This window comes from Osmerus eperlanus, chromosome 8 (assembly GCF_963692335.1).
Source record: "Osmerus eperlanus chromosome 8, fOsmEpe2.1, whole genome shotgun sequence".
Classification (NCBI taxonomy): Eukaryota; Metazoa; Chordata; class Actinopteri; order Osmeriformes; family Osmeridae; genus Osmerus; species Osmerus eperlanus.
In genome coordinates this window covers 18145743-18217539 of record NC_085025.1, presented here as the reverse complement: position 1 = coordinate 18217539, position 71797 = coordinate 18145743, and the positions used below count along the sequence as shown (strand labels likewise).

Genomic DNA, 71797 nt, shown 5'->3' with positions numbered 1-71797 from the left:
TATGTAGTTATTGTTTCCCTACCATGCCTGATCTACAACCTTTAAGAGCCTGATGAAAGAACGAAATCTCTCCCATCTGTCCATTCACTTCTGTTACGAAGTAACCACACCAAGCTAGCCCCTTCCCCATTCTGTGACACCCTACCTACTCAACACAGCGAGCAGAGTTAACCCTTAACACTGACCATCTAAGCTGGCCTATACAGCCCACTATCAACAAAGTTTACAACATGCTTGTTAAAGAGAAAGCTCAATTCGTTTCCCTGATCATGACCCTCATTCTGATAATAACCCATTTCATAACCTATGCCATGATGTACAGATGTTTTCTAATAGATAGTTTAGATAAATGCTGGAAATGTCATGCAGACTAGTCATTCATCTTACTGGTAAAGCAGTAGTAGAGTTCAGTTGTTACCGAAATGACAACAAACACAAGTAGTACTAAATGTTTCAATGTGAATTGCCATAGTCCTTCAACTTCTCTCCACTGTGGCTGTCTTTCTATAGCCAATCAGTTCACCACTGACACAAAAATTCTTCACAGGGGTGGAGTCTCTGACTTTTCAGGCCATACATCAGGATGACATCTTCCATACATACCCATACACGCACACGGGAGTTCCGCTCTCTAAAGGGAGCAGGGGGAACAATGTCATGCAGAAGTTCCTGAGGGAAGCTGTGTGGGATGCAGACGGTCTTCATAAGGAGCCCAAGAAGTCAGAAAATTACTATTATGACATCATTAACATTAATCTGTTAACATTATCAGGTCTCTGCTTTTTTCCAGTATTCTACGCATTCAACAAGTAATAAATATGGATTGGGTTAAGGCAAAACCATTGATTGGATTAGGGGCCTGTTAAAACAGTGCAGGGGTCACAGAGCTGCATTTCAATCACTACACACAACAAAACCTGGAAACACTCTGGAATGTTGGGGTGGCATTTCACAACAAAGAATGTGGTTGCTCAGGGAGTTTGTATCATAAAATTTCAGGGTTGGACTGACGACTGGTCATGTTAAAGACAGATAAGGAGTCAATGCTCTAGGTTTTGGGTCACACACAGAGGCTACATGAAGAGTCTTGCATGAGAAAGGAGAAGTGCTGTGCAAAACACAGACCCTTAATAGGTTCCCATTCTAAACAGCATGTTTAACCCAGTATAAATATCAAGATTAAGGTCATTACCCTTTAGCTGGCTGGATCACATCATTGGAGGTGCTTGTCTGTGACTCAAACTAGTATGCAACCAATCAGTGAGGTCAATCAAAATAGAAGAAACTATTGCTACTATGATATAATGTACAGACAACGCCAAAAGTATTTTCTATTAGCTTACCCACTTTCAATACTAAAATCTACAATGACAATAAAGTTAACGTGTTACCTGTTATCTTTCAGATCATTTCTAGCCTCATTTGTTTCAGAATTTCTATTAGACATAACTTTTGGACATAGTTTCTCCATTTTAGAAAATAATTAAACTATTCATCAATTGTTGCATCCAGTAGGAGGACGTTCAGCGTCTCAGTTAAAGTGCTACAGTTCAGGGGCTGGAGTGGGGCAGGATCATCTATGAGAACTAGAGACCATTAGATTGAGCCTTTATTATCCTCCCACTCTCTAATGTCTTTCATCCTTTAACATCTTCAACAAATTAACTGGCCATCAGGGCTGGGCCCTGAAGAAATACAACACTACACGCATCAACTCCACAGCACATTTACAAAGCTGAGGAGAATGGAGAGTTCTGTCTTGCTGTCTACTTTCACAGGCACATTTCCACAAAAGTTGGCTTGTTTGTTTTCCACAAATCTTCATGTGGGTTGTGTATAAATGCAGATTAACGCTTAATGGATTTTCTGGCATGTGAGGTTTCAAAGAGTGGGTATATTGAGATAGGGATGGTTACAAAGTTACAAGTTGCTTGTTGTGTAATGTTTTTCCAGCTGTGCCGTCTTTAACCCTTGTGCTGCCTTCGGGTCACATGACCCAAAGGTTCATAACGAACCAATTTTCTTTTAACCTTTGCAATGTGGGGGGTCTGAGACAGCCCAACGGTTAAAAGAAAAGGCTTCACTTTGTTTTTGTATGTGGTAAATTTGTCGCAATATGACGGTGGGTCACAATGACTAATGAGTCAGAATGACCCGAAGATAACACAAGGGTTAAAGATCCTGTAAAGCAAATTCCATGATTTGCTTCTCAGTACATTATATACGTGTGAAATGAGTTCCTGAAAGCATGTGCAAAGCGCAAATATTTTGTCGCACTGAAATGTGGAGTTAGACCGTAGAACAGTTTCTCTTACGTTTTCAGATCAGGTTTTAATGGGCGGAGCCAAAAAATGACCTATCTATGTCATTTTGACCCATCTACGTCAGATCAATGAATGGCTCCTCCTGCTGTACTGTTATTGTAGCCTACATCAGCTAGCTAGCTAGCTTCAGGTTGTCTCCCTCCACCCGCAACTGCATCTTCCCTGGATGCAAGAACTTCCGCTGCGCTGCAACGCTATTTAATTTCCCAATTGATGAGGAAAGGAAAAATGGGTGGATTGATTTTGTGAAGAGCCACGCTGATGGAAAGCTTTGGATAAACTCCAATAGCAGCCTCTGCACTGACCATTTCATGGCAGATAATTTTAACATGGACCACAGAAAAACGGGGTTCAGGGACACACGGCTTCTCTTGCAGCGCGGAGCTGTACCGAGCATCGCCCTCCCGGCCGTTCCACCTCCGGTCGCACCTGGACCATCCACCGCTGCCAGAAGTTCATCACTTAGTTCTGTGTTGTTGTTATAATTATACGAGAGAACTTTTCCAGAGGTATCTCTGCTATGAGTTAGTGCAAACCGCTAACTTGATATTAGGCTACTCGGTCTAGAATGATGGTATTTTGGTGAAATGGTAGCTAATGTGCTAGAAGTAGTTGTAGAGCTCACTGTCTGCCGTCTCTGGTGTCCATTATTACTCCTGTGTTACAGCTCAGGGGAACATTTCATTTATATGCATCTGTATGTTCCTCTCAAAGTTGGACTACTGCAACTCGCTGCTCGCCGGTCTCCCAGCATGCGCAACCCGCCCTCTCCAGAGGATTCAGAATGCGGCGGCCAGTCTGGTCTTCAATCTACCCAGACGCTCCCATGTTACCCCGCTCCTCATCTCCCTCCACTGGCTTCCCATCACGGCCCGTATGGAAAGCTTTGGATAAACTCCAATAGCAGCCTCTGCACTGACCATTTCACGGCGGATAATTTTAACATGGACCACAGACAAACGGGGTTCAGGGACACACGGCTTCTCTTGCAGCGCGGAGCTGTACCGAGCATCGCCCTCCCGGCCGTTCCACCTCCGGTCGCACCTGGACCATCCACCGCTGCCAGCAGTTCATCACTCAGTTCTGTGGTCTCTGGTGTCCATTATTACTCCTGTGTTACAGCTCAGGGGAACATTTCATTTATATGCATCTGTATGTTCCTCTCAAAGTTGGACTACTGCAACTCGCTGCTCGCCGGTCTCCCAGCATGCACAACCCGTCCTCTCCAGAGGATTCAGAACGCGGCGGCCCGTCTGGTCTTCAATCTACCCAGACGCTCCCATGTTACCCCGCTCCTCATCTCCCTCCACTGGCTTCCCATCACGGCCCGTATCAGATTCATGACTCTGGTACTGACCTTCCGAGCGGTGAACGGGACTGCACCCGACTACATCAAGTCTCTCCTCCAGCCTTACACCCCCCGCCGCCACCTACGGTCTTCTTCTGACAACCGTCTGGTGGTCCCACCGCTCAAGAGCGCCCGGTCCCAACACAAGCTCTTCTCCTGTCTGGCCCCCCAATGGTGGAATCAACTCCCCACCTCCATCAGGGACACTGACTGTCTCCCCACCTTCAAGAAAAGGCTCAAGACGCACTTGTTCCGGGAGTACAACGGCACTTAAGAATGCTTGGCTGGACCTGATGTTAGTTTCCTCCAGGATCACAATGACTCGTATTGAGAGACTTGTTGCTCTTGTTGGTTAGTTGTAACGGTTTCAAATTCTTGTACTCGTTGTGAAATATTTTACTGTTGATTCTTTTTTCTACAGGTACACTCTTGCTCTCTTGTGGGAAGTTTCGTGTTGTTCACTTGTAACTTGTTTAACTGCATGCTCTTATGGTTCTTCCCTTTGGCACTTATTTGGTTTTCCACAATGTATGCTTCATGTTTTGGCTGCTCGCAATGTTTGGGGCTATCTCGTTGTTATGATCAGTGACCTATGCTCTTTTGTAAAGCTCTCTCTTGGAAGTCGCTTTGGATAAAAGCGTCTGCTAAATGCATAAATGTAATGTAAATGTAATGTAATGTATGTTTCACTCAATGAACAAATAAATTCAAATTCTATACTGTTTTGTTCGGTTTGACGTAGCGTCAATTATCTGGGTCGTAGGTAGGCAGCGAGGGGCGGAGCTTCAGCTCCTTCAGGCGACACGCCCCTCCAGTCTCAAGCAGAGAAGAGTGCTGATTTTCTCACGATTTCAAAGCCTAATTTAACATACTTGTCTGTGTTTTTTTTCATTCGAATTTGGATGGGTAGTTAATAACACATTCTTCTGTGGTGTGCTGAACTTAAAACTCGTTTTCAATTCCACTTTACAGGATCTTTAATTGTTAAACTACTGGCATACAGTGATATAGTTCTCCAAAGTAATTTACATCTTCAGGTCATTGAGTAGTAGCTTTTATACAAAACAACTTACAAGTACATTTGTCTCATGGTGAATCAAATATACCCCAGTCATTGTAGATTTTTCTATAAATGCATGGTCCAAAATCATATGCAGACATGCACATGTATTTTTACGTTTTCTTCAGTACTCTCGGTACAATCAACTCCTTACTTTTACTTACTTACAGACAAATATGTTTTTCTTGATTTCTCTCTGTACGTCCCAGTTATAGATCTATAGTCAATAATTCTCAGGCTTTATTAAAGGTACAATAGGTGTGATTTTGTCAGTAAAAAAAGGTAATGAGGCCCTCTGAGAGGTGTTTAGCAACACAGACAGGTCAGTGCCAGTGGAAAGAATTTTTTATTTAGGAATGGCCCGCCACTTTCCTGCCAATTATATTCCAGCAAACTGCCATGCAAGGCACTGGACAGTGTGAAAGAAATTTTGGGCCTATGTACAATGAATGTGTTTTAAGAGAAGTAGGTTAAGAAGCTTGATACAATGAATGTTGATTCAACTCCATTTGGTAGAGATGCCATTTGCAGTTTTATGACACCTAACTAGGAGACGTGAAGTCTAAGAGACGGGAAGTCTGGGTGACCTGGGAGAGTTCTTGTCACCTGGGGGGGAAGAGACAGTTGGTCTGAAGACAATGTGGATTCAACTGTATTGTTTTTACTGTATTTAACCAATGACTGATTTGGTATAGCTGCATGTGTGTAGGATGGACCAATGACTTTTGATAACTGTCGTATCTATAAAATGGTCTGTTGAAGAATGTTCTGGGGGGTTCAGGGCCATCAGCTGGGCAGTGCTGGTGGGCTGGATTCTCCCGGTTCCATTCTAGAATGCTAGATGGAGCTGTATGGAATTGTCTTTGTGTTATTGTCTTATGTTTGTGTGTCGATGATGTTATGTTGATAACGTTATTATGTTTAAATCTATTTCAAATAAACATAAACTCTGTACTTCACCCGACTTCAGCTTAAACGATTGATTCTCTCAAAAACTTCCACGACAAATGCCCATCAGGAGCAACTTTGGGTTCAGTGTCTTACTCAAGGACACTCCTATACATGGTCAGGAAGAGTCTGGGATAAAACCACCAACCTTGTGATTAGTGTTTGACCATCTCTAACCCGAGCCACAACCGCCACTACGTTTACATCTTCATACGTCCTTAGGTCCTGAACTATACACCAGCCAATGTTCAACTTCCTACATTACCCGGGGGGTGTTCCATCAACGTCGCTAACGTAAGTCGCGCTAACACGAATAAGTCTCACTTGGGTAAACGTCAACTTAGCCGTTCCATTAACGTTCCGTTCCACTAACAGGCAACCAGACATCCCAACCTGCAGAGACTCATTTCCGGGAGGTGGTTCCCCCCCTCCCCCCCGGGACGCAATCCGGACGCATGATGTACCCCTGATGTACCTGCACGTAACCTCCCCCCCCCCCCCCCCCCCGACGCAATCAGGACGCGCGATATGCACCTATCTCTACCAGAAATGACCATTGGACAGTCTCTCGCTCGCTCGAAATACAAAATCCCCGATTTCCGGGAGACTGTAGAGCATTTGCGGGCGTCAGGGAGCCGCTATTGACATGCGGGAGACTCCCGGACCTTCCGGGAGACTTGGGATGTCTGGGCAACGCTAATTCAAGCTAGACCTCAATAAGCTTAGACTGTGCAGCCCAGATCAGGCGATCGTCGAAAAGAGGAGTTATGTCGCAAAAAGCAAAGCGTTTTTTTTGTAATTGTCCCCAAAAAGGGCAATGTTGCCGCAATTAACATGGCAAGGGAGACGAGACAACTTGTCAAACCATTACGACTGTTAAAATGCGTAAATTGTAGACCTACCTAATCTACTTAACATATATATATGCATTTAGGACTATAATTAGCGTCATTTGATGAGCTGTCTGAAACCGTTCTGACAGTAGGCTAGCCTATGGCCGATATTCTCAACAGGAGATTGAGAATAATAGCCCAAAAAAGAACGTGACAGCAATTGAAAATTGTAGGATAAAATTCATAACACTGAAGAAGGCCATGGTTAATTGCACTTGATGTGGGCTAATAATGTTTTTGTCTTCACATCTTGAACAAAATTAATAAATTACTTCAAAATAACTTTGCCACACGCATTTATTAACTGATGTTAATAAATGTTGAGCTTTAAGATAAAAGATAACCATGACTAAAATGGGGATTCACTGAAATAACTAGTATTGCACAGATCCAGCACCGACTTCAGGTCAGAAGGTGACCAAAACTGTAGCACACTTTGCTTACATTTACATTACATTTACATTTATTCATTTAGCAGACGCTTTTATCCAAAGTGACTTCTAAGAGAGAGCTTTACAAAGTGCATAGGTCACTGATCATAACAACAAGATAGCCACAAAAACATTGCGAGTAGCCAAAACATGAAGCACACATTATGAACAACCAAAGTAAGTGCCAAAGGGAAGAACCATAAGAGCATGTAGTTAAACAAGTTACAATTAAACAACATGAACCGCTATAAGTGCTTAGCAGAACAGTCATTTAAAATGGTTCAGCATGACTAAGAATATATGTCATTATTATATTACGCGTGCTTATTTAATCCAAATCCAATTATTACTATTCTGGCCGACAGTGTATGGACAGCTGCCCCATATTTCCAGATTTCCAATTAACATAGTCTGCCTCCACAGATCCAGAGGGGTTTGGACAGTGACAGGCTGTGGCTGTGCCAAGGGTTGTCACAGCCTCACTTTGGGAAAGCATGCCCTAGTGGGAACATTAGGGGAGACTGTTGGGCAAAGCATCTAATCGTCTTTTTTGGAAAGGGCAACATTTGGGACACTGTCATGTAGGGGCAGCATAAAGGGCACTTCATAACAGCACCCTTTTCCATGGGAAGTAAGGGCATGGGAACAGTCCAATTTAGACCATTGTAAGGGCACCTTCTAGGGTACTGCATCACATTTTCTCTACTATAAAGGAACTCATGAAGACATGTTTTTACATTTATAGAGGGCACACTGTCATTTATTGCATGGGGCATCCTGTGCACTCAAGCATATTTCACAATGTGAATGGCAGACAGTAGGGCACTTGGTCTAATTTTTCCCGCTCTAGAGGGCATTTTTTCAACCATGGGGGCACCATGCAGTCACCCCCTGAGTCTTCCAGTGGGCCTGGATACACCCATGGAGACAGTATATTGCACCTATAATATTGGGGAAGCCAGAAGGAGAGGCTTGTATGTTGTCAACATATAGGCTACTTTAAACAATGAAAATACTTTATACAATTGAATAAAAAGTCTCCTTGATTCTTTGTGTTTCAAGATGACCTGAAAAAAATGATGATAATATTCAGGTACTGCTTTGGAGCAAGGTATACCCTTCATATTTCCTGGCATAGTTGCCCGTTCAAGAATGTCCCACATGCAAAGACACACAGAGATGCAGACAGACTGAACAGTGTCAAGGCTTGGCTACAGTGAGTTTGCTTCCTTGTGTGTGATTCCAGCAGACTACATAGTCTAGGCCTACCTACATAGACTGCAATCTACTACCCTCCTTTGTACTATTATAGTCTACTACTCTCCTTTCTATTACTTTCTACAAAGGATGGTAGGCTGCTCTTATGTGTTCATTGCCATCCTTAAGAGTTGCTAAAGTGTTATTTCATAAGAATGACAATTAAATCTATCTAGATAAACTATGCTGGGCCTGTTGAACCTATACTTCTTCCACATATACTGGTCAGGGGTCAGGGAAGCATTACTTCTGTCTCTGAAGACCCTTGGGCTGGTGGGATAAACGCTCTTTGTATAATCTGAGCACCTTTATCCACCACAGGGTTGTCAAAGAACGGATACGCCATAATTGATTGTAACTTGTCTAGACGCTCTGCTTAGTTTCTAAGGCCTTATTTTATGTCAATTAACCAATGGCTTTTGAAAACAGTTACATTTAGTCATTTTTTAGAAGACGCTAAAAATCTTATCCAGAGCGACTTACAGTAAGTACAGGGACATTCTCCCCCGAGGCAAGTAGGGTGAAGTGCCTTGCCCAAGGACACAACGTCATTTTGCAGAGCCGGGGATCGAACCAGCAACCTTCTGATTACTAGCCCGATTCCCTAACCGCTCAGCCACCTGACTCCCTCCAGTTAAAGTTACATTATTGTTGGAATGCTGCTTCAGAATTCCAAGTATTGTTCTTTGAATCTTTATTGTTGGAATGCTGCTTCAGCATTCCAAGTATTGTTCTTTGAATCTTTATTCAACTTCTTCTATTTCTTCCGTGGCACGTTTCAGCGCCTTCAAATCTTCAGCTATTAAAACCGTTCAGCTATCAAAAAATTCAGCAGTTTCAGGCCATTCCTGCAATGACTTTTCAGCTTTGTAACTCTTATGCTTGAATTAATATAAATCAATATTCATAATATTTTTAACATGGTTTTCCAATTGAGTTTTTTTTTTCAAATCCTCTCAATCCTCTTAAACTTATTCAACTTTCAAATCCTTCTTCGTCCTCAATCTTTCAGCTAGAGCCACCATTTAAACTTTAAAATGTTGACAAAACCCTAAACTATTTTTAAATAATTCAGCTTTTTGATATCTATTCAACTTTTTTCAATATCACTGATTATGTTTCATGACTTTTTCAAGCCGTTTCTGAGATGTACATGGGTGTGTACGTGAAAGCCTAGAGTGCAGACTGAAACGCTTAGAGTGGAGCTCCGGATGTCGTTGAAAAACATATTTCTAGTTTGCCACAATTTTCGCTGTTCATGCTTCGTTTTTAGATCAATAGATAGCTAATTTTGTGCTGGTCATAGACAGTTGTCTGTTGAATCCAACAGACGTAACTACACATTTGTTCAGAGCCCCACGAAAGCGAGACAAAGTCCAACTCTCGCCCCATAGAGACCAATGCAAATCTGGTGACAAAATCGTCAGAGAAAGCAAAAAGAACAAGATTTTGAAACTGCCGGTAGAGTCGTATTTCTGACCGCAGAGAAATATAAAACACATCTCTGGTTTCGGCAGAGTCTTGGGTCTCGGAAAATATCCTTATTTTTTGGATTGGACGTATAGTTTTGCGTCTAGGTTAAGTTGTTTGAGGTGTGGATTATAGCTACATTTCTGTTATTCTCTGCCCTCAGCGCGTTAGCAATCATAGCTGCACCATCACCGTGGCAACCACAGACACGCACCACTCAGTCTCTCACACAGGTGATTGGTATTAGCTGATTAGTGGAGTCACAAGACAGAGTTTGATAGTATTTCAACCCAGAGCCATAGAAAAAGAGAGTTGCGACACTTCCATAGACTCCCATTGTTATCGAGGAATGCGGAAGTAAAGCGTGTCACATGCAACCTGTAGTTCCAAACATTGCATTTTCCACCGTTCAACCCCATTCATTTTCAGTGTTTCCGAAGCAAGTTAGCTGGTAAATGATGAAAATCCTTCATTTTTTCATATTTTTACCACCACATATCAATTGTTATTAGTAGTATTTCATATAGCTAGCTTTAGATAAAGTTTATCGTAAGATTATAGCTTGTTTGATTCGAAACGCAGTTAGAGCTAGACTGTAGGTCTAGCTAGTAACATAAGCAACACTTTTACTGAAGCTACCTAGAGAGCACGTGTATCATAACCAGAAGTCAGTTGACTTATAGTCTGTCAAATTAGTTCTAATTATTGGTGTTCGTTGGCATACAAAGTAAGTCTTCTATATATAGCTCTTATTAGCCTAGTTAGTAGAGCTAGCAACAATGAATTGCAAATTAAGTGGTCCGAAGCAAGTTAGCTGGTAAATTCACGAAAATCCTGCATTTTTTCATATTTCGACCACCTATCAATTGTTATTAGTATTATTTTATATAGCCAGCTTTAGTTAAAGTTTATCGTAAGCTTGTTAGATTCTAAATGCAGTTGGAGCTAGACTGTAGGTCTACGTAAGCAACACTTTTACTCTAGCTAGCTGTACATGTATCATAGCCAGAAGATCACCGGATCACTACAAACAAAAGGAGTGGAAGAACACAGGACATATTGTACAATAAAATGTTTTATTGAATGCAGTTGGTTGCCTTGTTTATTCTGTTCTATTTACCAAACTCCTTTCTTGTCTTAAGTTGAGCAGTTGCTGGTGATAATGGTTAGATTCAACTTGCATCAAGTACTACAAATATAAGTGTTGTTAATGTGGTAGGCTAAATTGTAAGTGGGCTGATGAATAAAAAAAACGTTTAACTAGTCCCATTTACTTCAACCGTCTAAGGTTAAACGTTAAGTGGAACAATATAGTCCTCATTAGGCTACTGTTTGGTATGTACAGTATGGTACAGTACCGTTTGTACAGTATGGTAGCTAGCATAGCCATTTCTAGCTCTGCTTCACAATATTGCGTTATGTATAAGTTCATGTAATACATACATGTTAATAAAGTATCAGACATACATGATACAACACACCAGTAACCAATTGACATTATGTGTTAATATACCGAAAATGTCCGTGAATCGAGATGGTGCTGCTGTCTGTCCCGCCGAAAACCATTCAAACAGGTTGACAGCAGTGGGGGTTTTGCTTAACTACAGGGAGCTACCGGAACCACGTGACAAAAAAGCTCTAGCCTTTTTCCTGTGTTTCACTGGCAGTGAGTGTTCACAATGTTGTATTTCACTCCATTCTACACCAAACACGTCAGGGAGGACTGCCTTTTGTAGATACGAGTCTGCTGAAGATAGCCAGAATGTCGGATTTCTTTAACCGAGCCTGTTTCATTCATCATTTGCCTGAGAAAGCGACTTCCGTTGGCCAGCTTCATTGAAAACAATTCAAACCGGTTGACAGCAGTGGTTTTTTTTGGAACTACAGCGAGCTACATGATAGTGATGGGTCGTTCGCGAACGATCCGGCTCTAAGAGCCGGCTCTTGAAGGTGAACGTCGGGAGCTGGCTCGCATATCTGAAGAGCCGACTCTATTTTTAATAGATTAATACAGCCTATAAAAACTAAATGATTATGAAATAATTAATTTAAATTGTATTTAAAAAAATTGACTGATTCAAAGAACAACAAAAAAATACTTGTAGGCTTAAAGGCGCACACGATCATCCTCACATTCTGTTCCTGTCAATCCTGCATGAGGGAAGGCCGAGCCAACTCACAGTCAGAGAGTAGTCAAAACTCCGAGGAGAGCCATGACAAATCAATGCATTTTTAAAGATATGTGGTTACGGTCGAGTATGATTTCATTTAATAATTTAATTCAAATTGTTTTCACACCTATCATAGTCAAATTCATAGTTAAAACATGTATTTTTTAAAGAGCCGTTGGAGAGCCAAAAGAGCCGGCTCTTTTTAGTGAGCTGAGCCATACGTGCCGGCTCACGAAAAAGAGACGGAATGCCCATCACTACTACATGAACCACGTGATCACGTGTCGGCGAGATCAAAGCGTGTCGCAACTCTTTTTCTATGGCTCTGTTTCAACCCAGACCCGTAACGGAAACACATGAGGCCCCCCCGCAGAATAAGCCTGAGAGCCCCCCCCCCCCCCCCCCCAACAACATATGTAACGGACAATGTAATACAAATACCGACGGGACGAACAGGACCCCGACGCGATCAACTGAACTTTTTGGAACATTATGAAGAGCCGTATAATAAATGCAAGATATCAAAACTCAAGCTTGTCTTGAGAGGGAAATGTATTCAATAAGAAAAAAACGCTCAAACAGAGCATATGTTACAACAACATAACAAATAGGCCTACATATATAGTCGATACTTTCTACAGGTTTGCAGGTGAATAGCCTACACATGTGCGCGTCTTTTAGCAAATCTGTGTGCAAAGTCTTTTACCACACTCTTTACATCTAAACTGCGCGCACGTTCATTTTCTATGCTAAGGATGGCCAGACCTGACAGCCTCTCTTGTGACATGGAGCTTCTGAGATATGTTTTGATCAGTTTCAGCTTGGAAAATGACCTTTCAGCGCTTGCGACAGTCACGGGTATTGTCAGAAATAATTTGATGGCCGTGGCTACATCAGGCACACTTGATAGTATGAGTTGTGTTTTATTATTAGCGTGTTCGCTAAATCATAAATTGAGCCATTTTTTGTTGTGTGAATCTTTTAGAAAGCAATGACTGTACGTTTTACACGATCATAATATGTATATAACTGAAATACAATGACTTATTGTAACTTTGATTATGTTTTTTGTATGTTTAAATAGTCAAACGCAATTGCTGCAACTGCACGATACTGCTGTCGCATACGTTATCATGTTTGCTAATAATGTCAGTTATGTAATATATTTTATTATTAAGCACTTTTTCTACTTTCTCTTTTTTTGTAGTTTCACTCCATTTCAATGTTGTCAGCTTGATAGGAAGTCAATAAAGGAGCAAGGCTAATTTTCCTGGCTCTGGGAAAGGAGGCTCGCTGTTAACGCTAGGAAGCACAACACAGACAGAGCAGTACAGCTGTCAAAGTATAACGTTAGCTACGTGTAGTGATGGGAAGTTCAGATCAGTTTACTGATTCGGTTCTTTGAATCTCGTTCAGTAAAATGAACGAATCTTTTTTCGAGTCATTCGTTCATTTCAACGAGGGGGGTGGGGTGGGGTGGGGGGGTTATCCGTCCACTGCAAACACGTATCATATTCTCATGTAGGTTAGTGCATGACATGTGCACCAGCAGATACTATTTTAAAAGACATTTTTGCATTAAAATAATGTATCATGACAGTTTGTATGATTTGGTCATTTATTATCACACTAGCATTTAATTATCACGGCAAACAATTACACTGCACTAAACTGTGTGGAAATGTAAAGTGAAAATAACAAAACCAGTCAGTATGATGACTTGAGCGAATATCATTCACGTCTTACTAAAACAGCGGCCACGCGGAAGGGAATGGGGAAACTGTTTCCTCTACTAAAAAATACAATGCGGGTCACGTGAAAAAAGGAACTCGTAGAAAGAACGAGTCGGGAAATGAACGAATCGTTCGTTTCCTCTAGCTACCAGTACAGAGCCTATGCAGGTCACGTGAAAAATGATTCAAAGACTTGTAGAAAGACCGAGTCGGGAAATGAACGAATCGTTTGTTTCCTCTAACTATCACTACAGAGCCTATGCAGGTCACGTGAAAAATGATCCAAAGACTCGTAGAAAGACCAAGTCGGGAAATGAACGAATCGTTCCCTCTAGCGTTTCCTCTAGCTACCACTACAGAGCCTATGCAGGTCACGTGAAAAATGATCCAAAGACTCGTAGAAAGACCGAGTCGGGAAATGAACGAATCGTTCGTTTCTTCTAACTACCACTACAGAGCCTATGCAGGTCACGTGAAAAATGATCCAAAGACTCGTAGAAAGACCGAGTCGGGAAATGAACGAATCGTTCCCTCTAGCGTTTCCTCTAGCTACCACTACAGAGCCTATGCAGGTCACGTGAAAAATGATCCAAAGACTCGTACCCGAAGACCGAGTCGGGAAATGAACGAATCATTTCTGTTTACTTGGACGAGCCTATGCAACAGTCCCGATGCGCGGCCACGAGAAAATTAACGAATAACTCTTTGAGAGGACTTGTTACTCCCGAGTCCTTGTAAGGATTCGTTCAAAATGAACGAATCGTTCACGAACGACACATCACTAGCTACGTGGTACAGTAATGTTAGCTATAGCAAACAGTACAATACCTGTCTCTTCTGGCAGATGAGTGCATCCTTCACCGGCTGGTCGAAAAAGACTTGTAATTTTGGGAAGTTTGGCATTTAATTCAGAATTTTTCTGTTTTGAATGCCGCTTTTGGGCACCGCTTTTAAATGTGCCTTTAATTTTTCCTACTCTACGCTACATTTAGCTAACGCTACCTGTTTGCAGCGGGCTCGCCGGTCTGTGTGACCATCTGACCTACTTCGTCATGTTACTTACCTAGCTAACAAAGAAAGCACAATTAAATATACTTGTCTTTATTTTCATATCAACTCTGGAAACACAGACAAGACAATAAGACATCCCATGTAATTCAAATTGGATTAAAAAAAATAAAAAAACTGCAAAACTTGCACCATCATCCCTTTGCAACAAAGTGTCGCCGTGTCTTCCTGTATCGGCCCTACTGCTGTATGTTTCATTCAATCAACACATTGAATCCTACTAAGAAAGCCGAGTAAACGCACTCAATGATAGGCTACATCTGCTACTGCTATTACTATCCCAACTATAATTTTAGCTGTTAAGACTATAATATTCTTTTTATGACTAGCTAGCCTAGGCCTACTTCTTCTGTTTAACAGTTCAGCTTTCAGCTTCTGCCGCATTGTAGGCTATTTAACGTCACTGTGTCCAATCCCGACCGGTTTTTAGCTAACATTCTGATAAAATGCCACTTCAAATATTGATAAAAATTATCGTATCACGTTTTCAGCTGATTTACTGATTTCACGTTAAGCTTTAAATTCTTACCTTTCAAGCTAAATATTGTAAAAAAAATTAGAGTTAGCTTAGCCTTTACTAGAGCCGGTAAAAATACGCTGGCGCCGGTAAATTAGCCGTGCGCTACCCTTGTCCAAACCCGACCGCACTTCTATCCTCGTAGTAAACACTCGCTGCTGCCGTTTTTACGGGGATATTAACTTGATCCAGGGTCACCAAACTGACCATCAATGCTGTCAACATATCCGGGGACTTAGTTATGTCCTCCACAATAAGATATCACGCTTCAACATCTCCAAACTATGCGATAAAATCTCAATTTGACTGTATACCACCACCTGCTGGATGTTTTGTTGAACTCTTCTCAAAGTTTGCTAGCCCCCATCCCTTCCTCCCCTCGACTACAGATCACATCACACATGATCGTGTATTTTCATTGGCAAGACAAAGTAGTGTTAAGCTTACGTTGAAATACACTCATATGCTAACCCATATAGTAGCAGTACGATGACAACACAGACACACTTGTCAGAGTAAAGATCGTCGCCCAAGCGTCGCCCGAGTGTCGCCGAGTGGTCTTTCGGCCAAAGTAACTTTCCTATATGATTTATACATGTAAACGTCCATACATGTTCATGAAATTTGACACGTAGATTGTTTGGTATGCCTAAAATAATACTACTTGCACTTTGCTGGCGATCGCAAAAGAAAATGCTGGCAAAAAGACGGGAAACTGAGTGTCCAAACCCCGTTCGGGTTTGGACAATAGGAGTTTACGGCGGTCGGGATTGGACACAGTGACGTTAAGCTTTTAGCTTTGTTGATGCAGTTCAGCTTTCACACTGCCTCTTGAAATTCAACTATTTCTTTGATTGCTTCACAACGTTCAAACGTATTCTCCCGCATTGTATTTAAGCACTCAGCTTTGTCAGATGATGCAGCTCAGATTCCACACCCTCTTGTGTGAATCATACATTTTTAAAATAAATTTCAGCTTTCAGCTTGCGGGTATTTTCTCATTTCTGTATTTTCAGGCATTTAAAAAAATAAATTTCAGATTTCAGCATTCCAATGCATTTTCAGCAGGAAATGCATTTTCTAGTTTCTTAACTTGTTTATTTAAATTAATCTATTTTTTTGGGAGATTAAGTAAACACGTAAATCATTCATGTCTGCACTTCAAAAAGTCTGAATTTACGTTTCCGAATTTCAATACATCTTTACACCCCGTTATATGCAATGAGCTACTATTTTTGTCTTTGTCTTAATCGGTTGCATATTTTCATACAAAAGGAGCTTTACACACTTATAAGAGCTGAAGATTTGGCGACACATACATTTTATGTTGTCTTGATTTTGGGTGTTTACAATGGTCATTTACATTTGAAAGGATTGTAAATCTAAGTCTTCAAGTAAATTTTAGCAAACCGTAGTCAACTTTAATCAAATAAAACTTAATTTCCCAGCAACAAAATTGTGGCTAGTGAAATTGCTGAGTGGCGAGTAACTTTGGAAAACCACTAGCCACAGTGGCTGGTGAGCAAAAAGTTTAATGTCAGGCCCTGTATGTGTATTGTTAATAATGTCCATCCATCCATACACCTAATAGTAGATGGTAGAATAGAAGATACTCTCTTTCATGATGAGGTTGAGAACCAGACCCTGCAGAGGTAGAAGTGCCCTGTCCTCAGCAACCAGATCCCTAACCTTTGACACCCCAGGTCAGATTCCAGTCACCACCCCAGCGGGCCAATCTGAGGGGAGAGTGGGGGGGGGAACAAAGCAGTGTTTAAAGAGGAAACAACCACACCTCAACACAGTTAATGAGAGTCCGTTATGAAAAGAGAAATAATGGTAACACTTTAGAATAATGGTCCGTTGTTAACGAGTAGCTATGCAGGAAGTAATAGGTAGTACTACATTAACACCAAACTTAATACTATTAACTAATATGGAACCAAGATTAACTAAGCTGTAAGTAATAGCAAATTTAGTACAAAGGTAGTTCCTTGATAGGTATTTGATTATTACTAAATAAATATATCCTCATTGAGAACTACTTGTGAACTATAACCAATTAATAAAGAATAACCAATTAATTACTAATCACAAAAGTAACATGTCTAAAAAGTGAAAAATTAGTTTTTTTTACACTTAACATGGTCATAACATTTCAGAAGCTTGTGTCTCAAATGTTTGTTTTTTTGTGGAAACCAGTTTATGAATATTATATCCCCCCAAATACGTTAGCTACAGGTTGAGATTGTGACTAGTACTCTTAACAAAGGACGGACATATGTTCTCTGTTTATTTAAATCTTAAACATAGAATAATACAAATAATGATCATTTGTTTAAAAACTGTAATAATTAGGAAGTGATGCTTTTTTTTACTCAGAATCAGAAAGGGTTTTAATCGGCATGAAAGTTTGCACAGACAAGGAATTTACTTTGGCATTTTACTTTAATGCATACATTAAACATATAAGAATCTTAAAAACTTAAATATGTGGTCTAACTATACTAAAGGTACATAGTCCAGCAAATACTAAGGGGATTTAAAATTGAAAAAAAAAATACAATAAACTATAAAGTAGCCATAATTTACAATATAAAAATACAAAAAATACAAATATTACAAAAGATACAAATTGTGTAATATAGTGCAAATTGCACTAGGATAGTGCATATGCCCTACTGCCCTACTATATTGCACTACTATATGATTATGGGACACGTTCCCCCCCCCCCCCCCCCAATATTTGATCATACTGTATGATTATGCGGGCAATTTTGATGTGACTCCTAGTACGTCTTTCTGCAGCTCCGAAAATATCAAATCCTGCCCGGTCCATCTTCCAAATCCAGTTGACTTGCCTTACACCAGGGGTCCCCAAACTTTTTTTCTGCGAGGGCCAGATAATTTTTTCTTTCTTTAATGTGGGGCCGGGTCGGTCTGTAACAGAAAATTACATGGGCCGGAGTGACTACCAGTATTATTGTGGAGATTTGATTAGGATTTTAAATGTATTTATTATGCTAGATTAGTTTATTATTTTGTTATGCACGATATATAGCCTATTAAAAGAGCATTATTACTATCTTAATGCCCTTTTTCATATTCATTGCTATTGAAATCAAAACATTTACTTACTTATGCTTATCAATCAGTGTGAACAGTTTTTTTTTATTATTTTTTTGATAAATATAAATTTAAAAAAATATCTGGCATTGTTCAGAGTGCCGGTCCAAATGTGTGGGCGCCCGTATTTCGGCCCGTGGGCCGTAGTTTGGGGACCCTTGCCTTACACTATACATTAACGAAACCTATTTGTCCTGAAATCCATGTCATGTTTTCCCTTTACGTTTGTACTCGAAATCAAACAGACATTTCTATGGATGGTAAATATCCAGTATTTGGCTAACATGATCCCTTAGCTAACGACTAAGTGAGTTTCACTAGAATTTCAAATTGTAGAAATCGTGCGAATTTCGAATTGTAGAAATCGTGCGAATTTCGAATTGTAGAAATCGTGCGAATTTCGATTGCAATACTATACAGCTTGTATGAATGGGACTTTTTACAAGCTAGCCGACAGCTAGCCTGGCTTTACAGCTAGCAACAACTAGCGTTTTGGGCCACGTTCCTGTTCTCTGAATTGGGTTATCTAGCAAGTTATTTTGGAGTCCTGCCATTTGTTCTTTCTTCCTTCAGCATTTTCATTCCTTTGGAATTGCGTTGCTGTTGTATTTCGCAGTAGTGGCCAATGCTAAACTCATTATGGAGTGAGTAGGTTTGGTTGGGGTTGGTTTGGGTTAGGGTTATCCATGTACTTATTACTTATTTAGCCATTATGTTCGACTCAGTTTCTCATCACCAGGGTTGCCAGGTCTGTGTGACAAAACCAGCCCAATGACCAATCAAAACCAGCCCAAAACCAGCCCAATGGCCAATAAAACCAGCCCAAAAACCAGCCCAATATCAGAACTCAAAATATGCCCCTGCCAAACCATATAGCCTACACTGCTTTTAAAGTCCAACAGCATTGTTATCATTGCCAAATGTATTGTAATATCGACAAAGTAACACCAAATGTTTAGTATGCCAGCATTAAAAGCAGTTCAGGAGGTTTTCTCAGGAGACTGAGTACATTAGGAACGTTTGCACACGCACAGTGCGTGTGTGTATGTGGGCGTGTCCCATGTCCTTGTGTGTACGTGCTGATCTGGAGTCAGTTTGATAGGATTTGGGTATAAATAAATTATTTCATTTAAAATATGGATTTTTATTTAAAGATGTTAATGTAATTTGCATGCAAAATAAGTCTACCTGAACCAGCGGACAAAAAATTCAACCCGCGGCAACACTTCAAAAGCCCAATTCCGCAAGAAAACCGCAGACCTGGCAACACTGCTCATCACAGTTTGTTGACTGTGTTGAATGTTTCATTCCAAAATATAACATTTTTGTTTAAATGCTAGGTTTCATCATTGTACCAAACAAAGAATGTGTAATTCAGACATATTTTACAAACTGCTTTATTCTTGCATGCCCATGTGCATTTTTGCATTATGTAGGATTTTCTTTTACGATTTAATGGAAATCCTCCAGTGCATACAATTAAAAATAATGTTAGACCCAATCACTGCAGTTGTTTTATGTTGTAGTTCTTCCATGGTGACATGTTAGTGAGGTGTTAACATGTTTTTCAGTTTGAAATAATGGTCCAGATCACAGTTACTGCGGGATGACACGGTAACGCTTCAGTAGTTAGTGAGGAGTTAACATGTTTGTCACTTTAAAATAATGGTCCACATCAGTAGTAGTTCCTGCGGGATCGCTTGAGTAATTAGTGAAGAGTTAACATGTTTTTCACGAGTAATATAATAAGTTGTTTAATTTTATATTTGACACATACTGTACAGGCATACATTTCTGTGAGGCATTAGTGATATTCTAACAAACATTGTAATCTGGAAGATGTGGTTTTGTGCTTATCGCAACATAAATGCAGCCCATGTCTTTATTAAGGATGCTAATTGTTTTTGACAAGAGAACATCAATGATTAAATTCATATCCTAAAGAGAAGTCCTCCTCAGGCAGCTACTGTAAAATAAATGTAGGTCTTTGGAGTCTGAGACATATTGAACTGACACTCAAGAGCTCGTGATTGTGAATTAATCCAATCATGAGCGTGTCAGCATTACTTCCTAATTATGACTGTTTTTAAACAAATGATCATTATTTGTATTATTCTATGTTTAAGATTGAAATAAACAGAGAACATACGTCCATCCTTTGGTAAGAGTACTAGTCACAATCTCAACCTGTAGCTAAAGTATTTGGGGGGGATATAATATTCTTAAACTGGTTCCCACAAAGAACCCATTTGAAGCACAAGCTTCTGAATAGTTATGACCATGTTAAGAGTAAAAAAAACACATTTTTCACTTTTTAGACATGTTACTTTTGTGATTAGTAATTATAGGTTATTCTTTATTAATTGGTCATAGTTCACAAGTAGTTCTCAATGAGGATATATTTCTTTAGTAATAATCAAATACCTACCAAGGAACTACCTTTGTACTAAATTTGCTATTACTTACAGCTTAGTTAATTTTGGTTCCATATTAGTTAATAGTATTAAGTTCGGTGTTAATGTTGTACTACCTGTTACTTCCTGCATAGCTACTCGTTAACAATGGACCATTATTCTAAAGTGTTACCGAAATAATAGTACTCTGATCCAAATAGTTTGGCCCCACCAACCCACTGATAGATAAATGAGCGCCACAGCCACCCACAGTGGATACACCACTCCTGTATCAAAAACGATCTCTCTTTAACATCAGACCATTAGAGATGCTTCATCTCTCGGATAATGCCAGGAATCTCTTTCTATCTGTGTGTGTGTGTATACAAAACACTTTTTGGCATTTACAGTCTTAACTAATAGTTAGTTAATCCTTTATAAAACATTAACAACACATTATTAAATAATTACTAAGCTTATTATTAAACACTATGTTAATCATTAATAAACTGTTAAAAATGATTTATTTGGTTAGTTAATAAACTAAATAACTAACAACATATTTACTTAATTAATTAATGTTCACCAAGTTAAATACATGATACACACTAATACTTACCAAATGTGTTAACAACTATTTTATAAACACTTACTAATGATGCAACTTGTGATTAGTAATGCAAGTTATAAAGCATTTACTAACTGTTAGTTTAGGCTTTTGCGTGACCTAATCTAAAATGGGAGTCAGGTGGCTGAGCGGTTAAGGAAGCGGGCTAGTAATCAGAAGGTTGCCGATTCGATTCCCGGCCGTACAAAATTACGTTGTGTCCTTGGGCAAGGCACTTCACCATACTTGCCTCGGGGAGAATGTCCCTGTACTTACTGTAAATCGCTCTGGATAAGAGCGTCTGCTAAATGTAAATGTAAATGTAAAATCAGAACTATCTATGACTTATTAAACATTAATAAGTTATCTGTTAAGTAATCTTGTCCCAAACCTCACATCCTCAAAGGCAAAAAATAGCTGTTTTATTGAACAGGTAAATACAAATAAAAACGCCCCTATTACTTGTTTGTTTCATAAAAAACATTTGGGATTTTTTCATGAATAAAACCTCTCAGTTGTTTGGATAAGCAATGAATAATAATAATAATAATAATACATGTTATTTAAAGGCGCCTTTCTCGGCACTCAAGGACACCGTACAGGATACAAAATACATTTTAAAAAAGCAAAAATAAAGAATGCAACAACAATTGGACATAAAATAATGAAAAATTAATTTGCCGCTAGTTTGGCTTGCTCTCTTCACGTCCCAGCCTCTTCACTCTGATTGGTCCTATGTTCTGCAGCGAGTTTCCTAAGAATATCTCGAGAACCTGACACTGCAAAGTTTATATTTTGCAGGTGTCCTTTTTATAATCCAACGGAGTGCAGTACTGCAAATTGAACTCATGCAAGTAACAAAGGCATTCGCAATGAAATGAAACTAAGCATAGTAAGGAAGATAGGGAGATTCTGTTTCGTTATTTAGAAGCAAATTTCTCTTTTACTACCGATATTCAGCTGCTTTCAAAGGGGCTGCTGGCTAGCTAACAGAACGACAATTTAAAGTGGATATACTTTAGTATAGATCAGTGAATTTTATTACATAAATGAATGTGTTTACGGATGGAAAAACTGCTCACACATTGCAAATATACAAGCGTTGTATGGTGAATTAGGCCTACGATTAACTGGTTCAACCATTGTGCATGTAACACAATTTAACAGAGAACCAATATAGTAAATTTTTATCAACATAAGATAAGCAATTTATAACGTAGGAAACTGCATACAAATGAAGGCTACATAATCATTTGCATTAATGTAGTCTACCACAGCATTGGAAATTTGACTAGAATAGATGTGGAGTTGAACAAATACTTCAGAGATGACAAAGAATTTCAATTGTGATCTGAGAAATATAGGTACCAAAACCACTGAGAAGAGCTGTCATCACCAGTTGCATCACGGGCACTGCACTATCTATCTATAATTCCAGAAATCTGTGTGTGTTACCAACGTATTTGTGGGCACCATGCCCTCTCTATAATTCCAGGAATCTGTATGTGTGTGCCACCAATTTTATCACGTATAGTTCAAGGAATCAAAGGTATTTGTGTGTTCCCTGATATCTTAATCGTCGACATCACAGGCACTGCGAACTACTATAGGAAATGCTTGGTGTGTGTGTATTTTCGTGAAGAGTGAAAGAGGGAAGGGGTGTAGAATATCTCTCAACATTTGGAAGTAATTTCTAATAGGTCTGGGAACATGTTCTGTGAGCTGAGCCCCAAGACAAACAGAAACACGTCACTGTTTGAATATGGAGTTCCTTAATACAGCTCTTAGTCTGAACACAAGGCCCTTCAGTTGGTGGAAAATTGGTAGGGCCCTTGGTTAATTACCACAAAAAGGGCCTTACTGTGCAAGCCAATTACTATACCCTGACTTAATAGACTTAAGATCTGTTGGATATCAATGGGAAAAGATTGCATTGGTGCTGTGTAGACAAAATCTAAATGTGGGATTGACAAGCAAAATATGCTATGTGTGGAGGATCTGTAAGCATAAACTATAAGATCAGGTGTAAGACATTAATCATTTCTTTGGAGGTGGGCGTTTGGTTGGACCACAGTCAAACACACACTGTTATGATGCAGCATTACAAAAATGATCTCATGTCTTTAAACTAAAATTAACAAAGGATGTGAGCTTTTCATTGACACAAACTATCCAAAATATTAAACACATTGAGTTGGATATTTCACAACCCACAAACATTGGTTCGGCATTGACAGATAAGTGGGGGAAAGCTCATTAACTATTCCTCTCATGTCCACGCATTGGCCAGGGTGTCATTACTGTATGTTTTGCCAACTTCTTGTTTTGGCCCCTCTTTAAGAGGAGTAAACACCCTCTGCATAGGAAACCCATCCCCACGAGCAAAGTGCAGGAGGGGGAGTAGCCAGCAGTGCTATGCTGTTCTGCCCTGTCATTGGTCTCCTCAAAACCTGCACCAATTTAAAACCAGACACCAGATGTTCCCCTCCCGTCACATCCCCACAAGTCACAAACGATAGCACAGGAAGGAAAGATAGTGTGTCCAAGTCTGAGTCAGTGATAGAGAGAGAGAGAGAGAGAGAGAGAGAGAGAGAGAGAGAGAGAGAGAGAGAGAGAGAGAGAGAGAGAGAGAGAGAGAGAAGGCTTGGTAGAATGCCTGCATACGCCACAAACATGAGGCTGAAGTTTCCCATCCTGGCTCTGATTCTGGAGATAATCACTATCATCCTGTTTGCTATGTTTGTGGTTTACGAAGATGGCAAACCAGCACACCATGGTACTCCTGACAACTCCACACATGAAGAGTTGCCACCAATGAACCTCTATCCCAGTAAGTATGCCCTTTAACATGGGCTCCCTGGTGTGACTTAGCTTATAATAATGTAATCATTTAGTGGATGCTTTTATCCAAAGCAACATTGTAATATTGTAAAATATATTTTGTACAGTTAACAAACCAATGCTATTGACAAATTTTGTACCACTTAACTACTCCTCCTGTCACCTTGTACACTCAACTGAATATTTGGCCCTGTAGGGAAACCCTTGCAAACAGGGTTTCAGGGTTTAGACCATGAAACTGTATGAAAACCTTGTAATAAATATAAATAAGAAAGAAAGAATGCTTTGCCCCAACAATGTTTTACCTCAAGCGGTTGTGTTTGTCTTGGGAGTGCTCTATATTCTGTCGGTCCTTTAGATACTCCTAACATAAGTAATTGTTGAGTTACAGTATGGACATTTGCCCATGAATGGGTGTGGCAGGTATGACCCATAGAGATTAGCCAAGTACACTACTATAATATTCATCACATACAGAAGATAATTATGGGAGAACTATTATAAACCTTTGACCTTCTTCAAAAGAAAATGGTGAAGAAGATTAATAATGTCTGGGCAATTTTCTAATTGCATTCTTCTTTTTTGAGAAAAACTCAAGGTTTGTTGTTGTTAAGTTGTCTTTGGACCATATGCTTAACAAAGCTCTTTTCTGCCCAAAAGAAATTGCATCCATTTAGTCAAACACAGCTTGTACCCCTTACAAACTGGACAGACTGTGAGAAAATGGTAAGTTCCTGGCCTCTGTGATTAAGTTCAAAGCTAAGGCAATGAGGAGGAATGTATTTCAGAAATAAAATTGGTCTGGTTTGGTGTTATCATCAAGGGACAAATAAGTGTTGACAAAATGAAACTGATAGGTAGCAAATTAGGTTTTGTCAGACATCCCTTGTTTCTCAGTGGACGGAGGAATTTCAGATTTTATCTTGCACAAAGTAGTTTAGCTAAAAGGGCATCTGGATCTACAAGGCAAAATACATTTTCTGATTAAACCTCACAAATCAGACCAGCAATGGAATTTCAATGTCTGAATGAATGCAACCACCTGTAAACTAAAATGGAACTTGTGTTGAGTTGGTATTGAGTGGAGTGATTTATACTCTACAAGTCCTGGTCGGTATACTCTGCCCTGGGTCATGAAATAGGTTTCATGCTGGTGCCCTTTAGGCAGAGAGGGTTTATCCCTGGGGGATTCTGTCTCCCTAGCACACCCCAAACCAGAGAGCAATCACACAGATAGTACAATGTGCCCACTAGTGGGCAACTTTCTAAAGAACATCCCTTCTAATTCCACTGCACACTGCCTCTTCATTGGTGTGATTAAGTGACTAAAGGATCCTATAGTTAAGGTGGATGTATGGCATAGGCGGGGGAGAACCCAAGGCACGCAACCAAAACTAATAAGACAAACTTTGCAGCAGACATGTTTCACCCCAAAGGGAAATTCCATGTGCAGTTTCATAGAGCAAAATACTTGTTTATCCATTATTTTATGTGCTAATGGAGCCACACATTCATGGAAGAGATAATAACCTATTTATTTAGCAATACAGCTAATTTGCATATTGCAAATCATCCCTTCCCCTGCCTCATGGGCTACTGGGAACTTTCAACTGCCAAACCTGAATAAAAAAAGAAAGAAAAAGAAGAAAAAAAGTGCCAAAGAGTTGAATGCTTTCTGATGGCTAGCCCATGTGAGGTTTGCACATCTTAAACCTGAAGAAACCTATGTTCAATATCAGGAAGAAAATAACGGGCAGTGTTTGTTCATAGGTGGATGGGTGTGGGAGCCTAAACACATAGAGTGGGGTTCACTTCTCATACATTCTAGAACTACATCTGATTGGAAGCATGATGATGGAGATCTGATAAAGAGAGAGGAAATAATGGGTGCGTGATCTGATATATTTTTTTTGAGGATACATTTTTGAAGATCCATCTTGGCTGCCTGTTATATGCACTAAACCGGTTGTAAGGTTCAGCAAAGCAATAACAGGGGGGTGCGGCGGATACAGATATAAATAGTTTACACACAAAAGACAATGCAATGATAATTGTGGGGTGGGGGGGTATTTTCCTTTTTAAAGAAGACGGACCACATCCCAACACCACTCCAGCAGTCTCAGTAGGCCTTTTTGGTAAAACTCCTATTAGTCTCCATGATGTTCACTAGCACCTGGGGAAATGACTAAAACCTGCAGCTCTATTGTTTCTCTGTGAGTAGTCGCATCTTGATGCACTTTCCAGATGAGGGGCCCCCATCATATGGAGACTAATGGCTTTGGGGAATTGAGTCTCTCACTTCCTGTGGCTGGACTTTCCAGCAAACCTTTTGTGAGCGACCGGCGGAGTCGGATGGGAGTGGAGCGTGGAGAATGAGCCCCAGGTCTCTTGGAGCTTAGGGAACCAGAAGCTCCAGTCTGTATCAATTGACACCATAATAGAGCTCATATCCTGTTCTCCACTGGAAGACATACAATATTGAAATATATGCTTTACTATACCATCCTGCACTATTCTATATCACACTACTGTTTACTATACTTTCACAAGAAGTCCGTCCTTAAAATTGTATTAAGTGAAACTAATAGGGAGGAATGTTTTCAACTTCCTACTGTGGGAGTCTAACAAGCTTAGACTTATTGAGATCATGTGCCATGAATAGAGCTGCATGAGGCTAATGATGCACAGGGTTAAGGAGGGCCATCTCTGTGTTCTATTCACAGCTAACTGAATTGCTCTTCCTTCAGATAAATTGGAATTTACAGTGAGACCTTATGGGGGGTTACCATGGCATAGTCCAATGACTGGTCAAGGACTTCTGAAACAAGGAACCTGAGGTCCCTTGTCCTACATTTGCACTGTACAGTTAATGATGAGTAATCATGACAAATATGATTCTACAAAGGTTTGGATTTCTACAAAAGAAATCCGCAATTTCTTAAGTACCTACTACTAACAGTTTTTCTCTCGTTGTCAAGGGCAAGTAGACCCTGCAGAGAATCTGAAGATGAATCCATTCAGACCGACAGTCATCCTCATCATTTTCACATTTTGTTTTAACATTAGAGGATGGATATCGCACAGTCAAATGTCCCTGAACTGTCCTGGCTTCCCTTCTGTCCCTAGTGTTCCAGGATGTCCATGTGATGATCTTCATTGGATTTGGATTCCTGATGACCTTCCTGAAGAGATATGGCTTCAGTAGTGTTGGAGTCAACCTGCTCTTGGCTGCCTTCGGCCTGCAGTGGGGCCTGCTCATGCAGGGCTTCTGGCACATGGACCACGGAAAGATCAAAGTCTCCGTTGAGAAGTAAATCCAATGCACTATCACTCTGAATTTAGACAGGATAACCATACAAATAGCATCATACATTTCATGCAATTACAGTTCTAGTTAGTCAATGGAAATATAAAATTCTTCAGCATATGTCTGTGCCGTCTTAAGTCTTTTTTCTTTCCTCGTCATGAAAGGATGATCAATGCGGACTTCAGCACGGCAACAGTTCTTATCTCTTTCGGGGCTGTGTTGGGCAAAACCAGTCCGGTCCAGCTTCTTATTATGACTATCCTGGAGATCACCATCTTTTCTATCAATGAGCACATCGTAGTCCAGATCTTAAAGGTTGGTGCATTTAAGTACACATGTGGAGGACAGGCAACCACTAGAATTGATATCCAAATGTACCCCAAAATAACTTTTCTTGGTCTTGTACAGGCCAATGATGTTGGAGCATCCATGATCATCCATGCCTTCGGGGCCTACTTTGGCTTGGCGGTGGCTCGCATGCTGTACCGGCCAGCCCTCAGAAACGGCCATGAAAACGATGGGTCTGTCTACCACTCTGACCTGTTTGCCATGATTGGTGAGTCTCAGCCGTCACTTTTGCTGTAATCAGATAATATCGTTAACTCAATGTTATTGGTAAACACACTACATACAAGTACTGTAGACTACCACTGTAAGAAATTATATCTATTCTCTGTCTGTTTTGGCATGTTTCATAGAGGGAGGTAGGGGGACAGGATATTCAAACGTTTGTGTCCTTCAAGTGACTTGCTCCACCTAGTGGATGGAAATAGTTTGACCTTAGAATGGTTTTGATGCTGGTGGTGATGTTGGTGGTGGTGGTGGGGGGGGGGGTGTTACCAAATTGTGCTGAACCACACACAGCGGACTTAGTGTCAGTATAAATGAAAGATATCTAAGAAAAATCTTTCAATTACAGGAACCGTCTACTTGTGGATGTTCTGGCCGAGTTTCAACTCAGCCATTGCTGAACCTGGACTGACTCAGCTCAAGGCTGTAGTCAACACCTACTTCTCCCTGGCTGCATGTGTACTGGCTGCCTACGCTATCTCCAGCCTTGTGGAGCACAAAGGGAAGCTGGACATGGTGAGACACCACACAGGTCACCTTTACAAAAGTAAAACAAACATGGAGGGGAACAAATGCCTCCTTTTTGCAGGACCCTCTGGTCATGAGCATCTTTCTGTCTTTAGATCATTTTTTTCATTTTTTCTTCCATTTTAGATGCACTGTTGCAGGCAGCACTCACTCATTGTTTTGATACACCGTAGGTCCACATTCAAAATGCCACACTGGCCGGTGGTGTTGCCGTGGGGACCTGTGCTGACATGGACATCGAGCCTTTTGGTGCAATGCTGATTGGACTCCTGGCTGGCATCATCTCCACTGTGGGCTTCAAGTACCTCACTGTGAGTTCAAATCACATTACTTGGTTTTACCTGCAACAAAGGTAGCCCAGAACACAAGACAGACAACCATATTGTATGGCCAGATGTCTAGAAATATGGTGGAGCATTTTTAGCTGCTAAGATGTTAATGACGTGCTTCTCTGTGTTACAGCCCATCCTTGCATCCAACCTGGGCATCCAGGACACATGTGGCGTCCACAATCTGCACGGCATGCCTGGCATCCTGGGGGGTCTGGCTGGCATTGTGGCTGTGGCTCTAGGAAAGAAGGAAGGGTAAGCCACATCCAATAAAACCACTTCAAACAGCTTAGGGCAGAATATGGACTGGGCGCAAGTTAAGACTCTCTAAGAACATTTTGTGGGGTTTACTTGAAGAATGAATATTTCTTATATGGTTAAAATGCAAAAGTTTTTTGATGAAACAAGCATACCTTAACCTCCAGCTTTGTCCACAGGGGCGCGGCTACAATGCAGGCTGCAGCTCTGGCCTCGTCTCTCGGCTTCGCTCTGGTGGGAGGGGCCATCACAGGTGGGTGGACCTACAGATAAACAAACAGAAAACAGTGATGCAGTCCTGAAACCGACTGTTTTTCTGTCTCAGCATAGACTGCAGAAAAATAGTATTATATTGCATTATATAGTTCCTGTAAACTAATGTATGAGTATTAAAACATCTCTCGCATACTGTAAAAAATATATATATATACTGTATATATATTTCTTCTTTTTTTTACAGGTCTGATAATGAAGCTTCCATTCTGGGGACAGCCTCCAGACCAAAACTGTTTCGATGACTCAATCTATTGGGAGGTAAGACAGATATTTGTATCAGTGATCTTTTCTTTTCCAACAGGAGAAAGTCCCACCCAAGCCATGCTTTATCTGTAATAACTGGAGATTTACGGTCATGTGATTCTTCTCTAGGTACCTGAGGAAGAGGATGAGAATGAGGAGAGCCTGGCTCATGGAGACCATTCCAAGAACAAAGCTGAAGTGTAAAGTTCTGAGCTGTGAAAGGGAGGCAATGTGTACCAGAACAAATATTCCAGCAATAATCAATGCCAAGTATTATAGGGCATCCTTAACATCTTGAAGTTACACTGTGTCTTTGGTTCAGGCTAACTCACTGCAACTCTCCTCTTCAACCACATTTAGCAGGGAAATGTAATGTTCCACTTTTTGTGTAACCATACAGTGTATAACCTTCTTGTACTAATTTGGATTGAATTTGTACAGAATTTGGTTTTGGACTCTTGTGTATTATTCTTAAATACATGATGAGATATTATGATATCACATTGTGTTTTATTTGATCTCCATAGGAATGTGATATAATGACTAAGACATTTCTCCCCTATGAGAAACCTTGTTCACACAAACAAATTTCAAACTTGCAATTATATGATTTGCTATGATTTAAACCTGACACAAAGTGTTTATTGGTTATTCACATATTTTGTTCCAACAAAGCAATATTATTGATCCCTTCATTTGAATTGACTCAACTGCCTTTCTTCTTTTCTCAAAATGGTGAAAAAGGTTGTTTTCGGGGATTTTATACACTGAATTTGATTTAATTTACCATCGTGAGCCACTGCAAATGGTAAGTAGTTGATGAGTCAATCATATGAATACATTTCATAGTTTTTTTGTGTAAGTTTTGCCATTTACATGTGTATCTATTGTATCTATGTCATTTTGATAACAAAAATGTGTGACCATGCCAAACCAACTGACAGAATCCATGCAGACCTCATACTGTAGAATGAGAACATAAAGGTCATTAGAGAGAAAGTCACTGAGATTTTGGGGCTTATTTCACCTATAGTGTAATCATTTCTGTATAGTATGTATTACATGGATATAGTATTTTTTTCTAGACACTGCAAAGTACTATAAGTGGGTGCTGGCTGTAACAGAAATTTTTGGTTTGATTACAGCAGTCATAAACCATAATCTGAGGGCAGGTCAGGATGAAACTACAGATAGATAGGTTCATAGTGTTTTTTTTGTTCTCATAGTTTAGTATGAGTGATTTAGAATTGGAGCTTTGAATGTGCTTGTAAAGACTTTGTATCTAGCTATACAATACTAGTATTTTGTTAAAGAAAATCGGTATTACTCTGTATATACAGTATACAATAGTATACTGTCATATAACAGTCATTCATAAATATGTTTTTATATTAACTCAGTGTCACTCTGAATGATTTTTACCCACACATACTTATTCATACTATGCATAGCCTACTATTAAGTGAGAAATAAAATGTATCAACAATTTATTTGTATCAGTAGCGTAGCCACGAGGGGGCCTGGGGGGTCTTAGTACCCGTATCAAACTATCAAATACTGTTCCATAAAGCAAGTTTACAGAATGAGACAGGCTTATTACAGGCTTACAGAGCACCACAAGCTCAGTACAGGGTTCTCAAGTCTCACGTATTCACCGGCATTTTAACCAGTTCACACGCTCTCACGCAACACCTTGTATTTCTCACGCTGAGAAGTAAGGGATTATTTGTCCTGCTATATACAATTAATGGACAAGGCGCAGGCATACGGAGGTACGTTTTCTGCAGAGTTGATAGCTGTCTCGAGTTATACAGAGTTAAATGCCACCCACCAGCCAATCAGAAACACCAGTGACCCAGTTAAAAGTCTGTGAGCCGTGTCACCTGGGCAGAGGCCCCAATCTTGTTGTGAGCTATCGCTGTGGCAGGCCAGTTTTTGAGGTGGGGAGTGTGCAGTATTATTTTAAAGCTCACACCAAATGTGCTTCGGCACTTTGACGCAAACAACGCAAGCAATCTTTCTGCATTCTTCCAGCCAAAAGTATCGCTGAAATTCCATCCCAAACAGGCGTAGTTCCATGACCAGGTGATGCTCCATGACGATTCCTGCTCTTTAGCAATGGGTGGACCCAGAAAGATCTAGGGTGCCGCTGGATACTGTTGCTGTCCTCAACAACGCGACGAGGCCTAAAACCTTTTAAAGTTTCGTTTTCATTGTTGTGTAAAATACATTTAAAAAGAACACACTGTAGGTATATATTTTTATATTATATAATTTATTTAGCTTGTACAAATTAAGAATTAACAAAGTACTTTGTGATCAGTCATAACGAAGGAGGTGCTAGCCACAGATCGTTTGCAAGAGTGATGAAGAACAACCCTAAAACCCTGCCTTATATAAACTTTAGATCAAATGGCATTCTATAAGGTCAATCAATCAATGTAGCGAACTCTGTGATTGGCTAACTCAACTCAGTGACAGTTTGAAACAATACATCTCCATACCATTTGTCCCACAGTTCTTTGATGTGGCATCTCTCCCCAAACCAGTAGATACTAAAGCAACAGGAGTTCACCAGTCAAATGGTCAACTGTCCTTTGTGTGGACATCTTCAAACAAGTATTTAATTAACACCACCCATGCAACAGGAAGGGTCAGAGCAGCTTGATCAGTTCATCTTCTCCCTTTAGGCCACGGGAACTCAAGAATCCCAACCTCCAGACCTAACTAAGAGTCTTAGTTAGGTATCATAAATACCTTAAGACAATCTGAGTGTCCATTCTACAGAGTAAACCACACCACAGAGCCTCACTTTCTTACATTCGTCTGTCTATAACAAAGGAACTTACTTTTTACCGCTTAAAGAAACATAGATATTGTAACTATGTCAAAAACTGCCGTAACAACAGATTTTTCAAGTATATATTTAGTGTAGCAGCTAGAGTTTCTCAATGCTATCCCAGCTAACAAGGGACATCCTGGGGACATTCGGTGACGTTCCTATTTGGTCCCCTATAGACCTTTTTTGGAACGTAAACAATAACAGATCAGTTTAGAACGTAAGGCCCTGAACTACATCCGGCTAGCACGTTTTGTACATTAGTCGCTAGCTACATTACCATCAAGTTAACATGACTAGTGCATATTACCATCAATTAACTGTCTGTGAATAGCAGCGGTGCATTGAATAGTGTCACCTAACCGACCCACTGAATCAGAATGTTATTTATTTTAGGCTATAATTTATTTTCAGCTGATCTGAATTTATAGCCTACTTAAGGTAGCTCTAGAGCTACAGCTAGTCTATCCCGATGTCTACCACTACCGTATTTCTTCGAATAAACGGCGCACCAAAAATGACGTTGTGTAATAAACGCCGCCCTTGAATAAACTGCGCACCAAAAAAATCTGAAAACGATTATTGAATGGGTTAAATTCAACCCCAGTATTTATTACACATGTACATAACTTTCTGCACAGCTTTCTGTTTGAAAGCTAACGTGTATGAACGTTTTGGCTTGCTGATTCAGATTTCTACACAATGTAGAACACTTGTATTTGAGACAGTTGTACTACCAACGCCCAACCAGTCTACACATGTTTTGTGGATTTGGAAAAGGCGTTGACCATGTCCCTCGGGGGCTCATGTGGGGGGTGCTCCGGGAGTACGGGGTACCGGACTCCCTGATCGGGGCTGTTCGGTCCCTGTACGACCGGTGCCAGAGTTTGGTCCGCATTGCCGGTAGTAAGTCGAACTTGTTCCCGGTGAGGGTTGGACTCCGCCAGGGCTGCCCTTTGTCACCGATTCTGTTCATAACTTATATGGACAGAATTTCTAGGCGCAGCCAGGGCGTTGATGGGGTCCGGTTTGGTGACCTCAGGATCGGGTCGCTGCTTTTTGCGGATGATGTGGTCCTGTTGGCTTCATCGGGCCGTGACCTCCAGCTCTCACTGGAGCGGTTCGCAACCGAATGCAAAGCGGCTGGGATGGGAATCAGCACCTCCAAATCTGAGGCCATGGTTATCGACCGGAAAAAGGTGGAGTGCAATCTCCGGGTCGGGGAGGAGATCTTGTCCCAAGCGGAGGAGTTCAAGTATCTCGGGGTCTTGTTCACGAGTGAGGGAAGGATGGAGCGCGAGATCGACAGGCGGATTGGTGCGGCGTCCGCAGTGATGCGGGCTCTGCATCGGTCCGTCGTGGTGAAGAAGGAGCTGAGTCGAAAGGCGAAGCTCTCTATTTACCAGTCGATCTACGTTCCTACCCTCACCTATGGTCACGAACTGTGGGTAGTGACCGAAAGAACGAGATCGCGAATACAAGCGGCCGAAATGAGTTTTCTCCGCAGGGTGTCCGGGCTCTCCCTTAGAGATAGGGTGAGAAGCTCGGTCATCCGGGAGGGGCTCAGAGTAGAACCGCTGCTCCTCCGCGTCGAGAGGGGCCAGTTGAGGTGGCTCGGGCATCTGATAAGGATGCCTCCTGGACGCCTCCCTGGTGAGGTGTTCTGGGCACGTCCCACTGGGAAGAGGCCCCGGGGAAGACCCAGGACACGCTGGAGGGACTATGTCTCTCGGCTGGCCTGGGAACGCCTCGGGGTCCCCCAGGAAGAGCTGGTGGAAGTGGCCGGGGAGAGGAAAGTCTGGGCCTCCCTGCTTAGGTTGCTGCCCCCGCGACCCGACCCCCGGACAAGCGGAAGATGATGGATGGATGGATGTACTACCAACGCACACCTAATGATAGCCAATGAGAAAGGTAGTTGCCGCACTCATAGACAAACAAAGAATAGACAAGGAGGTCAGGGTAGTAGTGATGGGAAGTTCGGATCATTTTACTGACTTTTCTTTGAATCTCGTTCAGCAAAATGAACTAATCTTTTTTCGAGTCATTCGTTAATTTCAACGGGCCGGTGGGAGGTATTTAGGCCAATTCCCTGGCCTAAATACGTCCACTGCAAACATGTATCATATTCTCATGTAGGCCTATATGTTAGTGCATGTAAATCAGCAGATACTATTTTAAAAGAAATTCCTGCATTAAAATAATGCATCATGACAGTTTGTATGATTTGAAATTGTCATTTCACACTAGCATTTAATTATGCACACTATATTATACACTGCACTGAACTGTAAGTAAAGTACAAAAAAGTTAAAATAACAAAACCTGTAATTCTTACTTGTGAACGAATATCATTCACGTCTTACTAAACGCGAAAGTGAACGAGGTAAACAAATCCTTTCTGTTTCCTCTTCTGAGCCTATGCAGGTCACGTGAAAAATTATCCAAAGACTCGTACCAGGCAGATGAACGAATCGCTCACCACCAACCGTGTCTTCGGATCAATAGGTGCATTCGACATCAACTGCGGCTGCATGAAACGACCGGCGAGAGATGCAGCTTGCAGTCGGGGAGGTGTTAAAAACGCCTCCTTAAAGTCGGACATTCCTGCTTCTCGTGGTTTGCTGCGTTGACGTCAGTCATGGCCGATCAAGCGCTGTTTGCTTACATTACTTTATTTAGAATAAAACTTAGTCTTTCCGTTAGTTAAGAGGCGGACTAAAACCCTTCCTTCAACACATTTTTAATTCAATTCAACTGTTTGGTCCGGATTTGAGCATTGGCGAAAATGAAGGTGTCAGAATAAATACAAAACAAGCGTGTGAGTCTGGCCAATCATCAAATAGCTGTGTCGTACGGTGGCTGACATGTGCAAACGCGCTGCAAATTAAGAAAACACATGCAAATAGAGAAAACACAAGCAAATAGAGAAAACACAAGCAAATTAAGAAAACATCTCCATTAATTTGACAACACATGAGCAGCATTCAGCAAACGCGCTGCAAATACATAAACGCGTTGCAAAAGCGAAAGCACGCAAACCAAAAACGCTGCAAATACATAAACGCGTTGCAAAAACGAAAGCACGCAAACCAAAAACGCTGCAAATACATAAACGCTTTGCAAAAATGAGAGCATGCAAACCAAAAACGCTGCAAATACATAAACGCGTTGCAAAAACGAAAGCATGCAAACCAAAAACGCTGCAAATACATAATAAACGCTTTGCAAAAACGAAAGCACGCAAACCAAAAACCAAAAACGCTGCATCCAGTTTTCACAATGGAAGTTCTTCAGGCCTCTAGGGGGAGCGCTAAGTGAGAGCGCTAAGTGGAACAGCTTGATTTTCGGCCCCACGGAGCGAGAGAGAGAGAGAAGAAGAAGAAGCATATGAGAAGTTTGGACAAACGTCAAAGAGGCGACATAAAAAGGTTAGTATTCATTGTTACATGTGGCCCTCCTCTTTTACAGTATTTTAAAAGAGGAACAGGTTTACGTAGCTACTGTGTTAGAGATTGACTTCTACAAGGGTGTACATTTTACGCCTAGTGTGGAGCAGGCGTAAGTTGTAAAATTGGACTAATATCCATGGTAATTATAATGTACAACAGTTTGATCGCACATGCAGCACGTCTTGTTTAGCTATAGGTAACATATAGAAAGGGCACTAAGGCTAGAAAGTCGTCCGTGATCACACAAATCCACCTATTAATTTTATTGGTGATCGATTTCCAAGCTGATTGTTTCTGTTTGTTTGTGTTGATATTATTACATTTACCCGTGAGCACGCGTCGATTCTAAGTATACAACTCTATAAGTTTCCAAATTTCTCTTTCAGTACAATTTATTTTCATTTTCTTTTGGTTTTCTTTATCCCTGGCTTGTTTTGAAGGGAGATAGGCTAGCTAAGTGCGCTTTGGATAGGCTCTTAATAAAGGTGTTGCTTGGCAACGGTCGACGCTTTGGCATTTTCACAAGGACGCGCATCTTAAAGGTGACATGACATGAAAACTTCACTTTAGGAGGTTATTTAACATTAATATGAGGTCCCCTAGCCTGCCTTTGGTCCCCCAGTGGCTAGAATTTTCAATAGGTGTAAACGAAGCCCTGGGTGTTCTTCTCCTCCTATGAGAAAATGAAGGCTCAATTGCTCTGTTTGAAAATCTCCTCCTTGTGACGTCACAAGTAGGAAGGTTACCTCTCTCTGCTTTGCCCGCCCAGAGAATCTGGCCCGCCCATAAGAAACTGAGCTACGTGCAAGTGTTTTTATCCTCGAGAGACATCATGGCTTGCAAACAAACAAAGCATTACATTTGCTCAGTTTGGATGTACAAAGGAAAACAAAAATCTTTTTACAATTCCTTCATTTACATTTAGTCATTTAGCAGACGCTCTTATCCAGAGCGACTTACAGTAAGTACAGGGACATTCCCCGAGGTAAGTAGGGTGAAGTGCCTTGCCCAAGGACACAACGTCAGTTGGCATGACCGGGAATCGAACTGGCAACCTTCGGATTACTAGCCCGATTCCCTCACCACTCAGCCACCTGACTCCCCGAGCTTCATCCGAGCCTCTGAAGACCCAGTGTCTTAATTTTATTTTCTCTGGAAATGCGCCTACACAACTTCTGTTGTAGGCGCATTTGTTTTGTATGTCTGCGCCAAACACTTAAGCCACGACTGTTTCCTCAACTTGAGCTAATACAAAACTGGCCTTGCTGAAATTAAATTCTGGATCAGTACTAACTCTCCTTCGTCCAGCTACTAACCTCGGACAAGTAAGTTAACTAACGCTATATCATTTTGTAGCTTTACTGTATATGGTTACCTAGCTTGCTACAATTAAAATGTGGCTGTAACATTAGCTCTGCAGCTAACAGCTGAGTTACTGTCGCTAATGTAAAGGTAGATAGCATCAAGTATATGTGTGTCAATCTTGGTGCACTTGGTGTAAATTCAAATCACAAAGTCGGACGTAGCTAAGACCGATGTAAGAGTTAAGACCAACTTTTTTACGCCCAACTGGTGCACTTGGCTCCGAGTGTTTTTATTGCATTTACGTTAGTTTCATCTCCTCTACATATGATAGAATACTTTATTGATCAGCGAGGTGACTTTGCATAAGAGGAAGGAGCATTAGATATGCTCAACAAGAAATACAAATCAGGGAAAGGTGACAATGAAAGAAAGAGAGGTGACAGAATTAAACAAAACACAGGGTAAACATATACAGAGATACAATATCATCAGACACTAAACAAACACACAAAATGTCACATTCCTCTGATGTAACCTTTCTCTTTATTTAGTGATGATCGCTATATGTAATTTTTTATTAATTAATTCACCATATCAATGTCAATATTTCAGACTTCCATGTTGTGTCCCTTCTGTGGCCAACATCAGAGCACTGTTCAAGTGTACTGTGGCTCATGTGGCAAAAATGTACAGTTTTTGGCACAAGCTGAAGACAACAGTAAGTAGATTTGACTGTATGTATTTGTGTTCGCAGAATAAAAGGGTTCAACACACCACACTGTTTTGAATACTAATTAGTTGCTAGATACAATAGATATGAGGATGGAGGCCTACTTTTCTGGATGTTCATTAATGTAAAATATGAAGAGGTCATGAGTAGATTTGACTCATTTATCACAACATTTTAATAGCTTATATAATAATGTTTTAGTTCTTGGTACATATAATTAAATATGAAATCTGAATCAGATTTTGAGCCAATAAAGGGCAAGGAGAGTGTGTGAGTCTCACTGCCATGGGGCAGAAATAGTTCTTATAGCATGACGTTTTGGTCTTGATAGACCTCAACCGGATGATGTTCTGGAGCCTGTCCTTGTCGAAAATGTAACCTCTTAATCTTTTTCCCCCTTTATGTTCGTCAGGGTCAGCATCAGACAGCCCCACAGAAGAGGATCTGATTAAAAAGTATTTCCATGATGGCTACAGCTACGATGACATTTTGGATTTCCTGGCAACGACTCACAATGTTAAAATGAAAGTAAATTGAAAAGTTATTCATTGTCCAGGCAAAAACATTTCTCTCCTCTTACTTCTATACGTGCTGCCATACAAGAAGAGCTGAAGGGGCCAGGCCAGCATTATGGCTACCGTACCATGTGGCAGACATTGCGCCAAAAGTACTCTCTCACAGTGAGAAGGGATGATGTCATGGCTTTGATGGGAGAGCTTGATCCCTCAGGAGTTCAACTTCGTGCAAGACGAAGATTTGTAAGAAGAGTTTACAACTCCTGTGGACCAAACCATGTCTGGCATGTTGATGGTTATGACAAATTAAAACCATATGGTTTGGCCATTAGTGGCTGTATAGATGGCTACTCCCGCAAAGTAATGTGATTGGTGTGTGGAGCAAGCAACAATGATCCTGGGGTCATTGCTCAAAACTATCTGCATTGCGTCTCAGAATGTGGTATCATACCAATGCAGCTTCGCACAGACTGTGGTACAGAAAATGGCACAATGGCAGCAATCCAGTGTGCCTTAAGATCAACACACACAGATGGTTTTGCTGGGGCTGCCAGTCATATGTATGGCTCCTCAACCGCAAACCAACGGATCAAAAACTGGTGGTCATACTTCCAAAAACAAAGGTGTGGTCCTCAACATTTTAAATATTCATTTTATAACATGGATCTCCATCACCTTAAAAAAAACTACATTTCTAATGTGTGTGTTAAGGTCTCAATCAGTGTTGCCAGGTCCGCGGTTTTCCCACGGAATTGGGCTACTTTTGAAGTGTTGCCGCGGGTTGAATTTTTTGTCCGCTGGTTAGGGGAGACCTATTTTGCATGCAAATTCCATGAATATCTTGAAATTTATTTATACCCAAATCCTACCAAACTGACTACAGATCAGCACATACACACATGGTCATGGGACACGCCCACATACACACACGCACTGTGTGTGTGCACACGTGCCTAATGATCTCAGTCTCCTGAGAAAACTTATTGAAAACTGTTTTTAATGCTGGCATACTAAACATTTGGTGTTACTTTGTAGATATTACAATACATTTGGCAATGATAGCAAAGTTGTTGGACTTTAAAAGCAGTGTATATGGTTTGGCAGGGGCATATTTTGAGTTCTGATATTGGGCTTGTTTTTGGGCTGGTTTTATTGGCCATTGGGCTGGTTTTGGGCTGGTTTTGATTGGCCATTGGGCTGGTTTTGTCACACAGACCTGGCAACCCTGGTCTCAATTCTGGATGGACCTCATGAATGACCTGAGGGAGAGACATCTCTTCAGCGGAAGTCGGGAGCACACATGCCTTGTCCGGTTTGTGTTCCTAGGTGTGCTACAGAGGGACCTTGATGAATGCAGGGAAAAGTGGAACATGCATGCCATCAGACCTGTTAACCAGTCTCGCTGTCCATCTGGTAAACCAGATGTCATGTACAACCTGCCTCACAGGTTGTTGTTTATTCTTCAATCAAAACAGATTTGTAAATTTTTTATCACATTTCCTTGTAGTTACTGTCTAAAAAGCAAGTAAATTCAGTTGCATGTTGAGTAGCTTTTAGTCCAAATAGTTTTAAACTTTTGTTACAAAAATTGCAAAACCAAATTTAAAGTACAATCATACCATTAGAGCATGTTAATACTCCTAACACTTCCCACAAGTACATCATACAGGATGAACATAACTTCAGCACAGCTTCCTGCTTATACATGAACCACAACATACATTTGCTGCCCACATGCCCAGAATTGCAGCCTGCTGGTTAACTGAAAACATAAACGCAAAACTGAACTGATATGCATATTTTACTTCCAGGTTTGGTGGAACTGGGGCTGGTTTTATTGGCCATTGGGCTGGTTTTGGGCTGGAGTGGTCTGATGCAGCCTTTGACTTGGGAGTCCTGTGTGGAAAATTATATCACACTAAAGAACATGGCTGATATGTTATGAAATGTGAGTCCAACTTTCACAGAACAAGACACAGAAATTAGAGAAGTCATTAGAGGAGAGAAGTCCAAAACCAGGAGAGTTTTGGATTCCAAAATCCATGACCTTTTCAAACTGGTCGTAAGTCTTGGACATCGGTATTTCTATTGTGTTGGCACAGGTGCTGCTGACTGGAAAGCGAGAAGTCAGGTGAAAAAGCAGTTTGGGTCGTGGCTGAATTCCAGAGGGAGGGAGTGTGTTTAATCCTGTGGCAAACATCAAGATATCCTGGAGGAAGAGTCCCGTTCATTTATCTGAAAAAAAGTAGAAGTATTGAGTTAGTTACAAATATCATTTTTCAATAGAATTGCCTTGAATGGGGGAGGATGTCAGTTGTTGTTGTTTAAAATAAACCTTCTGTCTCCAGAAGATAGTCTCTCCAGAATCCCACTACTCTGGTTTCTTCCTGTCGTCTTGTGCTGCCTTTTTCACTGAACTGAACTTCAAAGATGTCCTCCAATGTTGCAGATGTCAGGTGTTTCACACTTACGCACATAAAGGTCCTGAATACAGATGCATGCTGCTCCAAAGCATGATTAACATCTAGTGTGGAAAGGCCATCGTTGAATCTAGAAAACATTTAGAGCAATCATCATAGCACATAGACCAAGATGATATGCTTTCTCTGAGGTTGTCCTTATTTTCTGAACCCTTAGAGAAACACCAGCCCTTTGTTTGTAGTACATTTACATTACATTTATTCATTAAGCAGACGCTTTTATCCAAAGCGACTTCCAAGAGAGAGCTTTACAAAGTGCATAGGTCACTGATCATAACAACAAGATAGCCACAAAACATTGCGAATAGCCAAAACATGAAGCACACATTGTGAACAACCAAAGTAAGTGCCAAAGGGAAGAACCATAAGAGCATGTAGCTAAACAAGTTACAATTAAACAACATGAACCGCTATACGTGCAAGTGTACCTGTGGAAAAAACAAGCAACAATAATAAAAACAATATATCACAGCGAGTACAAAAAATGTAAATCAGTTACCACTAACCACAAGAGCAACAAGTCTCTGAGCAAGAGTCATTGTGATCCTTGAGGAAACTAACATCGGGTCAAGCGAACCATTCCTAAGTACCGTTGTACTCCCGGAACAAGTGCGTCTTGAGCCTTTTCTTGAAGGTGGAGAGACAGTCAGTGTCTCTGATGGAGGTGGGGAGTTGATTCCACCACTGGGGGGCCAGACAGGAGAAGAGCTTGTGTTGGGACCGGGCGGTAGTAACATTGCTTTATCATTTAAATTCTAATGACTTGAAAAGAACAACATCTTTAACTTAGGTCAAATTAGGCAGACACATTACCTTTGTGTTGAGAAATGGTTGCGGTAAATGATATACCACTGCATGAAATCCTTGAGGATATTATCTTTCTCATCCACACCATCAGGGTATTGAAAGCAACCGGCAGTTTGCAACAAGCTGGAATGTCTGTCAATTGACGCATGTAGTTCATCCAATGTAGCTGTGTTGTATGGCAGGCCGTTTTAACATTTATTTCTATAAACGTACTAGTCACTATTTTAAAGTTACTAGTACTTATTCTTTAGTTACTAGTAACTAATCCAATAGTTACTAGTATCTATTCCCGTTTTACTAGTAACTTTCATTAGATACTAGTAACTAATCCAATAGTTACTAGTATCTATTCCCGTTTTACTAGTAACTTTTCATTAGATACTAGTATATGGCAGGCTGTTTTAACATTTATTTCTACAAACGTACTAGTCACTATTTTAAAGTTACTAGTACTTATTCTTTAGTTACTAGTACTTATTCTTTAGTTACTAGTAACTATTCCAATAGTTACTAGTAACTATTCCAGTTTTACTAGTAACTTTTCATTAGATACTAGTAACTATTCTTTAGTTACTAGTAACTATTGGAGTAGTTACTAGTATCTATTCCCGTTCTACTAATAACAAATTGCACAATTTTACAATTGTATTCTATGGGGCTCTGCTTTACAGATATCTACTATCTAATCCAATAGTTACTAGTATCTATTCCCGTTTTACTAGTAACTTTTCATTAGATACTAGTGCCTATTCTTTAGTTACTAGTAACTAATCCAATAGTTACTAGTATCTATTCCCGTTTTACTAGTAACATTTTAAATTTTACTATAAAGTAGTCATTTTTACTCGTCATAAGAAATGACGAGTAAAAACGCATTTGTTACTAGTAAGAATAATAATGTTACTAGTAACAATTGTAATAATTACTAGTAACTAAAGAATAGTTACTAGTATCTAATGAAAGTTACTAGTAAAACAGGAATAGATACTAGTAACTATTGGATTAGTTACTAGTAACTAAAGAATAGGTACTAGTATCTAATGAAAGTTACTAGTAAAACAGGAATAGGTACTAGTAACTATTGGATTAGTTACTAGTAACTAAAGAATAGTTACTAGTATCTAATGAATAGTTACTAGTAAAACTGGAATAGATACTAGTAACTAATCCAATAGTTACTAGTAAGAATCTGTTTGGAGATATCCTAAGTTTGGAGATATCTTCATTCAAATGTTCTAATGAATAAACATGAGGCAGACAACCACATGCTTTCCTTGTCCGGCCCACTCGCAATGGAAGCTGTTTTTTTCTCATCGCGGTCAGAATTATATAGCCTGCAGGCGACAAACCTCAAAATTAAACAATGTTCGCGGGATGCTGAACGCGTTCTTCACACGCTGCGTGCTATATTCTTTTTACGTTTTGGATAAATGAAAAATGCCAGAGCTCGAGTTAGCTTCGACATGATAATGCCTTGTATTAAGGCTTAAGGGCTGTGCAGTAGTTCATCCACTCTTACATTGGGGGGAACACTATCGATACCCTTTGTTCACCAGTTATTATAGTTCATGACATATCTGACGATCATTTGTTAGATGCCTTCTGTATTTTACACTAAGACATTAAATTATCTAATAAACGGGCTGCATGTCTGACGCGTGATCTGTCGGTGCGGAGGAGACACCAGAGAAAGAAGACAATATATCTTAATTATTATTTGTATTTTCCCATGGGACCAGTGTGGTATCATCCCTGTATAATTAATATATCTCATATGTATTTTGTCCAAGAATAACTGGTGGAAGTTGTGGTTCAATGGCTAAATGTACGAGCCAAAAGAATCAGCACTACAACAAGCAGGATGATTATCAATGACATTTTCTGTGTGGAGTACATTTCAATTTAATAGCTAATTCTTGATGATGCTATATATGAAGGCTAAGAGAATTCATCATGAATTGTGTTGCCGATGATGAACTCAGAAGAATGGACCACACTACGTAGGGCCTTGCGGTCCCTGTCTGTGCAGCTCCCATACCACACTGTGATGCAACCAGTCAGTATGCTCTCTATAGTGCATCTGTAAAAGTTAGTGAGGATGACTGAGTCCATGCTGAACTTCTTCCGTCTCCTCAGGAAGAATAGGCGTTTACGGGCCGCTTTGACCACCTTGTCCGTGTGAACAGATCAGGTGAGATCATTGCTGATTGTAAGGATGAGATCTCTGTCTCCAGGCAAGCCGGAAGGAGGCACGACAATTAGAAAAGGGTTGACTCGGTTTTATTAGTAACGACGTCGGATCATGCCATCAGTCCATGACAGAGGGATAGCATGTGAGAGAAACAAGTCTCTCAGAGGTCCATTATATACATGAGCTGGCCCATACAGATATAGTAACCACCAAAACATGCCCTTAAACGGTACACATTTCACAACTTAATGCACAGGAGAAACAGCACACAGGTGATGCGTCATAACTCATTGTTTGTACTTTTTCTCAAAGGTTAAACAGAGCACATTCCCTGATCTATATGTGTATTGTCAAAGGCCCGCTGCGTGACCTCTTGACCACAGCAAGAGACAACCTCACATATGTATAGAAAATCTGCATATCACTGATGTTCACCCAGAGGAACTTGAAGCAGCTGACCTTCTCCACTTCGGATCCGTTGATGTGTAGGGGTGCATGCTCCTCCTCCTGCCGCCTCCTATAGTCCACAATCATCTCCTTGGTCTTGCTGACGTTGAGAGAGAGGTTATTGTCGCTGACACCATGATTTCAGGGTATCAACCTCCTCTCTGTAGGCTGACACTGTCAGAGATGAGGCCCACGATGGTTGTGTCGTCAGCATACTTAACAAGGAGGTTGGAGCTGTGCGTTGCCGCACAGTCGTGAGTGAACAAGGCTGAGCACACAGCCCTGGGGGGTGCCTGTGTTGGTGATCAGTGTGGATGAGGTGCGGTCACCGATTATCACCACCTGTGTCCTCCCCGCCAAGAAGTTGAAGATCCACTTGCAGAGGGAGGTGCTTAGTCCCAGGTCCACAAACTTGGAGACAAGTCTGGAGGGGATAATGGTGTTGAATATACATACATAATACATACGTATTTCCTTTGTCCAGGTGGGAGAGAGCGGTGTGCATAGTTAGAACGATGGCATTGTCTGTAGACCTGTTGGACCGGTATGCAAACTGCATTGGGTCCAGGGTGGGGGGCAGCAAGGAGCAGAGGAATGATTTGACTAGCCGCTCGAAGCACTTCATGATGACAGAGGTCAGTGCTATTGGGCAATAGTGGTTCATACATGTGACCTTGGTGTTCTTGGGCACAGGGATAGTGGTGGTCCTCTTGAAGCAGGTGGGGGGTACAGACAGGCTGAGGGAGAGGTGGAAGATGTCACTGAAGACCCCTGCTAGCTGGTCAGCACAGCACGAGGGCCCTACCTGATACACCATCTGGTCCAGGTGCCTTGCGAGGGTTGATCTTTTTGAAGCGCTGCCTCACCTCAGCTGCAGTTAGTGTAGGATAATGTAGGAAATATGTGTTGGGCTGGTTGACCTCTCAGACTGTCTGCCTGAGAAAAATGGACACACTAGCATCATGTTGTACCAGTGTAGGTGTGGAATACAAGGACTTGTGTTTATGAGACCAAATGGCCATTGTTCTGATGTTTTAGGCTCAGCCAGTTGCGAGAATTGATCATTATATTGTTCTGGGGATTTCTCAGGTATGGTAGTTTTATTGATCATCTCATGTATAAATAGTCCCCTAACAAATACTACTGGGTCCATTAATAAAAATCTCCATGTAACTACAGTCTACAGCATTCTCCTTGGGCCAGGCTGTGCCCCCAACACAATCGCATACTATACAAATGAATAGAATAGATCTTTGTCATTGTCACAGGTACAAGGAAATTAAAGTGCTTCCAGTCAGTGCGTCATTCATTGACTTAAAAATCAGTAAAAAGGATAAAATTACAAAAGTGCTAAAATTACTCAAATAAATAAGAATAAATATACCTAAGACTGTACCGTTAACAACCACACACAGTCATTACATAATACATAACATAACATTGTGCACATTATGTTTTGGCAGCATTAACAGTGGTTTTTGCAGTTGGATAGAAACTGTGTTTTAGTCTGTTTGTCCTTGCCTTGATTGATCTGTACCATCTGCCTGAAGGCAACATTTCAAACAGGGAGTGCCCAGGAGTGTGAAGTGTCTTTTATGATGTTCTGGGCTTTTTTGAGACAACGGGATGTGTGTAGGTCTTCCAGTGCGGGGAGAGGGCAGCCAACAATCTTTTGAGCGCTGTTGATGACCCTCTGGTGCGTTTTCCTCTGAGCCACTGTACAGCTGGTATACCAAATGCATATGCAGTATGTGAGGATGCTTTCAATGGAGGCTCGGTAGAAGGACACCAGCAGTCTTTGTGTGATGTTATTCTTCCTGAGTGTTCTCAGGAAGTACAGTCTCTGCTGGGCCTTTTTCAGCAGCTCAGAGGTGTTCACACTCCAGGATGGGCTGTCCTGTATGTGGACCCCCAGGAAGCGGAAGTCTGCCACCCTCTCCACACTTCACTCCACACACGTGAAGTATAACAAGTTTACTTTTTACGCTGTGTTGGTTGACTGTGACGGCACAGAGCACTGCCCAGCTTCCATGTCCAAATATGTGCCCACGCCATTTTCAAATAGCAGCGCAGCAGCCTGGTGAGCAGCAGAGGTGGATAATGTCAGTTGTCCTGCTTCGTGGAGGTCATCCATGTACCTGCAGTAATGAAAAACAGAACACAAATTTGGAACTACAGTCAAATAGTAGCCTTTGCCTCAGATAGGACAGTGGGGAGCGACATGACAGAAGTGTGAGAGAGTGTGCCCTAGCCAGCTGCAACACAGGTAAGGGCACAATCACAAACTGTTTAATGACACACATTTTGCATATTCCAATAGCCAATAATTGGTGCCAAATCTTTGCTTATTGCAGCGCCACCTAGAGGTGAAATGGCATGACTTATTGGACCTAGCAGTAAAGAGATGCTGATACGACCTCACTTTTTTTTATGGTGGCTTGGTTGACGACTTTGATTGGCTGTTCCAGTCAAAAAGTTTAGACAATCAAAAAAACGTGATGTCTTTTGTGAGGCTTGGTCTGAAGATGATCTGTGCCAAATTTGGTGAAGATTGGACAAACTTTATAGGAGAGTTAGCGAAAAAACGTTATATTCAAAATGGCGGCCACATCAATTCGGCCACATCAATTTGATTGGCTGTAACAAACAAACGATTTCGAAAATCAAAAATCTATACGATAACTTTTGTGAGGCTTGGTCTGAAGATCATCTGTGGCCATTTTGAAGAAGATTCGACAAAAATTGTAGGAGGAGATACGAAAAAACGCTTTTCCTTAACATTCAAAATGGCAGAGAATCTATACAACTGGGTATGACATCATGGACTCGTCTTGATCCAGGGAATACAACGATACCTCATTTTCGAAAATGAGACATGTGGTTCAAAAGTAAAGTGTGTAAACACACCTTCAACTTTGACCCATTGGTGGCGCTAGAGGGTTTGAAATGGAGACATGAAACTTGGTGAAATTGATGAGGGGACTGGCCCCAAAGAGTGTGCCAAATTTCACAACTTCTGACAATACGGTTCTAGGGGCTACCATAGACTCCCATGGCAGATGAAGATGTATAATAATAATAACTAGAGAGGGTACAATTTCTGGGGAAATTGTAGGGTGTGCTTGCTTGCGTCGGTTGCACAGGGGTCTGTATATTTTATATAAAAATGCATAGGGCCTACTTATTATTTATAAAGATTACATAGATTTAAAAGCATATTTTTTTTGCTGCTTATTTACAACTCAAAATACGAGTGAAGTGTAGAATGAAATATGATGTCTTCTCATTTCCCCTGCAAGAGGCAGCCTCATAGCTGAATCAAAACGAATACATTTGGCAGACCGGTTCAAACAGTACCATCTGCTAACTGAAAATATGCCCCCAAAAACGTAAATAAGCTTGACATTTATTCAGTGGAAAATCGCTCCTTCATAAAAAGCTCACTGGTAGCGATCATTGTCAGTAACAACGCAAAATGCGATAGCCCTGTGTGGAGAAGCTGCCCCTGTAAATTCTACTACAGTACAGTACTAGACTACTGCTGTGTTCGTCTTGGTAGCGATTGCGTTGGTTGAATTGGATTTAACGTTCCGTTGTACGGTTTAGGCTGAAATGAATTATTTTCATGAACAGATTGACAACGTTTAGGCTGTGGCAATGAAGTTCAGGTTAGTAGTTAGATAGACTTTTGATTTAAGTAAGGGGAGTGCCGAACATGTTCTGTCGCTGTTTGACTTCCTAAACAGCTGTGTAAGTTAGATGTTTTTGTCGTGTGTAAGCTCGCGTAAGCTACAGCGTTGCAGTGAGCAACACTGGTTTGAAACCACAGGTAATGGTAATTTCACCAAAAAATCGTTTACTAATGTCAGAATAAATCCTACAACGAAAATGTATATGTGAGGAATGTTTATTTTAACGATTGAAAACAGATAACGCTACATCATAGACCACTGTAGTATGTGTTGCCCGGGCAACACAGGCTAATGTCATGATGCTAATACTTACAGTGAAATAGTAGACTACTGTTTCCGAAAGTAGATGTACTTCCTTAATAATATCAGCTTATACTGTACATTACACATCACAATTGTGTGTCATATCACAAAGTAAAATGAGTAAATAGTTATCACCCTGGCCTCTTTGCTTGTGGCGTTTCTGCAGCTGCCTTGCAGTAAAGCTATAGTTAGCCTAGCTATCTCCCAAGTTAACAGATGCAAAACGAATGTTCTGCCAAAGGTAGTCACGCGTGTTTTCGTGACGTTAGTGACGTAGTGACGTTAGTAACGTCAGTGACTGTGGCTAGCAAATTAGCCACCGTTAGCTTCACTTTTCGCCACAAAAACTTAACTTCAGCCTAAACCATGCAACGGAACGTAAATTCCAATAGAAGCAACTCAATCGCTACCAAGACGAAACTTTTGACACCTACATTGTCTATGTAGGCCAAATATTGACTGAGATTTAGGGGGGCAAAAAGAAATAAAAATAATAATAATAATATATATGTGAGAGAACACAGGTTGTGCTTTTGCCGAAGGCTTGAGCACACCCAATAATAATAATAACTAGAGAGGGTACAATTTCTGGGGAAATTGTAGGGTGTGCTTGCTTGCGTCGATTGGACAGGGGTCCGTTTTTTTATGACATTTTTACAACTGATATTTCTGTATTTTATATAAAAATGCATACTTATTATTTATAAAGATTACATAGATTTAAAAGCATTTTTTTTGCTGCTCATTTACAACTGAAAATACGAGTGAAGTGTAGAATGAAATAGATGTCTTCTCATTTCCCCTGCAAGAGGCAGCCTCATCGTTGAATCAAAACGAATAAATTTGGCAGACCGGTGTACAAATTGACCTAATCTCTAAGACTTAAACGTCCTTTTAAGTTTTCCCTTCTCGTGATATTTTCAGGCATTTAGCCTACTCATATTGCATTCATTCATGAATAAAGAACCCCCTTTGAAGATTATTCTACGACGTTACCGGCAGTAGAAGATGGAATCGCAATTCAAACAGTACCATCTGCTAACTGAAAATATGCCCCCAAAAACGTAAATAAGCTTGACATTTATTTAGTGGAAAATCGCTCATTCATAAAAAGCTCACTGGTAGCGATCATTGTCAGTAACAACGCAAAATGCGATATAGCCCTGTGTGGAGAAGCTGCCCCGGTAAATTGTACTACTACGGTACAGTACTAGACTACTGCTGTGTTCGTCTCGGTAGCGATTGCGTTGGTTGAATTGGATTTAACGTTCCGTTGTACGGTTTTAGGCTGAAATTAATTATTTTCATGAACAGATTGACAAAGTTTAGGCTGTGGCAATGAAGTTCAGGTTAGTAGTTAGATAGACTTTTGATTTAAGTAAGGGGAGTGCCGAACATGTTCTGTCGCCGTTTGACTTCCTACAGCTGTGTAGATGTTTTTGTAGTGTCTCGCGTAGGCTACAGCGTTGCAGTGATACACTGGATTGAAACCACAGGTAATGATAATTTCACTCACAAATCGTTTACTTGTAATCTAATGTCATAATAAATCCTACAACGAAAATGTATATGTGAGGAATGTTTATTTTAACGATTGAAAACAGATAACGCTACATCATAGACCACTGTAGTATGTGTTGCCCGGGCAACACAGGCTAATGTCATGATGCTAATACTTCAGTGAAATAGTAGACTACTGTTTCCGAAAGTAGATGTACTTCCTTAATAAAATCAGCTTATATTGTACATTACACGTCACAATTGTGTGTCATATCACAAAGTAAAATTAGTAAATAGTTATCACCCTGGCCTCTTTGCTTGTGGCGTTTCTGCAGCTGCCTTGCAGTAAAGCTATAGTTAGCCTAGCTATCCCCCAAGTTAACAGATGCGAAATGAATGTTCTGCCAAAGGTAGTCACGCGTGTTTTCGTGACGGTAGTGACGTAGTGACGTTAGTAACGTCAGTGACTGTGGCTAGCAAATTAGCCACCGTTAGCTTCACTTTTCGCCACAAAAACTTAACTTGAGCCTAAACCATGCAACGGAACGTAAATTCCAATAGAAGCAACTCAATCGCTACCAAGACGAAACTTTTGACACCTATGTTGTCTATGTAGGCCAAATATTGACTGAGTTTTAGGGGGGCAAAAAGAAATAATAATAATAATATAATAATAATATATATGTGAGAGAACAAAGGTTGTGCCCTTGCCGAAGGCAAAGCACACCCAATAATATATATGTGAGAGAACAAAGGTTGTGCTCTCGCCGAAGACTTGAGCACACCCAATAAAGCAAAACCAGTAGACCAAGATACTGCAATAGCATTACGATAACGTGTACACTATGCGTTTCTTTTTACTTAAGACTTTAGCGTGCAAAAATAACTACAGTGACTCCTGTATACACAAAAATAATTCACAATTAACATGTGTACATTGATAAACAGGTAAATAAATGTATAGAGCTTAATACACATAACTTACTAACCTGTTCAGATCCGTATCATAGAAAATAATAGCTCTCAGCCATGCGGCTAAATCTAGACAATCTCTGCACACAGTATCTGTTAACATCCGTTGAAACACTAACATCAGTTTACAAAATTTTCGGGATTTATAGGCATCCATTACAATAAATGTTTACACATTGATATTCTATGCCAACAATCAACAAAATATACATATTTACCTTTTAACACAGAACTCAGACAAATTCAGTTCAATGACGGTCAACATAGCTTCGCGCTTTTCTCCAGTTATTTCCCAGAGTTCCTTGCCCCACAGGTGATAACGAAATTCTGACAGTGCCATCTGGTGACGTTAATAAGTATATACATTGTCCCACCTGGCTACATAACACTAAACATTAACAAATCACCCTGGTATTCCCCAAATACTTAAAGCACATATCTTTTTCTTTCTTTCTTTTGCGCACTCACAGATCCAGACGATCTGGCTTTGTGATAGACCTGCCAGACCTGGTTCTCACAGTTTGGGGAGTGCCCTGAGGCCCCTCAGGAGACACCTGACCAGCGTCTGTCCAAGTATCCTGCCGGTCACCCCCAGCAGCATGCTCTTGTGTTTCACTGCTGTTGTCTGCCGACATGGGCACAAGGTGGCGGCGATTCCTCCTTAAAGTGCCCTGTGGTCCACTGACCAGGTAAGATCTAGGTGTTTCATGTGCGGATGTCACAGTACCCATAGATCTTGTATCTGTGATCCACACTTGATCTCCTGGTGACAGGTCAGAGAGGTTTCTCACTCTGTGTCTGCGGTCATAGTTGCTGGCGTCCATCCACCTCTTCTCCCCTTCTTTACGCTGCACTGACCAAAGGTCTGGGATGGCTGGCTCCAACATCGCCGGGAAAGCTGGCACGGTGGTGTGCAGGCGGCGCCCCATGAGCAGCTGGGCCGGACTGAAGCCATTGCTCAAAGGAGTGCTCCTGTAAGCCAGCAGCGCACGGTAGGGGTCCGTTGCTTTCTTCAGCAGGTTTTTGATGGTTTGGACAGCCCGCTCAGCCTCGCCGTTGCTTTGAGGGTATCTTGGGCTGCTCGTTGCATGCTCGAATTCGTACTCCGTGGCGAAGGCTGTCATGTGAGCCCCCGCGAACTGGGGCCCGTTGTCGGTGACTAGAATCTCTGGTATGCCTGGCAAAAATTGACTTGAGGTGCTTCAACACATCCACACTTCTTGTCTGGCTCAGCTGGGCCACCTCCACATACCTGGAAAAATAGTCCACAACAAGCAAGTAGTCCTTGTTTTCCAATGTAAACAAATCTGCCCCTAGCTTCTGCCATGGCCTATCGGGTAGCTTGGAAGGAATAAGAGGCTCAGCCACATGGCAGGTTCAGGTACGTGCTCAGGCACGTTCTTTAACGCACGCTGTGCATTTCAACACCAGTTCACCTATTTGGCTACTTAGCCCAGGCCACCACACTGATTGCTTGGCTCCTTCACAGCATTTGACTATTCCCTGATGCCATTCATGAATTTTCTCTAGCACTCTATTCCTCATTACTGAAGGGATAACCAACCTAGTGCCCCGCAACAATAGTCCATTGTGAGTACTGAGGACATCCCTTTCAGTCCAGTAGGATCTTACTAGCACATCCAGTCTGCTGCGATCTGGCCAGCCCTCAATGCACTACTTCATCACTTCAGCGGACACGCTGTCTGCATTCAGCTGTTTCCGCAGCTCGGACAGGTAAGCCTCGCTTGCTGGTAAGTTTTCCATTACAGAGTCCATATACAGTTAGGTCCATAAATATTTGGACATTGACACAATTTTCATCATTTTGGCTCTGTATACCACCACAATGGATTTGAAATGAAACAATCAAGATGTGCTTTAAGTGCAGACTTTCAGCTTTAATTTCAGGGTATTTACATCCAAATCAGGTGAACGGTGTAGGAATTACAACACATTTTATATGTGGCCCCCCCCCTTTTTAAGGGACCAAGAGACCTTAGCCTTGTATTTTTGACTTCGACTTTTGCCTAACACTTTGGATACTTTTGCCTTGTGGATTACCGACCTGTTTCCGTCAGACTAACAAGGACCTTGTCCTTGTTGAGAGAAAACAAAATAAAAGAACCATCACCGTGTACCCTGCGTCTGGGTCCTCTTCCCGTTCTGGGATCGTGACAGTTCCTGCTTCACTTTTCCCATCAAGGGCAGTGGGAAACGGCGAGGCACTTTCAGAGACACAGGCTTGGCATTTGGCCTGAGTTTAATTGTGTACTGCTGCTGTACTAAACCTAACCCACAGCACAGCTTTGGGTATTTTTGTTTTACAGAGTCCAAGTTGATGCTATCTACTCTGGCTACCAGTTTGAGGCTAACTGAGGCAGGTCTACTCAGCAGAGCTGTGTTCAGGTGCTTCACTGCATAAATGTCCTCTGTGGTGTGTTTATCACCACTCTTCAGTACCTCTCTGGCTACCCCCACTACAGAGAGAGGTACACGGCCTGGCCCAAACAGTGCTTTTTTACCTGGGGTGAGGTTGTATGACAGTAACGTCGGCCCCTGTATCAATCTTGAACCTCACAATAGTATGCCTTACTTGTAAGTCTACTGTCCATGCCTGTTCTCCTGCATCAACAGTTCCCAGGAATATGTCGTCATCTTCCGTGACAGCACTCACACTTTTGGTAGACTTGCACAGTTTGCCATAATGCCCTCTCTTACCACAGTTGTAGCAGTCTGCAGTCTTTGCCGGGCACTGGAATTTAGCGTGTGACTTACCACAGTTAGAGCAGGACCTAGCCTCTGCTCCTGATTGTGCTTCATGCTTCTCTTTGTACTGTTTGGCTGGCTGTCTTTTATCTTTCCAGGCTTGCTGTTTCGATGTCCTAGTGTGCACGGCATCCACTGTAGTTTTAATAGCATGTATAGCATCTCCTCTGAGATCTGATTGTTGCCGTTTAATGTCCTCTGCTTGTCTGACCATATTAATGGCTTTAGCCAGATCCAGTCTGCTCTCCATCTGCATTTTCTGTGAAAGCACATTGTCTCTAATGCCTACCACGATCCTGTCTCTCAAGTTATTCGCGCAGTGCGTATAAAGCAGTTATAAACTGGTTAAATTTAGCTTGTTGGTAAATCACATTTTTCTTTGGCACGAAAAAGTTTGTGAAGCCGTCCCTGTCGGAGTTGTATACCAATTTCTGTTCTGTAGCCCTTTTAGCACGTCATCAGCCTCGTCCCCACCTATTATATATCACTGGACGATGCGATCGTCCTCAGTGATGGAGATGCACATCCCTAGATGGTTCCATCAGTGTTGTGCTCAGACCCAACTGACAGATGTATACCTCTGTGCTGCCTGCCATAAACAGCCCTGACCTGTTTTAATGATCAAGCCTCAAACTTAAAACTCTTATTTAAATTATCACTCTATTTTTTTCTTCCTTTTGTAAAATATATTGTTATAATTTCTTGTTTCAAATAAATTTGATGGAACCTATCAAAATGTCATAATTTATTTGACGTTATTCACTAGCCAGTCACAAAGGGAAGGTCCAGGCTTGGCTTATCAGGTACCAGAACCAAGCACTGTATGTTGCAAGTGAGAAGATACTAACAAGGCTATGGGAAGCACGATATATAAAATGGATATGATTGTAAACACAAAACAGTTGTGTGGCAATAGTTTACTGAGATGGAAATAGAAGTTGAATTCTGGTAGGAGGGACCTGGGCTGTGACCTGGGCTTTGAGCAAGGGCCTTTTTATATAAATGTGTAAAATAATGTAGCTACTCATTTACCAGACGATTATATTACAATTGGCATATAGTGCATTTAGTAAGTAGCCTATAGCAAGTAATCAAGAATCATAAGTGAATAGTTTACTAAATAAAAACTGATTTGTACAAATGAATACAAAAAAGGAGGCTCGCTTTTACCAGACAGTGACATAACAACTTTCGCAACTACAACATAATTCACATTACCCTCATTCCGATAATAGGACAGTGTAGCACAACATCAACATCGTTTCTCAAGTGCAGCTCAACATCACTTCTATTTTCGTAAAACAGTCATTCAGATTTTATGTGTAGCACAACATACAAATCGTATAGGCTCTCAAGTGCAGCGCAACATCACTGTAGGCGGCCAATTTGTGATCCTCAAACTCTGCCGCCGAGAGGCTGAATAGGGGAAACCAAGGTGCCAGACGCGCTTTGTAGATTTGTATTTATTTGGTCTTAAAACAAACAAGGTTGTGCATCCAGTATAGCGGTCAGCAAAATACGACTTCCAACGTCACCCCCTCCTCTCCTCAAACACACAGGTGAACAAGTTAAATAACATAACATTCCTCCGCCCCCCACCAGGTGCCCTAATTACCGCGACCTGGCTCTTACATTCCGGCCCCTAATTATTACAGTCAATACACAGTAATAATTACATATACATGACACACGCAGAAGAATACAGAACACAATAATCGTAAGTCCATCATACAAAAATAATCCAATCTTCGGTTCTTCGGTACCCCCAAAGGCATAAAAGTCAAAAAATCTTCAATATGTCAATTAAGTCAAAGTCACGTTATTCAAGTAATGAGATCAGGGTTCGGCTGACTCCTGCAGAAGACAGATCTTAGACAAAGGCCTGCATATACAGCTGGTGTGGGTCTTGATCCAGACTCGTCTTACGAGTCCTCTGCTGTCTGGAACCACATCGGTTATCCTTCCAGTGATCCAGGAGTTGCGGGGCGCAGAATCATCCACTATCAATACGATGTCTCCAGGAATGAAATTACGCTTAATCATCGTCCATTTCTGTCGTTCCTGCAGTTGTGGCAAGTACTCCCTAGTCCACCTTTTCCAGAACAGGTCAGCCATGTATTGGACTTGCTTCCATCTTCGCCGTGCATACATGTCTTCTTTCTGAAACAGCCCAGGAGGTAGACATGGTTTATTTTTGAGAAGCAGAAGGTGGTTCGGAGTTAACGCCTCCAAGTCGTTCGGATCTGTGGATTCCTTGGTGATGGGTCTACTGTTAAGAATTGATTCCACTTCACAGAGCACCGTGGAGAGGGCTTCTTCATCCAGACTTTGTGTCCTCAATGTAGAGTTAAGGACCTTCCTAATAGAACGAATCAACCTCTCCCATGCTCCTCCATGATGTGATCCAGTAGGAGGGTTGAAGGTCCATTTAATTCCTTTCAACGAGAGTGCGTCATTGATCTGTTCCAAGTTCCATCCGTCAATGGCCCGTCTCAACTCGCGCTCTGCGCCGACAAAGTTGGTGCCGTTGTCTGACCGCAACTCTTTGACCTGCCCTCGTCTTGCGATGAAGCGTCGCAGAGCATTAATGCAAGAATCTGTGTCCAGTGAGGAGGCAACTTCAATGTGTACTGCCCTTATTGCCAAACACGTGAAGATGACTCCATATCTTTTCACAAGGCTCCTCCCACGCTTAACCTCGAACGGACCACAGAAGTCGACTCCCACATGACTGAATGGAGGTTCTTCCGAAGAAACTCTATCCGCAGGCAAGTCCGCCATCTGCTGTTGACCTACAACTCCATGTAGCCGTCGACACACTACACATTTAGCCAAAATCCGCCTTATAGCACCAGGGATCCAGTATCTCTGGCGTAATCTCGACAACATATGATTCCTACCTCCATGGCCAACCTCTCGATGAATATGTTGTAAAATGAGGTCAGAAATATGAAGGTCTTTAGCTAGTATGGCCGGATGTTTTGACTCTTCAGGCATGGCAGCCCTACTCAGCCGTCTGTAGTGGAAAAATTCTAGTGGCACTGTGTAGATTTGAACAGTCAAGAGATGGCGGTTTCAATAAAATTTATTTTGCTTGTACAAATCAAGAATTAACAAAGTACTTTGTGATCAGTCATAACGAAGGAGGTGCTAGCCACAGGTCGTTCGCCAGAGTGATAAAGAACAACCCTAAAACCCTGCCTTATATAAACTTTATGGTTCTTCTGAACTCTGTGATTGGTCAGCACTGCTCAGTGACAGTTTGACTCCATACCAAGTGTCCCACAGTTCTTTGATGTGGCATCTCTCCCCAAATCAGTAGATACTAAAGCCACAGAAGTTGATCAGTCAAATGGTCAACTGTCCTTTGTGTGGGCAACTTCAAACAAGTATTTAACCAACACCACCCATGGAACAGGAAGGGTCAGAGCAACTTGATCAGTTAACAATACAATTGAATCCACATTGTCTCCAGACCAGCTGTCTCATCCTCCCCAGGTGACAAGAACTCTCCCAGGTCACCCAGACTTCCCGTCTCTTAGACTTCACGTCTCCTAGTTAGGTGTTATAAAACTACAAATGGCATCTCTACCAAATGAGTTGAATCAACTTTCACTGTATCGAGCTTCTTAACCAACTTTTAAACACATTCCTCATATATAAAACACACACATTATAACTGTATTCCAAAATTTCCACCACACGTCCTCCAACCCTTAACACACCGTCTTCCAGTTTCGGATTGAGTCTACGTATATGGCTTCCCTTTTTCACACTTTCTCCCTTTTGCAAGCATGAGAACTCTTCTGAGAACCTTCTTATCTGACAGAACATGATAACCTCAAGTTCAGCTCCTCTGATCTCTCCCGATGAGAGGTAACCACCACGGAGCCTGTTCCTGGAATCACGAGTGTCCTTAGTGAGAGCATCTTCATGTTGCGTTGCATCAGTAAGACATGCAGTGTCCTCCGTTCGTCAAAAGCAATGCCTTGAATCTTAGGATCCAACCCATCACTCTTATTAGACGTGTCCAAGATGAGGTGCGATTTATCAAACAAGTCACGGCATCATCTTCATTCCTTGTTGTAGAAACCCCAATTGCAGCTGATACCTTTACCTCAAAGTCTTCAGATGGAAGTTGCTGCAATCCGTCTGGGTTAACGGGCCAGCATTCTTCTGATTGTAAGAGAAACGAGGGACCGGATATCCAAAAGTCGTTGTTTAGGAATGGCTCCGCCCTTACACCTCTGGAGGCAAGGTCTGCAGGATTGCGTGCAGTGTCCACAAATCTCCATTGAGATGCGTCACAAACCTTCTGAATCTCTGAAACCCTGTTTGCTACAAAGATTCGAAATCTCGAAGTCTCATTCTTGATATACTTTAAGACAGACAAACTGTCTGTCCAGAAAACAGAATCTTGAAGCTGTAGTCTTAGCTCCTTTCTCCATAGTTGGTCCATACGTGCTGCTACAACAGCAGCTGTCAACTCCATACGTGGGATAGTAACAGTCTTTAAAGGTGCCACCCTGGACTTTCCCATTATGAAGGCGCTGTGTATCTGAGAATGTTCATTGCGCAGTAGCAGATAAGTAACAGTACCATATCCTTCCTCACTTGCTTCGGCAAAATGATGCAACTGAGCAGTGGTTACTTCCCCGAAGTTCAGAGGTTTTAAACATCGTCTGATGCTGAATCCTTCCAACTGGTGTAGCTCCTTCAACCAGTCTATCCACCCCTGAGCAACTGCTTCTGGTATGACGTCATCCCATCAGGTCAGGGCCATTCAGGAGCTGCATGTTGAGTGATGCGCCTCAAAATGATGCTGCACAATAAAAGACAACTCAAATTTTTCCTTTCTTCGGGTGGTACACCCCATGGTGTGGGATATACCAAACCTTTCCATCACTGCGTTTTAGATCTGTGGTTGGTACTTTCTCTGCATAGCCACTGGATATAAGGTTATTCATGAAACCAGTGTAGTCTTCATGAAATAAGGAGTCTTTGATAAACCTTCTTTTCAGGTTAAGGGTGCGTTGTTCTACAATGCTACGGTTGTTAGGCATGCTTATCTTCCTGTCCCTCAAAGGTAAAGCAATACTGTAATGGCCATCAACTGATTTCACAGTATTGTTAGCCATTTCTAAGAACTTGCAGTCCTCCCTGGAAAGTCCTGGCTGTTCCTCCTGACTGCACTCTGGAAAGTCCGTCTTAAACTGTTGCTTCCAGAGTTCATTAAGTGTTACAGCATAAATTATGTTGATGGTAACTGCAGACGGATACACATCAGGTCCATCACAACATTCTCAACCAAGGGGTCCATTCACCGTCCAACCAAGCATCGTCTTGATGGCATATGGCCCTTCTTCCACACTCCAGATGACTTCAAGTGGTTCCAAAGCTCTGGGCACATTCATGCCTATCAGAAGCTCCACATCTGTATCTATCTCAGGTAAGTACACATGTTGCAAGTGAGGCCATTTATGCAGATCTTCCTTCCTTTACTTCCGTTACTCCTATTAACAGGCATCCTACGTTGTGTGAATATATCTGGCATTTCACAGTACCAGCCACTGTTCAATCCAGCCACTTCCAAGTCTGACACGATACAACTGTCCACAATTATCTCTTGGCCCATGGTACGCAAAAGAATCTTTGTTTTCCTCCCAGAGAGATTCAGTCTATCCATCAAACCCGTTGTGCAAAAGGATGCTGAACTGCCCTGGTCCAAAAAGGCATAGGTCTCCACCGTCTTTTGACCTTTCTTTGATTTAACCTTTACTGGTACAATGGCGAGCTTAAAGTCTTGTTCACCGGCCCCAGTAAGACCACTGGTTTGGACTTCAACCAAAGAACGGCCCACTGCACTCTTCAAGTTCCTCTTGCCTTGCTCTGCCTCTGCTCCCTTGTCTTTGTGGTGGATGTGAAGCACACTAGGGTGCCTTGAGCCACACATTTTGCAAGAGAGACGTTTCCTGCACTCCTTACTGATGTGACCAGTACACAAACAGCCAAAACACACTCCATTCCTTCTCAGGAAATCAATCTTTTCACTCTGAGCCCTTTGCTCCAGCAGAGTACAGAACTCCAGCATATGTCCACCATTGCAGTACAGGCACGTCCTTTCAGGTACATGTCCATCTTCAACCCTGTGTTCTGTGAATGTCCTTCCAACTGTAGTAGCAGCAGTGGCAAAGCTACTTCCTTTAGCCCCTAAGTGAGGTGGCCTTGTCCTGCTGCTTTCTTTATTTACCACCAACATCGGGGCATCCTGTAGGTTTCCAAACACAGGGTCTGTCATGATTCTTACTTGACGCTCCATAAAGGTCACAATATCAACAAACATAGCTCTCCGGTAATGCCTTTCCTGGACGTCACATGACACTGTTCGCCATTTGTCTCTCAGTTTGTACGGTAGTCTTCTAATCACAGTGATCATATTGGTAGGTGTATTCAATTCACACAGACTATGAACCTCCCCCATGGCATTACAACATCCACGCAAGAACAAACTGTATGCATGTAAAGACTTTCCATCTTCTGACTTAATTATTGGCCATGAAGAGACCTTATCCAAATAGGCAGATGCAATCATATGCTCGTTTCCAAAGTGTTCATGCAGTAAAGTCCTTGCCTTTGCAAAGCCCGAGCCGTCAGTCATGTGTTGACAACTCCTGACAAGTTGTTGTGGTTGTCCCCTGGTGTACTGTTCCAGAAAATGAAGGCTGTCTTCAGCATTGTCGGTTCTTTCCTCAATTATTTGTTCAAAGGACCTCATGAAAGCATGGTTCTGTAGAGGATCACCATCAAATATTTGCATATCCCTTTTAAGCAGTGATGCAAGACATTGCTGACGCACCAGCATGGATGTTATCTCATTCTGTTTCTCCATTATAGACAACATGTGGCTCGGGTCCCTGTCAATGTTCATGAAAGAAGGTGTATGGACATCTCTACGATGAGGCACTGTACTAGCGTTTGGAACCGTGCTCTGTCTCATAAGCCCCAAGGGCATCTGCCGGAGATGAATGATATTGTCTGCCCTTTTCTGTTTTGTCCCTCCAAAGTGTATTTCAGAATTTCCCATTGCCAATTTTCCCTTCTCATCCCTTCCAAGTTTATGTGGAATGAAGATATCTGAATCGATATTAAGAGCTTCAACTGCCTTGTCATGTTCCTGTTGCAGTTGTCTTGTCATGGTTTTCTTGAAGTATGACTCCATGCCATTAGATCTGTGAGAAGTGGCAGTTTGCACCCCAGATCCACAGGTCCTTAGAACATTCACTTTGGCCACTGATGCAGCTATATCTGTGTCAAGCTGAAGTTGTTCCTTTCGTTGTCTTAAGTCCTCTTCCTGCTTCTCAAGAGAATGTTTTTCTTTCAGTAAACCATGACGAGCAAGCAAAGCAGCCAGTTCAGCCTCCGCTCTGACACATGCGGATGAAGTAGTGGAAACATTTGAACCTTGTTTTCTGCTGCTTAGGTTTGATATACTGTCACGTGGCAATATGTCATCCTGGTCGTCCTCCTGGTGAGATGAGAGTGGCTTTGCCCACTGTCCCATTTTTCCATCCTCATGAACTCCACTTTTTTTCTCAAGCAGAACTTCCTGTGGCTCAATGTTATTGGTCAGCTCTGAACGAGGCCTAATGGTTTCTGAAATCCACACTTCAACATCCTCAACAAATCCTTGATTGTATCCAGTGATGCTTGTGAACCATTCGTTTTGGTTTCCTTGTTCATCAGGTGGTATTAAACACATCAGAGATTCATGCAAGGCAGTGGCATTTTCTGACAATTGCAACAGAACGCCCAACTGTGCTTTGACTTGTGAAGCATTTTGTTCATCCTTCATGAGCTCTTTGAGAGACTGTATATGTTTCTTTACCTTGCTTAATTCCTTCTACGCTGGTTCTGAATTGACTCAATCCTGTTTGCCAGAGCCTTTTCAGTCATTGTGAGTTTTCTCTTTTCCATTTTTGATGAAGTTGAACCAGCCCTTGAACTACTCATCTTGTGCATGTAGACGGATGCAAATCATATATCAACGCAACGTAAAAACCCAACACCGACAGCCGCTGCAATCACATGCAGGCACGCTAACCAGCGCGCTGAAACAACACACATAGATCAGATAGGTCCGCTCCAAAAACGCTGCAGACACAATCCCACACAGCGGCAATTCACCCGCTCCACACAACGCCAGAACAAAAACTCAACAAGTGGTGGTAACCCGTTCAAACTGCGTACCAAGCAAACCGTAGCACAGTACGCCTACAACACAGGTTACATACAACTGTTTGGCTGGGTTTCTCTCGGGCGGCTGCCGTCCTACGATCCGTTGCCGGGGCTTGCGTGTGTGGTTTTCGCGTTGTTTGCTTTCCGTTGATTTTGAGGTTGTTTTGCTGACAAATGTAGGCGGCCAATTTGTGATCGATAGGGAAACCAAGGTGCCAGACGCGCTTTGTAGATTTGTATTTATTTGGTCTTAAAACAAACAAGGTTGTGCATCCAGTATATATAGCGGTCAGCAAAATACAACTTCCCCCGTCACCCCCTCCTCTCCTCAAACACACAGGTGAACAAGTTAAATAACATAACTTCCTCCGCCCCCCACCAGGTGCCCTAATTACCGCGACCTGGCTCTTACAATCACTTATATTTTAATAAAACATGAATAAAATAGCCTAGTGACAGTTTTCTCAAATCATAAAACGAGGGAACCTAGGCTTAACATTTCCTTGTAAAAATATATATAGCAATATGCTAGGAAAGCAGTGTGCGCGTTAACTCGTAGGGAAGTGAAATTACATTTACATTTATGCATTTAGCAGATGCTTTTATCCAAAGCGACTTCTAAGAGAGAGCTTTACAAAAGTGCATAGGTCAGTTAGACAAGTAGTTAGACAAGTTACAACTAAACAGCATGAACCTCAAAAGTGCAAGAGTGTACCTGTGGAAAAAGCCAGCAACAATAATATATTACACCGTGAGTACAATCATTTGAAGTCAGTTACAGCTAACCAACAAGAGCAACAAGTCTCTCAATATGAGTCATTGTGTTCCTAGAGGAAACTAAAATCAGGTCCAGCCAAACATTCCTAAGTACTGTTGTACTCCCGGAACAAGTGCGCCTTGAGCCTTTTCTTGAAGGTGGGTAGACAGTCAGTGTCCCTGATGGAGGTGGGGAGTTGATTCCACCATTGGGGGGCCAGACAGGAGAGGAGGACCAGGCGCTCTTGAGCGGTGGGACCACCAGACGGTTGTCAGAAGAAGACCGTAGGTGGCGGGTGGGGGTGTAAGGCTGGAGGAGAGACTTGATGTAGTCGGGTGCAGTCCCGTTCACTGCTCGGAAGGTCAGTACCAGAGTCTTGAATCTGATACGGGCCGTGATGGGAAGCCAGTGGAGGGAGATGAGGAGCGGGGTAACATGGGAGCGTCTGGGTAGATGACCAGACGCCCCCCCCCCCCCCCCCCCCCCCCCCCCCCCGCCACCTACGGTCTACTTCTGACAACCGTCTGGTGGTCCCACCGCTCAAGAGCGCCCGGTCCCAACACAAGCTCTTCTCCTGTCTGGCCCCCCAATGGTGGAATCAACTCCCCACCTCCATCAGGGACACTGAATGTCTCCCCACCTTGAAGAAAAGGCTCAAGACGTACTTGTTCCAGGAGTACAACGGCACTTAGGAATGCTTGGCTGGACCTGATGTTAGTTTCCTCCAGGATCACAATGACTCGTATTGCGAGACTTGTTGCTGTTGTTGGTTAGTTGTAACGGTTTTAAATTCTTGTACTCGCTGTGAAATATTTTACTGTTGATTGTTTTTTCTACAGGTACACTCTTGCACTTTTTGAGTTTCATGTTGTTTAATTGTAACTTGTTTAACTGCATGCTCTTATGGTTCTTCCCTTTGGCACTTATTTGTTTTTTCACAATGTATGCTACATGTTTTGTAAATTTGAGAATATCTCCGCAGTGCATTGTGGGATACAAAATGTCCGTTTCACTAATAAACAAGAGAGTGGAGTTTGCAAGCTAATCCTTATAGCTAGCTTCAATCAGGTAAAGGCTGAAGTCCACGATATATTGTAAAATGATTAAAGTTTTTCTACTTATCATAATAACGAATGGATACGAGTCAGTAACGTTATTTTCTGTTGAGTAATAAAATCAACAACTAGCTACCATGGTAAGTTGCTACTACTAGCCACTTTTATCGCTAGTTTAGCTAGTTCTAGTTAGCCTATATTTTGCCAGCTCACACTTGGAATATCTAAAATTTACAAACCTGCTCTGTTTAGCTATGCGACTTGGGTTAATTCCCCATACGTTGCATGAGTTGTAAAGTTACGAACGCGTTTTGTCACCTTAGCTTGGCTAACTAATTAAATGATCCAATCATTGCCCATGTAGCCAGCCTACCTAGCTATTATTTTAGCAGAGCTAGCCTCTGTACAGCAGGCTACGGCTAGCTAACGGGATATATCATAATATCTAGCTTGACACAGATAGTAGTTCCTGAACTAGCCAGTGTTGGGTAAATACATTTACATAATGTCTTAACTGATTCACTGAGTGCTATATTAACTAGCTAACTATATTCTTTACAGTGCCAGTAAGGTCATTGCTATATGCATTTGATATATTGACAGTCTCCAGAAAAAAGACCCGGTGCAAAAACATCGTGCTACATTGTAATGTGTGTCAATTCAATCCAATTCATTTTCATTTGCTAATCACAAAGGAAGTTGAAGAGATCACTGTAATCGTAAAAGTGGTTTATTTTATTGCTAGTCAGCACAATTGGAGTCTACAATGAGGAATGAATCCAGCGCGAAAGAGGACGAAGGTAGAGGATCAAGAAGCAGAGGTAATGTTAGCAATCAAGCAGGGCCGGCCGACCCAATAAACAAACTAAATATTTGTTTAAGGTGCGCGATAGGTTCGGGCAAAGAAAACATTTGTCAAATTAGTTTTTTGTTTTTTACTAATCAGAGGGCCCCCAACACTAATTTTGTTAAGAGCCCCAAAACCTTAGGGCCGGCCCTGCACTCAAGATACTCCCAATTTAAAAGCTAACTACACATAGTGTCCAGAAGCGAAACTATTCAGGTGACAAGACCCTGCTTCATGCTGTGTTTTTAACTGTCCTTTTGACCCAGGCAAAGAAAAGAGAAAACGAAAGCGCAGCCGCAGTCGATCATCATCATCATCCTCTTCCAGCTCATCAGCCTCATCCTCTTCTCCATCCTCCTCTCACTCCTCTCACAGTAGGAGCAGCTCCAGCAGCAGCGGTCAGTACCCTGTAATTATGTTTTCCCATTGGGTTCGCTCTGAGTCATCTGTAGATATATACTAAATGTATATGTATTCAATATACTAAATGTATATGTATTCAATAAACTATCAACAAATGGCAAATAACTATTAATAAACACCAAACATTACCAGGTACTGAATATCAGCAGAGCAGTTGTTGACATTATGTTAATCGTACAGGACCCTCTCAAAACACATTTTCACAGTATTTTGTATAAATGGTAAAAGACCCCATAGAGTTCCTCTCAGTTGAAAATAAATTGTAATTGTTTCTCCTCTAGATTCAAACAGCAAGTCCAGAAAGCATTCCAAAAAAAGGAAAAAGGAAAAAACGCACAAAAAGGTTATCAAACAGTCTGATTTACAGGTTGTGAAATGTTTTTAAAGATGTACAGATACTCAGGGGGCTTGGTGCTGAACAGATGTGTGACCAGTGTGAAATTATTTTAATAGAAGGGGAAGAAAGAAAAGAAACGTAAGCGAAAAAAGGACAAGAAAATTAAAGGAGAGGAGGAGACCTCGGGACCTGTACAGATTTCCAAGGTAGAATGAGTTTGTTTTTGTGATCTAAAAGTGTACTCTCTTTTATCTTTTACATATGTCTTATCTGTCTTTCAGTACTTGAAGGAGCGAAAGAGAAGTGGCAAGTACAGCATGATCTCAGGGAAGAAAATTAAACTGAAAGTGAAGAAGTCAAAGAAAGACAAACAGGTGATTCTCTTCATATTTCATTCAGCTGACATGATTGAGTTTTGTTGGTATGTGTGAACAGGAGTCTGTTTTCCTTTTTGTGTTCATCAGAGAGACAAAAACCGTGCAGAACTGCTTGAGTTCCTCAACTCTACACTTTGATGTGAATGCCCTCACCATTAGTTATGTTCCGAGCTCTTCCAGACTATCCTGAACAGAACTCAGGGAATGGCAACCCCTTCCATGAGCAAATCCCTGGATTATCAAAATAAGAGATTCTAATTATCTACATTTTGTCAGTTTTACCCTGCATTGGCAGCCAGGACCACTTCTCATACTAAAGACTCTTCAACGAAGGACCGTATCTCTTGTACAAAAGTGTGCTGTCACCTTTGTGTGGTTTGATCCTCTTCAATGTTTTGTTTTATAGAACGTAATATTACAATTTTATTTGAAGGTTTATTGCATTCAAGACTGTCATACTGTTTCCCCATATATTACTGCTGCACTGTGTGTGGCCCAGCAAATGAGAACAAAACCTGTTAAGCAATCAGCGATCACAAGACTCAACGGCTAACATGATTAACAGGATGTCTATTCAGATTATTCAAATTTAATTCCAGTTTCTATATTGCATTATGTTTGACTTCTTGTTTTAAGAATGTTATATTCAATTGATTTGTGTACAATTATGCTATGGAAATCTTTGCAAGATGATAATGAATAATTTAAAAAGTCAGAAAATATAGTATGTACACTTTTCAAACCTCAAACTGTATGTCATTCCCATGTAACACCAACTTTCCTTGGATAACAGCATGGGTATTTTATATTGTGGATTTTTAGGTGGCAAATTGATGCTGCTTAACCAGTTAGAAATGCTTTTTTCTCCCGACAGCAATGAACTGCTGGAAATACGGCAACTGTAATGTGTAATGTTCCACTGTTCAATAAAACATCACTGTCCTTAGAGAGTTCTTTATTGCTGTCATTGAAAAAAAAAATATGAGTCAGGGATCTTGGGCCCTGAATGAAGTACTCTGACTGTAACTTGAAAGAGAACAGGATTTCATTAATGTGAACCATTTTACAGAACACCATGAAATGGAACACATTACCAGTACTGACTTGCCAGAAGGGTGACAATAAAACCTGTTTTACTGCCCAAGGGGAGTGTCATAATTACAGTAGTGTGTATTGTTGCGTATCCCTCCTGGAACTGATTTGAACATGACTTATGTAATTAAGAAAATGGCTTTGTAAAAATAATATAAAGCCCTCAAAAGTAGCATTGCAAAGGTACCAATAAATAAGTGCAATACAAAGCATAGCATAAAAAGTATTGATGAAAAATGACCAGGATTGGATCAAATGTTTATTGACCATGCTGTGTGATAGAGGCTGAGGCAGCATTCAGCTGATCAGTCTGGTCAGGTCCTAGAGATGTATCCTGCATCCCTCACCAGATAGTTGCCTACTGTACAACACCTTTCTGAACTGTACCAACACACTGTCCTGGGGGAGTCGCCATCCATCAGACCACTTTACCACTGAGGCCTTTGTGTCTGAAATCAGGCATGCTCCATACTCTCTGGGACTTTTCTGGTCCCTCCTGGCCCTTCTCTACGTCCTCCGACACTGTCTTCAGGTCACCAAAGCCAGTCCCCTGGGTGGCAGCGGAGGAGGTCAGGGCCATGGTGCTGCCGAAGGGGTTGATCCTGACGCGGGACTTGAAGCTCATGAGGGACATGCTGCTCATGGCCCGTCTGCTGTTCCACTGGCGGGCAAGGCGCTGACCCTCCTCCTCCTCCCGCATGCGCTCCAGGGCCTCCAGGAGGACGGAGCGGAGCAGGCCTGCCACCTCCTGCACCTCCGGCTCATTCTCTACCACAGCCTGGCGGAACCTGGGCAGAGGAGACAAACGAGAGCTTTTACTAAATACAGAACTGGTTGATTAAGACATGCATTGATATACAACTTCAACCTCTCCCATGACCGTGAACAGTATTCTTTTTAAATGCCGTATAATGATAATTTAAAAAATCTTACCAACCCCTGTAGTTGGTTTTGATTCAATCTTTGCTTTGCTAAAAATGACAGATTGAGAGAAAAACCACGTGTTGCTAATTTCTGAAGATAAACTCTCAAATGGGTCCGAAAGTGAACGATTCAAGAGAGACAGCTCTGACATCGCCCAACATGACACCACAACTGCACTCTGAAAAGCTTTTCTCCAAAATGTCTGTCCTTGTAGAGAGCTTTATACTAGATTTTTTCTGAGCTTGTGTGACATTATTGGGGCTCTTAAAAGGCGCTTGTTCATCAGTGGCCGGTGGATAATGGTAGGACTTCAAGCTAGTGGTCTTGAGAAGCAGGCCTTCCAACCAAAGCCGCTTACCCCCTTCCCCCTGCTTCCTCCCCTCCAAGCAGCCGATAAGTCTCAGTGTTTTAAAATAGAAAGCCCACATTGGACCTCATTTGTTGACGTGGCCAATTTGCCCCCTGCTCTCCTTCCTTGCCCAACCTTACAGTTTTAATTTTTCTCCTCTACTGATTATCAGATCTGCTGTGATAGTGGCCCACAATATTAATTTGTTGTATTTAAAGCATAATACAAGTATCCTCATGAGTCCCTAACCCTTTGCAAACCTACTGCCAAATGTTTTTATTTTCTATGTCCAATTGAGAGGACATCTTGGGCTTTCTAATGATGTCATAGATTTGAATGACCTCAGGAATCGCTGTATGATTCTAGGTAATTAAGTTATAGATGCATAGCTATAACAAATAAGAAAACCATGTTTCAACATTTATTTTCCTCAGAATATTTTATTACCCAAATGTTTATGGTGTGTAAAATGTGAAATAAAAAAGATACTGGGTCTCAGGAGGATATATCACAAATAATCAAGCTAAACTTTCAATACATTTCTTGTGACATTTCCTATTCCTAACCATTCAAAAATAATTATCAAGTCAAGTGTGTTTGAGCAAACACCTATTATCACAGATTCTTAAGGGCGTCAAAGGTGCAGAGCCTTTTGTGATCCCATGTGGCTTGTGCGCTTGAGTGTGATTTTCAGTTAGCAACTCCATATCCCTCAGGCTCCACAGCCAGGAATGTAATTACTGAGAGAAGCAATCAACAGCACCACATTTCACAACTGGTGCCTAAACTGCTGGTTAGAGAAGCAGGGACCATGGTTTGGGGGTGAGGATGCACCATGGGATCAAGCCTGATCAAAGCCAGTTGAGTGAAGTTGAGGCTTTTAAGAGGATCAATTTTGCTGACTTGGTAAGTTGGATGGAGAGAGGTCAGGATCATTCCTCCTGATTACCTCAGTATGATGGCTCCGCAGTAGGAAGGGTGTATTTTGGAGCAGAGGTCCTCCAGGCCCAGCCTCTCTCCTGCGGAGATGTCAAAGGTGCTGCGGGGGGTGTTGACCAGCCAGCTGTAGTCCACTCCTGTCTGCATCCGCCGGTACTCATTCTCCCTCTCCCACTGCTGCCTCTCGGCCTCCTTCAGCTGCCAGCTCAGCTCCAGCATCAATGTGTCGGTCATCACATCAGCGGGGTCCCTCCGGGGGGTCTGGTAGTGGGGCTCGCTCCAGTTAAACCACGAGGCCATCTCCTAGTCTACCTCGCTGCCTGGGCTGGGAGAAAGCAGTTAAAAAGGACTTCACTTCACTTAGACACACAGAGGTATGATTCTGACCTCAAGGAAGACATTTGTTTTCAAGTAGAGAATGCAACTCAGGGCTTATAAAGACTCCAGTACAGTGTTTGAAAGTCTACTAATAACAACGGGTATATATCAAGAACTAAGTCTGCCAAATTGTGTGGAACAGCTTGAAGCCTGATTATACCTTAACCAGACTCAGAACCTCAGATCTAAAAATACAGCAAGTACTAAAACAAAAAGGTGTTTACACCCACACACTCCTGTTATTACACAGTGCTGTCATCCATGTGTAACTTCCACCAACTGTCACCCATGGATGATTCTTGAATGTTTGGTCGGAACAGCAGAACACATCGATGTCTGGAGTGTTTCCTTAGTTTGGATGGCTTTTACTTTTGAGGCAAGGACAGGTAGATTGACACTCTCAAAGCTTGTCCTACATAGCTTTATGCCAGAGAGAGACAGAGAGAGAGACAGAGAGAGACAGAGAGAGAGACAGAGAAAGAGACAGAGAGAGACCATGACTAGTCCCAGCACTGCCCAGAATGTTAGATGAGTCTTTAGACGAGTACATCGTACCTGACTAGTATGTTGTCATTGATGCCACAGCTGAGGCTGAATTAGCTTTAAAGTTAGGTAAAAACAAGTAAGAATTCCCCCCCAAAAAAACATTTACACATGTTCTGTAACCTGATGAGGCCCTCATTCTCAGTGCCAGTGGAATGTGAAATTGTAATCTTTGAAACGGTCTGCTACTTTCCTGACAATTATGTTCCAGCAATCCTGTTCCAGCTAATCCCCTTTGGCGAGGCTGGCCTTCTTCCTTGGCTTATTTTGTGAAACCACTGTCAATAAAACTCAAGCTGGAGGAAAGCACCGAAGTTCAGACAAGAATTGGGGGCACCGTTTCCCATATTACAATTTATTTTACAATGCCACCTTTTGAAAATAAATACATATGCATATATACCTCCGTTTGTTTGCCTTTGTGTTGTTAAATGCTGTCATCGATAAACAATTAGGTGTCCAGTAGCTCAGAAATATACACTAATTATTTCATTATGTCAGTCTAATAAAACATTTAAAACAGAAATTCTAATACCATTAAATGTGAATTCAGATGGTGTAATGGTGTAGGAGGTTTTTCATTTAATGAAAGCATGTTGTGTGAATAACTGCACTGCTGCCCTTTATCCAACTCTCTTCCTATTCTCAACTGGCGCTTTCTCCCTTAGATTGCTTGCATTTGCAGAGGAACCAGTGAATTTTCACAAGGCATCTGGTGTGCCCTACTCTTATTTGTACTTGTGGTCCCAGTAATACTTTAATTACACTAAAGAACCACATTGTCTTAAATAGTCTCAAGCGCCACAGCTCAGCTGTGGTTTTGTTTTGGCTATTTGTGAGCCAGCAATTTCACCCATAAAGTGAATGCAGATTTTACAATTTGAAGTTGTTTATTTCAATAGCTTTGACTAATCAAACTGTCCTTACCCCAAATTCACAATAATCTATTCCACATTTCCCATATCAACCAAAAAAGTACTGGTTAAATTAAGTCTGCTTACCTTAACCCTTGTTTGTTTAGGACTCAGTAAGTAAATGTACCAAACTGGTGGTTTGTTATGCTAGTCAGATCTGAGTCAGATGAGTTGATGTGCTGCCGGTGTCTTCAGATGGTTCCCTGCTTGCTAGTGAAGTATCTGAGCACACTCTGTCCCCCCCCCTTATAATTTAAACTGCTTTGACACACTGCACACACACACACGTACACATATACACAAACACACACACACACTACACACACAGTCCCCTCCTCCTCCCAGTGGATCTCTGGCCTGTTGTTGCTTGTTCCTAGAGGTTGGCGGCAGTGTCTCAGAGGGGACAGTTGGATCCCAGCCCCTGCTAAAGTGCTCACGTAACCCTTACGGTTCACTGTTGCCATAGTGATGCTCCTAAGCCTATTTGGCCACAATAAGCTCCATCAGCTTAGAGGGAGGCAGAGTGATAGAGAGGGAGATAAAGAGGTGGGGGTTTGAAGGGAAGAGAGAGAGAGCGAGAGAGAGATGATGGGAGTGATTGTCTAACATGGCTGCTTCATAGGACCGCTGTATTAGGGGTGGGTGGTGTTGTTACACATTCAAAGGTTAGCATGTAATATTCTCCTTGACCTAATGAGCTCTACTATCAGAGCACTTCTTCATGTGCTGCATCTATGAAGGCTAATAACACAGACACATATGAGCATCTATGTGCACTTGTGTGTGTGTGAGAGAGAGGGTGTTAGTGTTTGTATGTGCATGTGTGTGCACGCATGGATTCATACAAACCTCTACTGTGTGTACATGTCTTGTGTGGGTGGCTTTTTAAATATGTGTGTGTGTGTATGGCTGCTTGGTTTACTGTGTAGGATGTGA

The 71797-nt window shown here is 41.6% G+C and overlaps 3 protein-coding genes and 2 long non-coding RNA genes across 7 annotated transcripts; 3 read left to right on the top strand and 2 right to left on the bottom strand.

Annotated features, from left to right (window-relative positions):
- Positions 1–23825: 23825 nt before the first annotated feature.
- rhag (Rh associated glycoprotein) lies at positions 23826–31090 on the top strand. 2 transcript variants are annotated; one of them, XM_062468295.1, is made up of 10 exons: positions 23826–24173; positions 27311–27494; positions 27656–27806; positions 27900–28047; positions 28411–28577; positions 28763–28900; positions 29052–29173; positions 29356–29429; positions 29637–29710; positions 29825–31090. In XM_062468295.1, the coding sequence occupies exons 1-10, from the start codon at positions 23996–23998 to the stop codon at positions 29897–29899; spliced, it is 1311 nt and encodes a 436-aa protein (XP_062324279.1). In that variant the 5' UTR covers positions 23826–23995; the 3' UTR covers positions 29900–31090. The 2 variants fall into 2 exon arrangements, with proteins under 2 accessions (XP_062324279.1, XP_062324280.1); XM_062468296.1 differs by having other exon boundaries at positions 24049–24173; positions 26506–27494.
- A 4663-nt stretch (positions 31091–35753) lies between these two features.
- On the top strand, positions 35754–39152 carry LOC134024902 (uncharacterized). Its single transcript, XR_009930942.1, has 3 exons — positions 35754–35962; positions 37901–38006; positions 38431–39152. It is a non-coding gene; the product is annotated as an uncharacterized LOC134024902 (long non-coding RNA).
- Positions 39153–40401: 1249 nt separating this feature from the next.
- On the bottom strand, positions 40402–41991 carry LOC134024937 (uncharacterized). Its single transcript, XR_009930950.1, has 3 exons — positions 41827–41991; positions 40869–41083; positions 40402–40768 (listed from the first exon to the last, which is right to left on the bottom strand). It is a non-coding gene; the product is annotated as an uncharacterized LOC134024937 (long non-coding RNA).
- Positions 41992–63645: 21654 nt separating this feature from the next.
- si:ch211-22i13.2 (uncharacterized protein LOC553945 homolog) lies at positions 63646–66670 on the top strand. Of its 2 annotated transcripts, none has more exons than XM_062468345.1 (7): positions 63646–63751; positions 64484–64559; positions 64852–64983; positions 65290–65351; positions 65462–65551; positions 65627–65719; positions 65810–66670. In XM_062468345.1, exons 2-7 carry the CDS (start codon positions 64505–64507, stop codon positions 65858–65860), a joined length of 483 nt encoding a protein of 160 aa, XP_062324329.1. In that variant the 5' UTR covers positions 63646–63751; positions 64484–64504; the 3' UTR covers positions 65861–66670. The 2 variants fall into 2 exon arrangements, with proteins under 2 accessions (XP_062324329.1, XP_062324328.1); XM_062468344.1 differs by having other exon boundaries at positions 63671–63878.
- A 390-nt stretch (positions 66671–67060) lies between these two features.
- On the bottom strand, positions 67061–71162 carry rd3 (retinal degeneration 3, GUCY2D regulator). Its single transcript, XM_062468342.1, has 3 exons — positions 70949–71162; positions 69037–69351; positions 67061–67602 (listed from the first exon to the last, which is right to left on the bottom strand). Exons 2-3 carry the CDS (start codon positions 69324–69326, stop codon positions 67233–67235), a joined length of 660 nt encoding a protein of 219 aa, XP_062324326.1. The 5' UTR covers positions 69327–69351; positions 70949–71162; the 3' UTR covers positions 67061–67232.
- Between the last annotated feature and the right edge of the window lie 635 nt (positions 71163–71797).

What these genes read in the sequence shown, in the direction of transcription:
- rhag (XM_062468295.1), top strand. Translation starts at nt 23,996, where the DNA reads ATGCCTGCATACGCCACAAACATGAGGCTGAAGTTTCCCATCCTGGCT. An exon ending in TCGTAGTCCAGATCTTAAAG is followed by an intron (nt 27,807 to 27,899) that starts GTTGGTGCATTT and finishes GGTCTTGTACAG; the next exon opens with GCCAATGATGTTGGAGCATC. An exon ending in TGACCTGTTTGCCATGATTG is followed by an intron (nt 28,048 to 28,410) that starts GTGAGTCTCAGC and finishes TTTCAATTACAG; the next exon opens with GAACCGTCTACTTGTGGATG.
- si:ch211-22i13.2 (XM_062468344.1), top strand. An exon ending in GAGCAGCTCCAGCAGCAGCG is followed by an intron (nt 64,984 to 65,289) that starts GTCAGTACCCTG and finishes TTTCTCCTCTAG; the next exon opens with ATTCAAACAGCAAGTCCAGA. An exon ending in GACCTGTACAGATTTCCAAG is followed by an intron (nt 65,552 to 65,626) that starts GTAGAATGAGTT and finishes TCTGTCTTTCAG; the next exon opens with TACTTGAAGGAGCGAAAGAG.
- rd3 (XM_062468342.1), bottom strand. Translation starts at nt 69,326, where the DNA reads ATGGCCTCGTGGTTTAACTGGAGCGAGCCCCACTACCAGACCCCCCGG. An exon ending in TGCGGAGCCATCATACTGAG is followed by an intron (nt 67,603 to 69,036) that starts GTAATCAGGAGG and finishes TCCTCTGCCCAG; the next exon opens with GTTCCGCCAGGCTGTGGTAG.